This window comes from Diceros bicornis, chromosome 35, assembly GCF_020826845.1.
Source record: "Diceros bicornis minor isolate mBicDic1 chromosome 35, mDicBic1.mat.cur, whole genome shotgun sequence".
Classification (NCBI taxonomy): domain Eukaryota; kingdom Metazoa; phylum Chordata; class Mammalia; order Perissodactyla; family Rhinocerotidae; genus Diceros; species Diceros bicornis.
Genome location: NC_080774.1, coordinates 16,816,711 through 16,886,082, shown reverse-complemented (window position 1 = coordinate 16,886,082; position 69,372 = coordinate 16,816,711). Strand labels below are relative to the sequence as shown.

General features: G+C 48.3%; 3 protein-coding genes and 2 non-coding genes across 14 annotated transcripts; 4 read left to right on the top strand and 1 right to left on the bottom strand.

Moving 5' to 3' along the window:
- The first annotated feature begins 1,629 nt into the window (after nt 1-1,629).
- On the top strand, nt 1,630-25,947 carry MSI1 (musashi RNA binding protein 1). 9 transcript variants are annotated; one of them, XM_058531557.1, is made up of 15 exons: nt 1,632-1,685; nt 3,364-3,404; nt 3,957-4,038; nt 4,137-4,221; nt 7,160-7,201; nt 8,757-8,849; nt 12,456-12,504; nt 13,713-13,795; nt 14,529-14,646; nt 17,172-17,252; nt 18,486-18,542; nt 21,396-21,464; nt 22,266-22,453; nt 22,890-22,953; nt 24,168-25,947. In XM_058531557.1, exons 2-14 carry the CDS (start codon nt 3,368-3,370, stop codon nt 22,929-22,931), a joined length of 1,026 nt encoding a protein of 341 aa, XP_058387540.1. In that variant the 5' UTR covers nt 1,632-1,685; nt 3,364-3,367; the 3' UTR covers nt 22,932-22,953; nt 24,168-25,947. The 9 variants fall into 9 exon arrangements, with proteins under 9 accessions (XP_058387544.1, XP_058387546.1, XP_058387540.1 ...); XM_058531558.1 differs by having other exon boundaries at nt 1,633-1,685; nt 22,299-22,453; XM_058531559.1 differs by lacking the exon at nt 1,632-1,685 and adding an exon at nt 3,075-3,194.
- A 7,759-nt stretch (nt 25,948-33,706) lies between these two features.
- On the top strand, nt 33,707-40,400 carry PLA2G1B (phospholipase A2 group IB). Its single transcript, XM_058532279.1, has 4 exons — nt 33,707-33,745; nt 36,475-36,634; nt 37,164-37,291; nt 40,196-40,400. The coding sequence occupies exons 1-4, from the start codon at nt 33,712-33,714 to the stop codon at nt 40,315-40,317; spliced, it is 444 nt and encodes a 147-aa protein (XP_058388262.1). The 5' UTR covers nt 33,707-33,711; the 3' UTR covers nt 40,318-40,400.
- A 5,762-nt stretch (nt 40,401-46,162) lies between these two features.
- SIRT4 (sirtuin 4) lies at nt 46,163-59,067 on the bottom strand. Of its 2 annotated transcripts, none has more exons than XM_058531555.1 (5): nt 58,822-59,067; nt 53,683-54,180; nt 50,649-50,943; nt 50,311-50,523; nt 46,163-48,257 (listed from the first exon to the last, which is right to left on the bottom strand). In XM_058531555.1, exons 2-4 carry the CDS (start codon nt 54,177-54,179, stop codon nt 50,371-50,373), a joined length of 945 nt encoding a protein of 314 aa, XP_058387538.1. In that variant the 5' UTR covers nt 54,180; nt 58,822-59,067; the 3' UTR covers nt 46,163-48,257; nt 50,311-50,370. The 2 variants fall into 2 exon arrangements, with proteins under 2 accessions (XP_058387538.1, XP_058387539.1); XM_058531556.1 differs by having other exon boundaries at nt 53,956-54,180.
- Nucleotides 59,068-62,532: 3,465 nt separating this feature from the next.
- LOC131398693 (U4 spliceosomal RNA) lies at nt 62,533-62,673 on the top strand. Its single transcript, XR_009216970.1, has one exon. It is a non-coding gene; the product is annotated as a U4 spliceosomal RNA (small nuclear RNA).
- A 661-nt stretch (nt 62,674-63,334) lies between these two features.
- On the top strand, nt 63,335-63,475 carry LOC131398692 (U4 spliceosomal RNA). Its single transcript, XR_009216969.1, has one exon. It is a non-coding gene; the product is annotated as a U4 spliceosomal RNA (small nuclear RNA).
- Nucleotides 63,476-69,372: the final 5,897 nt, after the last annotated feature.

Sequence of the window (69,372 nt, the reverse complement as noted above, 5' to 3'; positions counted from 1 at the left end):
AGTTATCATTGCACTCAAGAGGTGCAGACACTCTGTTTAAATGAAAGTTGTGGATAATACAGTAGATTAATGTACCTCATTTCCTTCAAGTCTTTGCTAAAACATCACCCCCCCATGAGAACTTTCCTGATTTAAAATTGCATACCACCCTCTCCCCTATGCCTCTCACCCTCCCTCTCCCTCTTCCTTCTGCATAGCACTTACCAACATCTAATGACATATTACTTATTTATCTACTTATTTATTTATTATCTGACTCTTGTCTCTAGAAAGCAAGTTTCACAAAGGTAGGTGCTAGGAATACAGCACCTAAGACAACGTCTGGTAGTTGGCAGATGTTTAATAAATATTTGTGGAATGAATGAATGTGCCAAGTTGCGTCTTAGTGCTTGGGCATAATGTCATTTGCTCGCTATCTTTCTCAAAAGGATTTTTTTTAACCATAAAGCAAATTATTCTTTAATTCTCTGAGTGATGCGCAGTGTATGTAGTACTAGAGAGAAATAGCTGGAACCTCATCCTCTAATCTCCTAATTCTGGAGTCTGGGCCAGTTGCTCTAAAGATCATTTTTCCTTAATACTGCTGAGATCCTCAATTTACTATAAGGATCATGCATTCACAGCTGCATTGTCCTGGGAGGACTATCCCAGAAGGACTCGTTGCCCCTACCCTGAACAGAGTAGACTGCAGCAACGCTGAGATGAACCTGCAGTAGGAGGGGACTTCTGTAGGTCCTCCCCCCAGGTTACTGTTACTGTGCTACAAACCAGGTATTGACAAGTAAACACTTTCTCCTCTGAGGTCCTGAATGAGGACCTAATAAATGGATCCTATCTCAATGTACCACTCATGCAGGCTTGGCTGCCTCTGAATAAATGATCTTTACCCATTTCCTAAGCTCCAAGCCACCTGTCCAACAGCACCAGCACATAAATCAATGCTCATGGACACTTGGGGCTCCCCTCTCCCTGCACCTCCCCATTGGCCCCATTTTACACACAAGGAACCTGAAGTTTAGACCTAGGAATAGTTAGTTCCCCTAAAACTGGAGGTGCTACCTGCTGTCCCTCATCTGTGCCTCTCCCAGGACACACCTGATGTTCTGGTTTGTATTGAGATGGTGAGAAATGCCATGTGTGGGGTGCCCCCTACCCCCAGCCCAGGGAATGCTGAGAAACTGTGGGGCAAGTAGAATGATAAAAACAGGAAAGAGCAAGTTTGTCCCTAGTGTTATGCGCACAAGGTGGCAGGATATACCTGCTGAGTGCTCCCAGAAGGTCCCCGAGAAAACCATTAACTTGAGTCTCTCACGTTCTTATATGTATGGTGGTTGGGTGGGGGGAGGGAAGGTGTACTAAGAGGAGGGGAAAGGACGCTCTTCCAGGGGTCAGGGTTTTGATGCCCAGAGTTGTTGCACACATTAATAAAAGGTGGCTGACTGGAGGATGGACGTCAAGGTGAGCTGCAAGAGGCCGTCATCAAAGGTTGTCATTGGGTTACACAGGGTGGATTTAAGGTAGGAAGGGGGGAAGGAGTGGGAGGTGAGTTGGGAGGGAGGGGCTTGTGTGGCAGTGAGACTCCCAGCAGGGATGGGGACGGAGGGAGGAGTGGCTGCCTTAGCCTCTTCCGTTGACCCTTTCTTGGCTGGTTTCTGCCAGGGAATTGAAGAGAGAATATGGATACGGTGAGGTCCGCCCGGCTCCAGAGGCGATCCAGAATGGACTTTCTCGGGATTCCTAGGCTGGAGGGAGGATGTTTTTGTGGTGGGTGAGGTGGCCCCCAGGAGCCTTGGGTGAAAGTTCTGGGGGATCTCAGAGACCCAGAAGATGGGGACGTGGGGAGGAGGAAGGAGAAGTGAAGGCATTTGCCTTCATGGGGAGTAGTCTCAAATTGAGATGGACTGAGAGAACTAACTCCAAACGCAGTGGGTAGGCAGCTTAGGTTCTTCCAATCCGATGGCGTGGGGCTTAGAACTCTGCAAAAGAAGGGGGTCATTCGGAGGGGAAGGTGCACAGCTGAACCATCGGGCTCCTAAAACTGGAAAAGGGAGGCTCTAAGAGGGACTGACTTCCCCCCGCAGCCTCGGTGGGGAGGGGGCGGTGAGCGTCTGGAACTGGCTTTCCCGAATCCAGACAGAAGTCTGAGTGGGGCTGACACGAGTGAGCCAGGGAGGGAGAGAAACAGTGGACACTCCTCATACTGGGGGTTGGGAGTGGCAGCTAACTGGGAACCCGGGATTGAGGCAGAGGGTTTTCTCAACCGACCACATAGAGTCCACAACTGTGGACGGAAGGGACGTGGGTGAGCTGAGGGGGATTCTCACTCGGGACAGTAAGGGCTGAGGAGGGCTTGGGGAAATTGATACAGTTTCTACTGGCGTGCTGATAGAGGTTCCCCACTCGGGACGTGAGGCACTGAGAGGGTTCCCCAAATTGAATATGGGGGATATGGGACACTGGGAGTGGACTGAGGACGGCTAAGGGAGGACCCTAAGTTAGGTTCAGAGGAAATTCGGGGCTCTGAGGGCGGCATCTCGCTCCAACCAGGAGAATGGAGGGGCTCTCACCAGTTGGAACGTGGGAGGATTGGGGGGCACTGGGGCTATCTCCTTCCCGACCCAGGGAGATTGGGGAATCTCTTAGATTCTGGATAGCGGGGACCTGGGAGGGAGGACTAGGGGGTCCCCGATCCGGAACCGAGCTACCTTGAAGGCACCGGGAAGCGCTTCATTCCGGGAGGGCGTTCCCGCGGCCCGGCCCCCGCGCTGGGGTGGGTGGGGGTGCGGCCCCGCCCTGGTCCCGGCCCGCATCGGGATTCGGGGTCTCTCGCCCTCGGGGACCCGGGAGCCAGGCGGGAGCGGGGTCCCGGCGCCGCCACCTCCGCGGGCGCCCGGGCGCGCGGGCGAGCGCGGGGCTTTATGCGCGCAGGGCGGCGGGGGGAGGAGCCGGCAGGTCGGCCCCCGGCGGGCCCTCCCCTCGGCCGTCCCCGCCCGCCCGCCCGAGCGGGGTCGGGGGAGGGGGCAGCATGGCCTGTCCGTCCGGCCCCCTTCGCCGCGCTCCTCATCTGCCCCGCGCCGAGCGCTGCCGCCGCCGCCGCCGCCGCCACTCCGCTGCCCGCGCCGCCCGCGGCTCCCGATGGAGACTGACGCGCCCCAGCCCGGCCTCGCCTCCCCGGACTCGCCGCACGACCCCTGGTACGGCCCGGCCCGGCCCGGCCCGGCCTGCCCGGCCCGCGCCCGCCCCGGCCCCGCCAACATGGCCGATCTGGGTCGGGCCGGGCCTCCCCGGGGCCCGGGCCCGCGCCCCCTGCGCCCTGGCGCCCGGCGCTCACGCGGGCCCTTTGTGTCTCTTCTCCTCCCGCAGCAAGATGTTCATCGGGGGACTCAGTTGGCAGACTACGCAGGGTGAGCGAGCCTGGGAGCGCCCGCCGGCCCGGCGGGGCACCCCGGACCCCCCGGCGCCCCGGAACCGGACACCCCAGCCCGGCCCTGCGCCCTGCTGACCCCGGGCGCCCCCGCGCCCTCTTTCGCGCCCCGCCCAGGGACCCCGAGAGCGCAGGGCGATCGGCGAGCGCGCACGGCCCAGCGGGTGGAGGGGAGGGGATGAGGGGTTCAGGGGGCATGGGGAGGTGGGCTGGGCCCCCGAGACCCGCCGGCGGCAGCGCCAACTCCGCTCGCACCTGCGGCTCAAACTTTTGTGAGGCGGCTCCCGGAGCGGCGGGAACCCGGCCGGAGCCGTCCCCCTTCCAGCCCAGTTCGGCCCTCGGCTTCCTGGGGCCCCGGTGGGCGCCAGGAGGCTCCACTGGAGCCGGGTGAGGGCTGGGGGGGCAGTGGAGAGCTCGCAGGCAGCTTGGCGCGGGGGTGGCGGGGCCGCTCCGGGGTCACTGGGGGCAAAGGACGGGGGAGGGGGGAAGGGCGCGGGGCCGGGCTGGTACGAAGGCGGGTGTGTGGTTACAGAAGGGCTGCGCGAATACTTCGGCCAGTTCGGGGAGGTGAAGGAGTGTCTGGTGATGCGGGACCCCCTGACCAAGAGATCCAGGTGAGCCCCTCACCCCCTCCTCCTGCTCCCGGCTCGCCCCCCTCCACCGCCACTCACTGCCTTGTAACCATCTGCCTCTCCCTCACCACGGCGCGCAGGGGTTTCGGCTTCGTCACTTTCATGGACCAGGCGGGGGTGGATAAAGTGCTGGCGCAATCGCGGCACGAACTCGACTCCAAAACAGTGAGTGGCCCTCGGGGCTTCGGGGGTCCTTTGGGAGAGGGAGGCTGCCGGAGGAGAGGGTCAGGACTCTCCCCAGGGGACAGCTGAACGGGGTCCTTAAGGAAGGAGGGAGTTTTCTGAGTAGAAAGGCTGCCATGCTCTGAAACTTTGTCACTAGAGTTGAGAAGAGAGGGAGGAGAAAAATCCTAGGCCTGCCATGAGATGCTGCATCCCTCCACCCCTCCTGTATTGGTGAGGGATGAGCAGCCACCACCTCCTCCCTATAGGTACTAATCTTGATGCCTCAGAGAGGAGCTGAGGGTGGGGCCAGGTCCCTCCCCTAACCCAAATTGGGTGAGTCAGGGCTGCAGCGACCCACCCCGTGGCTTCTCTGAACTCTAACTAGTATTTGGCTCTGCGACACCCCCCCATTCCAGACCAATGGCAAAGCATCACTGAATCCCCCTCCCTTCCTCCCTCCCTCCCTCCCCCGACTTTTGGTCAATGAGCTCCTTGCTTTGTGTGGAAGACTGGGACCTGCCTTGCCCATGAAGGGATTTATGAGAAGGGAGCTAGCTTGCCTGGAAACAGCCCTTCTGAGGGCTAGGTCTTAGCTGCTTGTTTGGCATTCAAACTCCTGGAACATTTTGCTGCTGTCCCACTGCTCCCCAGTGTCTTGGGCCCTGCAGGGGGCGCTGGCCCAGGCCCTGGCTAGAGGGGAGAGGGAAAAGGAGAAAGTCAGAGGAGGGGTTAGTCTGTGATGGGGGTGACGGTCTGCCAGGGGCTGGGACACTGTGATCTCTCTCCACACTCCCCCACTCTTCCCTAGCCCTGGGCCTCCCTGCTTGGGTCAGCCACTGGCTCCTGCTTACCTGCAACAATAGCTGGCTGTGCCCAAGAATTTGTTAAATTACCGCCTGTCCCCAGCTCCTGTTATCTCTGCCCAGTGGCTCCCACTCCACTCTCTTGCAGTAATGAGCAAATGAGGCCGGGCCTCAACTTTGCCGGCTCTGAAAGGATCTTCTTGGCGCAGACTGAGTGACCCAAGCTGGGAATGGAGAGACAGTGGCCTATTGTTTTTGGTGATTATCTGCCATCAAGCTGCCTGTTCTCCTACCATCCCCTGTCCTCAGAATGCACTGATGGCTTCTGCAGCGCTCAGGAAGCTGAGATTTAGGGGCCAGGGCTGGGGGCAGGGCCATGGGAGATTGATAAAGGGAAGAGAGGGGAGGAAGGAGGGTGAGATGGGCATCCTTCTGAGATTCAGGACTCCAGAAGGGCAAGGGCTTTGTGTTTGGCCTTCTCTGGCCTGGGAAAGGGGGGGAGGGAGGTTTATTGTGGGGAGTCTATTTTGGGTTCTGACTTTCACCTTTTATTTACTTGTTGGGTTTTACTTATGTTGCCAGCTGTGAGTCAGAGTGGAGGTGGGGTGTGTCAGGAATCGGGTGTGCGTGGGTCTGCGGTTCGTGGCTTGGGTACCATCTCCCCATCAGGGTCTGCACAGGGGGACTGTCTGAGGTGTGCTCTGGTGGCTGGGGAGACTGCTTCCAGGAGAAATAGAAGGATGGAAATGTCCATGGAGGTACGAAATCATACCTTCAGATAGGGGAAATGGGCAGCTACAGTTTTCCCTGGAGCCCCGTGGGACTTTGGGAGAGAAGAGGCATTGCCCCAGCATGGATTTTGGAGTTCCTTCTCTGTGGGCAGATTCCAGTGGGGAAGCCTGTAGGAGGCTGGTCCCTGTTCGTGGCATTCAGGCAGAGAGGAGCCAGAGCCAGTTGCCTAGAATGAGGCTGAGTTTTGAACAGAAGGAACTTTGGGAAAAGATAGATCTTCCCTGCGATTGGCTGGTGAACTTCTGAGTGGTGTCCACCCATGTGAGTGGCAGGAAACTCGGGAATGACCGGGCCTCATAGGTCCTGCATCAATCACAGTGTCTCATGCTCTGGCTTGTGCTGTTTGTCAGTACAGGTATAGGACCCAGGTAAGTCTTGCTTTTCCCCTCTGGTTGCTCACAGCCAAGGGCAAAGGTGGCCCGCTGGTAATAGCACCTTTGTTTGTGCAATGAAGGGCAGTTCACAAAGTGCCTCTTTCACCCATGTTATCTCATTCACTTCCCCACAGCTGCCCCTGGGAAAAGTGGGTGTGATTGTCCCCACTTTGCAGATGAGGGAACTGAGGCTCAGAGGGGTCAGGCAAGTTACCAAGATCACAGGCCTGGCCGGGGGCCCAAAGTTTCTGAGTCCAAGTGCCATGTCCTTGCACGTCACTGAAGCCTGCGCTCTGATTTACCCCAAGCCCAGCTGCATCATCAGGGCACTGTTTGCTTGCAGCCTCAAGGAGGGCGTTATGTTGATGGTGTTGGGGAAACAGAACTGAGTCTACTCCTGGTGGTTTATGAAACCTTATCTTGAAGCTTTTTTCAAGCAAAGAGTATTTCCATTCACAAGGCTTCCAGAGCCTTCCAGAGTCTGGATTGCATGCCTCACCTAGACAGGTATCTGTGTGAAGTCAGTTAGGCAGGGAGGGCCCCCCATTTACCTGCAGCTTGGAGGAATAAGACTTTGCTTACTTTTTTTTTGGTTCTTGCTGTGAGCTAGACCCCATGCCAGGTGCTTTGTAAGCATTGTCTCAAATAATCCACAGATGACCCTTTGAGGTGGATGTTATTATCTGCCCATTTTGCAGGTGAATTGGACCCTGAGGCTCAGAGAGGTTAAGTAACTTGTGCAAAGTCTCACAGCTAGGAAGCAGTGAAAGGGGATTCGAACCCAGCAGCCTGGCTCCGGGGCCTAAATGCTTAACCACTACACTTTCCTGCAGAGGCTGTGGTGGTTTCTGTCACCTCTGTGTCACCTCTATGTCCCGGGACGAGAGAGGTCCTCAGGGCTGAAGGCTGTGTGGTCACCATCTGAAATATGATAACCAAGGCCCCTTTTACCTCTTCCTTGTCTTTCAGATTGATCCCAAGGTGGCCTTTCCTCGGCGAGCACAGCCTAAGGTAGGTGTGTCTGTGCCTGAGAGGGGTCGTGTTACTGCGGGCAGTGATTTTCCCAGTGTTCCCATCTATGGAAGATGCTTCTGGAACCTCTGTTTGGAGTGTTTCTGGAATGGACTGGGATGAGAGGAGGGAGGATTCTTGATGTCCTTGCTCTGTGGATTGCATCAGAGATCATGCATCTTCCATCTGTGCTCTGGGGTGGACTGGGGTGGGGGCTGCCTGTGTTGAGACGGGGGAACCCCTCAGGGGATTCATTGTCCTGTATTTGAAGCCAGTACAGTTTGGGCCCTGAGTCTAACTCTGACCTCAGAGATCACAGCATCTGCGCCCCATGCTTCTGGAGGTCAAACACAGGAGAGACTTGCCCCCTGAGGCTGAGCTAGAGTCGGGCCATGGAGCTACCTCTGACCCCCTCAGTCACCCTCCTACCTCTAGGGTGAGGTGTGTTGGGCTTGCAGAGGGGCAAGGGACCATAGAGTCTGTTGTCTGTTGTCCTTCAACTTGGGTGACTGGGGCTGCCCTCCCAGTGCTCTCCTTCCTTGGTGCTGTGCAAGTTTTTCTGAGCGTGCGGGAGGCAGATTTCTGAGCAGTTGAGCTATGTAGCACCCAAAACTTTGGGTGCAGGGCAGGGACCTAAGATTCTATTCCAGGCCCGAGGGCAACTAGCCAGGTCTTAATTTTTAAGCGGTCAAAAATAGGAGCCAGGCAGAAGGCTGATTACAGTACAGGGAGCAGGCGCCCCGAGTTGGCTGACTTATCATGTGTCCTAGGACCTGGTCCCTCTCCAGGAGACCTCAGTTTCCCCCTTTGCAAGGGGGTTGGTGGGAACGAGGATGCTTTCAGGTTTTGAGCCATGGCACCGAGCTCCTGCTATGGCAAAGAGAGAGGGGCAAGTTTTAGGAGACATCTCTGGAAAGGTCCAGCAGAGGGCCTGAAAGCAATTATGGAGCAGGTATTCGAAGGCAGCCGCACCAGGGAGCACATGGTTGGAATTGGGTTAATTCCATTAAGCAGTTTGGTGACAGAAGGTGCTTTAGTGTTAGGATGGGGCTGGGAATTGCCGTGGATTAGCCATGCGCTCCTGGGGTAATTAGGACCATGTGTTCTTCCTAAAACAGGACTGGGCCACGGGGCTGCCAGAGGTTGGGTTGGGAGGTTGATGAGGAAAATGTTGGCGTTGAGTTCTGGGGACCCTGTGATGGGCTTTGGTCTCTCCCAGGGGGGCTGGTGGGGTCTTTGAGGTAGGCTGTAGCTCTGGGTCACTAACCGCCCCCCCTACCTGTCTTGGTCCTTGGGGAAGGCATTTTCACGACACAGACCCCAGGGAGGGAGGCTGGAGGGAGGCACACTCGAGCCAGCCAGGGTGTGGGGTGCACAGCTGCCCATGACAGGCCTAGAGGCGGGTGTCCAAGGGGGAGCTCGGGGGGGCCTTCCGAGTAGCTGGGGCCACAGAGAGCTTGTCAGCTGGCGCCCTGGCAGGAGGGCTCGAGCCCCTGCTGGTGGCGGTAGGCCACAGGACTCAGATGCCCACTTTCTCATTCCCTCCCCCTAACAGATGGTGACTCGAACGAAGAAGATCTTTGTGGGGGGGCTATCAGTGAACACGACGGTGGAGGACGTGAAGCAATATTTTGAGCAGTTCGGGAAGGTGGGTCCAAATGGGGGGTGCTTGCTGGGGCTGTGAAAGCTCTGTAGAATTGGTCAGTAGCAAGCAGAGTCCAGCCAGGTGGTTCCAGTTCCTGTAAGAGGCGAAAAGGGGGCTGGATCCTTCTGTGGGTGAGGCTAGGTCAACCCGCTGTTCAGGCTCCTGGCCTGTGTATGGGCCTCAGACTCTGGACACATCCCCGGGGAGAGAAGCCACACAGTAGCTGCCCCTGTTGTGGCCCTTCCCCTGTGTTTTTCTCTTGCTTATCTTCATTCTCCCGAGGGAGGCTGTGCTCCCATAGCCAGTTCAATCCAGTCGCCCCTTAGCCTCCTGGGAGTTTGCACCTGTCCAGGCCACAGGCGGTTGTGCCTTCCCCCACCCCTTCCTGGTGAGGATGATAAGGAGGCAATAAATAAGACTCCCAATTGCACTCAGCACCCTGCTTGCACAGGTGGGGAGCTTGGGGCAGAAGCTGGGGTGGTGGGTAGTGCTGATCCCCTGGCTATTTGGGGAGGAGTTGAAGAGAGCACCCCAAATTCCTGATCAGGTCCAGAGGATTGGCTTTCAGCTCTGAGGTGCATCAAGCTTAAATTTCTGGGCCATTTAGTCTACGAAAAGGTAGGAGATGTGGCGACATCAGACAATAGGGTGTCCCCAGACAGGTGAGCAATGTGAACGTCAAGGTGCCATGGAGAGATGGCAATGAGGGGACCCAGTTTTAAGTCTGGGGTGAAGTAGGGCTGCTTAGTGCTGGGGTCCCTGGTCTTTCCCTATGGGAGAGAGACTACAGGCTGGGTCTCTACCTTCGCATCAGGGCATTTTCTGTTCCCTGATAGGCAAAGGGCAACGGAGAAGTGTCTTGGGAGTGGGATGTGAGCTGGGGACTGGTGGGTTTCCAGCCCCCTGTCTCTAGGGTAGAAGAGGAGAGAGTGGGAGGTCCCCTGGCCAGCGGATGCTGGCGGCGTGAGGGCCAGAGGCCTAGGCTCAGGCACCTCCGTGGGGACCCGGGTACAGGACCGAGGGCAGGTCGGCGGCCTGGGCCCCAGAGGGAAGGGCGCTCCTGGGAAGCAGCAGGCCCCGCTCGGCTCCGGCGGGGTGTCTTTGTGTCTGAGCGCCGAGCATTAGAGCTCGCACTAATCTGATCCAGCAGCTGTGATTGGAGGCCGCCTGCCCCCGGGGCCGGCGTTGCCATGGCAACCGGGCCCCAGGAGAAGCCGTCAGCGGCCGCGTCTTTTGTTCGGGCCTAAATCGGCGTTGGCATGTGAAACCGGCCCGGGGAGGCCAGGGGGAGCCGGAGAATAGGCTGCCAGGGAGCGAGGGGGACAGCCGGGAATGCCAAGGGCCCCGCGGCGGGGGGCCCCCCGCCCGGATCGAGGGGCCGCCGCCGAGGGGGGAACAATGGTCAGCCGCCATGGCTGCCACTCAGGCTTAGCGGCCGCCGAACTTGGCGGCTCCCACTGGTCAGCAGGCCTCGGCCGCCTCCCCTCCCCCCGCCCGAGCCCCCTTGCCCCCGGGTTCCCATGGAGACCAAAGCCTATTAAGGACACTGAGCTGGGAGCCTCCCTCCCCTCAGCTGGCCCCAGGAGGGGACACCAGTGGGGGTCCCCTGGACCCCCAGCCACTTTCCTTGCTCCCTGCCCTGGCTTCAACTCTGTCCAGCCAAGGCCCAGGTTGAAGGGTCTGGGGGGGCCGGAATGGTGGAGTCGGAAGGTTGGGTGGAGGAAGGTGAGAAGGGCTGCAGATTTGGGCTGAATCAGTTTGTGCGTCAGGCAGGAGCTCAAAGCTGTAGTATCAGGGAGGAGGGCGTGGCTGGTTCTTCCATTCATTCATTCATTCATTCAGAACTAATTATTGAGCACAAGTCAAGGTGCTCAATAACTGGTCATAAATGACACAGGCACTGTTCTCATGGAACCTTCAAAGCCAAGGGTGTTGGGCTACTCTCTCTCTTGCTTTGCTTCTCTCCCACATGTGACTGTGGGCAAGCCCCTCCATAATATAGGTAATAATAGCTGTTATTTATTAAGCACTTACTGTATCCCAGGTACTGTGAGTTGTTACATGCGCTATCTCATTTAACTCGTCCCTATATGATAGACACTGTTACGTCCATTTTACAGATGAAGAACCTGAGTCATGGAGACACAAAGCCACTTTCCCGAGGTTACCCAACCAGCAAATGCAGGATCTAGGATTCCAATTTGGGCCTCTCCTACTCAAAGCCTGTGTTTTTATCACAAGCCTCCCTTCTGCGTTTCTCTTTTCCATTGTTTAAGTGAGGGAGTGGGGAAGATGTGCTGAGCCTGAAGTGATCGGTCCAGTTTGGATGGTCCAGCTGATTTGGGATTGGGTCTTAGAACGGGTCCATAAGGATGGGAGTGAGGGTGGCACTCCACTGCGGGGCCCCCGGGGAAGGAAGCTCCTTGGGGAGGGAGATGTCATTTCCCTCTGAGATTCTCCGGGTACCCAGCTGCCTCCTGGCTCAGTGGGGTCCTGGTACTCCCGGGGAAGTCAGAGGCCCAGTGTAGCTTGGTGCCTGAGGAGAGCTGGAGGACCACCCTCTTGAGGGCTGCCCTTTCCACTTTAGTGAGGCAGATGACGGGCCTGGAAAGAGAGTGCAGGAGAGTAGGGGAGAGGCTGTGCTCCATGGCCTCAGGGAGTTTTCCTTCATCCTTTGGGTGTCTCACCATTTGGGGGAGGGTCGGCAGCTGGAGTGGGGTGGGGGGTGTGGTATCAGAAGCAGCCCTGATTTCCACCCAGGATGAATCAGACCTTAGTTTAACCCCATGAGATAGCTGACATTGGCTGAAGAATTCAGAGGGCAAGGAGGAAGCACCAGATGTAGGCAAAGGGAGGGAGGTGGGACTGCAGGAGGGAAGCTAAGGCCTTTGGCTGGCCTTGTAGCCAAGGGGATGCCTTGAGGGAGTAGCCAGAAGAGAAGACTGGGGTCCAAGGGAGGGGGGATAATGTAGAGCCTCCCCCTTCCTCAGCCCCTTTCCCCTCCCCCAGTCAGTGGGAGGCAAGCAGCCCAGGCACTGAACTCTACTTGCTTTAATTACAGCCTCTAGCAAAAGGAAACCTCAATTAGAGGAAAAGATCTGTACCAGGAGAGGGGAGTCAAGTCTGGCTGGAGCGGCTGCTGTCCTCCTGGCCTTTTGCAAAAAGGGAAGAGACTTTCACTTCCCCATCTCGTATCTTGCGCCCATATTTCCTCCTCTAGCACCCACTCTGTGCCTCCTCCTTCCAGGCTTGGTCTAGCATTTGCTGTGTGACCTTGGGCAGGTGACTTCACCTCTCTGAGCCCATTTCCTTATCTATAAAATGAGGATCTTACTATGTGGGGAATGTGGAGAGGATGATGGGGCAAAGTGCCCAGCACATATTTGGTGCTTAATATTTGCAGGCTGGTCCATTGAGAATTAGGAGTTGAAAGAGAGGTGCTGTAGCATTCAGCTGGGGTTGCAGATGGAAAGCTGTCCCCTGCCCAGGGAGCTGGTTTAAGATAAAGCCTAGACTGAGCAAAAGGGGGTGGGCGTGGGAGCCCCTGCTCCTGGGTTGTGGTGGGTCCCCTGGTGTCTGCTGAGTCCTCCATGGCAGGCTCTGTTTCAGGTGGACGATGCCATGCTGATGTTTGACAAAACCACCAACCGGCACCGAGGTGAGTGTGGCCCCCTCCCCCTTCCCAGGCCAAGCTGGGGGCCTGTGGTCAGCCAGGGGGCTGCAGGTCACAGCTGCCCTTTCATCTCGCCTCCTGACATCCTATCCCCAAGGATCTGCATCCTCTCCCGGGCCTGGCCTTACAGAAGGCTTTTGTCCCGCCATTTCCTGTGCTAGAAACTTGCCGAATTGCAGACACCAATTGCAGACACTCGAGAGGAGCAGAGGAGCAGACCTCCCCACTACAAACCGAGCCCTCCACCCCCGCCCGCCCCAGCTGGTGTCTGCCCAGCCAGTGTCTGCCGGGGCTTACCTTGTCCCTGGTAACCAGAGCTTGGGCCAGGCCGCCGCAGGGTCAGGCTGACTCCACAGCCCCGGGCAGTCTGCTCCTGCCACTGCCCTCTAACCCCCACCCACGGGCAGAGCCCAGCCCCCAGCCCCCTTGCCCCTGAACCTGTGAGCATCTGGGCCACAGTGTGCACACTGCCTGCTTGTTTTTCTCCCAAGGGCCTTGCCTTCTGAGAACTCCCATTGCAGCCCCTGGGGCACACCCAGGAGGAGGCGGGGTTGTTCCTCCAGTTGCTTCCCGGCTTTGGGTGTTTTCGCCTGTTTTCGGATTGGAGTATGAGCTGTTGTGTGTGTGTTTCTATCTGTGCATATGAGGGTGTCCGTGTCTGAACATCTGTGTATATCTGGTGTGTCAGGGTAACTGTACATGTAGGGGGACCTTTGTGAGCATTGGCGAGTGTCTGTGTGATATATGGGTACCTAGTTGTGTATGTATGCACGTGTGTTCACTACGAGTCGTGTATATGTGTGACTGTGCAAGCATATGTCTGAGTGTGTACACCTTTGTGTAAGTTTAAATAAGTATTTGTATGTATCTGGTGGGTACCTACTTTCCCTCTTTGGAAAGCATCTGAGAAAGAGAAAGGGCATGTTGAGTATATTCATCACAGCTCTGCCACTTTCTAACTTGCTGTGTGACCTTGGGCAAGTCACTTCACTTTGCTGAGCCTTGGTTTTCACATCTGTAATTTGGGACTAGAAACCGCGTCTCAGCGGATAGTTGAGAGGTTCCTAGGCTGTGGGCAGAGCCTTTAGTTAACCTCAGACACGGGCCTGCTAGAGAGGAGTGGTGGTGTTGGTATGACTAGGGGCAGCCTTTTGACCGTGAACCCTGGTTCTGACCCTGCCTTTGCCTTCCAGGGTTCGGGTTTGTCACGTTTGAGAGTGAGGACATCGTGGAGAAAGTGTGTGAAATCCACTTCCATGAAATCAACAACAAAATGGTGAGGGGGGATTGGATGGGGTGGAGGTGCAGAGAAAGACTGCGGCTCCAGGCTGAGCCAGCCAGGGCTGCTCAGAGGTCCTGGAGGCAGGTAGAGGGGCAGAGCCAGTCCTCCCAACTCCTGAAAATCGGGACAGGAAGGCAGTGTCCCATGACGGTTAAAAAGCATGGCTGGTGGACTGAGAGAGACCTGAGTTAAAATCCTCACTCCATGGGCCGGCCCGGTGGCTTAGTGGTTAAGTGCGCGGGCTCCGCTGCTGGCAGCCTGGGGTCGGATCCCGGGCGCGCACCGATGCACTGCTTCTCTGGCCATGCTGAGGCCGCGTCCCACATACAGCAACTAGAAGGATGTGCAACTATGACATACAACTATCTGCTGGGGCTTTGGGGGGAAAAAAATAAATAAATAAAAATTATAAAAAAAAAAAAATCCTCACTCCACTGCTTGCTAATCTAGTCATTGGGCAGATGACTTCTCCCCTCTGAGCCTCAGTTTCCTGCTCTGTAAAATGGGAGTGGCAATAGCACCTCCATCGCATGGTTGGTGTCAGCGTTCGATGATCTATTGCATGCAAAGCCATTTACACAGTGCCTAGCGCATAGTGAGTGGTAACTATGTCAATAGCACATCGTAAATGGTAACTATGAAATTAACAATACAGAGGCCTGCCAGGGAGCAGGAGGGTTGGTGATGCTAGGACTGTAGGAGGGACTGACCCCAGGCCTCATTGCAGGTGGAATGTAAGAAAGCTCAGCCAAAAGAGGTGATGTCGCCGACGGGCTCGGCCCGGGGGAGGTCTCGAGTCATGCCCTACGGAATGGACGCCTTCATGCTGGGCATCGGCATGCTGGGTATGTGCGAGGCCTGCACCTGTGGCTTCTTCCTGCCCGGAACTGCTCCCGGGGCTATGAGGGGCTGCGTGGGTGTCACATCTCCTCTGTGGTCTGCCCTCCTGTCTGAGTCATTGGGTAGGAGTGGGGACCAAGGATCTCAGGTCTGGCAGTCCTACCAAAGGTGGGGTGGTTTGGTTGGGGGGTGCTGCCCTCTGGTGGTAGCCAGAAGAATGGTCCAGTTGCTCCATGTTAATTGGTTCTTGTGTCCGTCTGTCCGTTCATCCGTCTGTCCATCTATCCATCCAGTAAATAGTTATTGAGCAACTGTAAATGCTAGGCACTATGCCAGGAAGTACAACAGAGACTTTCCTGGGAGCTTACAGTCTGGCAGGGAAAACAAATAAGGAAGAACATAAACAAACAGGTTTCGGATGGAGAGGTGTAGGGTGCCAAGGGAGCATGGTCATAGGGAACTTGACCAAGACTTGGAGAAGCCAGAAAAGAAGTTACATTTAAGCTGAGTCTTCAGGTTGAATTGGAGCTGGTTATGGGAGGACAGGGGAGAAGGGAAGGGAAAAAGTGTTCCAGGTGGAGGGAACAGCATTTCCAAAGACCCAAAGGCCTTTGGGAAGGCAAAAAGAAGGCTACTGCTTCTTGTTCCTTCAACTAATATTGATTAAGCAGCTACTGAGAGGCAGGACCTGCCCCCCTGGGGTTCTCTATCAAGTGGAAGACAGGAGTAAATGGGCAGTGTCACCACAGAGGGACTGGAGGCTGTAGGAAGCCCAAGGAGGTACCTATACCCATCTGGGGATTGGGGAGACTCCCTGGAGGAGGTGAAGGCTGCCATGAGCCTTGTAAGTTGAGCAGGAGTTGGCAGCCCTTGGGGCCCACGACTGAGGGTAGAAAATCTGAGCTGGGCCCCCAGGAAGTCAAAGACTCCCTGGAGAGGCAAGATGTGTACACAGAGAGAGAAGAGTACAAGGGGGTCTTTATACCAGGTATGGGGGAGGGGTGTCTAGGAATTCACAGGAGGGGGCATGGCATGGGCTAGAGGGCCAGGATTGTAATTATAGATAGGGTGGGCGAGGAGAACACCCTCCAAATGGGGCACTGTCTTCTCTTAAAGTTTTTAACTTTTTATTTGGAACTAACTTGAAACTTTCAGAAGAGTTGCAAAAATAAAGTAGTACAAAGAACATCCATATACCCTTTACCAGATTCACCTGTTGTTAACATTATACCCCATTTGTTTTATTATTTTCTCTCTCTGTTTGTGTGTATATGTGTATATATACATGTATATGTGTATACACGCACAGTACACCTGTGATTTTCCCCTGAATCATTTGAGGGTAAGTTACCTGTGTTATGGCCCTTTATCCTTAAATATTTCGGTGTGTATTTCCTAAGATTAGGGATACTTTTTCATGTAACCACAGAATAGTTATCAACTAAATTTATATTAAGACAATATTTTGATCTAATCTACTATCTATTTTTCTGTTTTATCAATTGACCCAATAATGTTCTTCATAGCATATTTTTGACCTCCAGAAGATGCTAGAATCAGCTATTGCGTTTAGCTGTCCTGTCTCTTTGGCCTCTTTTGATCTGGAACATTGAGAAAGTTTTCTTTTCAAGGTGATTCATTAGCTGGTTCTACCCCATTTAAAAAGTGAAAGAAAAGAAAAAGAAAACCTCTAAGAAATAGTGAGAGTGGTGGTTAAGAGCCTTGGAGCCAGTCAGATCTGAATTTGAATCCCAGTTGCACCATTATTACCCACTATATGATTTTTCTTTCAAAGCTGCAAATATTTATTAGATGCATACTAAGTAGTAGGCAATGTGCAGGTGCTGGAGATACAGAAATAAAAGATGGGGAAGACAGAAAATCAGCGCTTAAAGAAATCTTGAGATAACTTCAGAGAATGACTGTCACTGCTATGAAAGTGACATGATAAATATTGTAACTAATGGGAGGGAGGGAGGACTCTTGTGGGGTGACCTCCCTGAGGAGGTGACATTTGAGCTGAGACTTGCACAATGAGAAGGACACAGTCATGCGAAAACCTGGGGGAAGAGTGTTCCAGGCAGAGGAAACAGCATGTGCAAAGGCCCTGAGATGGGAAGGAGCTTGGTGAATTTGAGAAACAGCGGGGAGGCGAGTGGGGCTGGAGCAGAGTGAGCGAGGGGCAGAGGGTAGATGAGGATGGGAGGTGGGCAGGAGCGGGAGCACAAAGGGCCTTGACAAGGAGTTTGGAGTATTCTCAGACAATAAGTGTCACCTCTCTGAGCCCCATCTGTAAAATGGGGCTCTGAATAGGACCTACCTCTTAGGGTTCTTATGAGGTTTAATGAGTGAATAAAGGGTGCAGCGGGCTTACTACAGAGCTGGGCTTGCAGAAGGTATTTGGCAAATGTGACCAACTGTTATTCGTGATATGAGGTGGGGAGGGAAGTGAGAGGCTCAGATCCTTCCCCACTGAGCAGGGTCCGAGCTGGAGGCAAGGCATCTGATTCTAGCCCCTTTTCCCCATCAGGTTACCCTGGTTTCCAAGCCACCACCTATGCCAGCAGGAGTTATACAGGCCTCGCCCCTGGCTATACCTACCAGTTCCCCGGTAAGTCCTGCTCAGTGTCCCTCTGCTGCCAGCATGTCCCTGGTTCCTGGGCAGTCTGACTCCTCAGGGTGGTGTCTGGGGGTGCATGGCTGGAGGGGGGTCTGCCTGCTGGAGGCTTGGAAGGAAGGGCATGTCTGAGGAAGGAGCGCCTCTCCCGACCCATCCCCTCCTCACCCCCTGCCTGGAAGCTGGGGGCGGGGGGCTCCTGGAGTGGCCCTGCATGGCACCGTTCTCTCCCAGGCCGATCTCTGCCTGCCTCTTGCCTTTCTCTCCTCCCCATCCCACTCTGGGGTTGCCACTTCCACCAAAGAGGGCACCGGGCTTGTGCGGGGAGGGGGTGGGCTCCCTGAGGGCCAACATTGGTTGTGTCTTTATGGACACACTTAGAATGACCTCGTGGTACACTGAGCCCACTCAAGGCCAAGACCTTTGGAGACCCTGACTGCTGAAAAACTATTTAAAAGCATGATGATTGCCATCCTCATTTGTAATTCAAAATAAAAATAACACTAGACCTTCAAATAAGTGGCAGGGAGCCCAACAAAGATCTGAACTTTCCCATGATGACTTTTCCATGTTGTTTTCTTTGAAATATCAGATTTTTGCAAGGCATTTTTTTTTTTTTGGTCTTATTTTAGAGAGTCTCTGAGCACTTGCATCATTTGCATCTTGAGCTGTCCAGGTTGGAATCCTCTGTACACATTATGTTGTCTAATCTTCACAATAATGTCATGGGAGAGGGATGTGATCCCCATATATAGGTGAGGAATCGGGCTCAGAGAGGGAGAGGGACTTGCTAAGGTGGCTTAATTAGAAGGTGATGGAGCTGGTAACCAAACGAAGCCTGACCTGCTCTAGGGTCATCACTTTTCATCAGTGCTGCCTCCCTGGCTCCTCCTTCCCCCCAAAAATAGAAGAGGAGGATTCTGGGAGATATTTTGGTGCAATCTCAAGCCTTTTAAGAAACACCAGGAACAGTAGCCCCAGCATTGCCCTGTGCCCAGGGTATAGGTGGCAACTCTGCCCAATCTCTCTCTGTGTCTCTCCTCTGTGTCCGTGTCTCCTTCCCCAACCTTGCTTGCTGAGGACCGTGCTGTCCCCATCCCCAGCTCTTGGGTCCTATGCATGGCCTGTCTCCCCACCTAGTATCCCCGTGGGTGCATTTGTCCTCCGTGGGCCATGCCCGAGGGGCCTCCCCTGCATCTTCCTAAGCTGTTTTACGTTTCATTTTAGAATTCCGTGTAGAGCGGACCCCTCTCCCGAGCGCCCCAGTCCTCCCCGAGCTCACAGGTCAGTCGCTCGGATTTCATACATCTCACAGGCCACATGGGGAGAAAGAGAAGGACCCAGGGACCTTTCTGGGGAAAGCTAGCAGAACCCTTTTCTCCGGCCCGCCAGCCCTCTGGCTGTGGGGATACAGCAGACTCTGCCCAGGCACTGGCCAGTCTGTGTAGCTACATGGCCCTTAAGGGTGGGGCATAGGGCCAAGCCCAGCAGATGGAGGCGAAGTTGCTCATTCATCCATTTGGCAAATATTTATCTAGCACCTCCTGTGTGCCAGGCACCATACGGGCACTGAGATCCAGCGGTGAACAAGCCAGGGTCTCAAACTCAGAGCAGAGCGGGCCGGGTGAGGACTTTGGCAAACTGGAGTGGGCGTGCCTCCACTCAGTGCCAGCTGACCTTGCCTGGAGGGGATGCAGACCCAGTACTTTCAGATCTCACTTTCCAAGAGAAGCCAGAAACCCGGCTTTTGCGTTTGAATGAATTTTTCAATTATTGTCAAATCTTGGCGACAAATCCCAAATTTTTAAAACACTTCAGGCCAAATGAAACATGTTTGAGGGCTGCATCCAGCCCTAGGGCTGCCCGTTTGCAACTTCTGGGCAAGAGGGATGAAAGTGCTTGTTCATCCAGAGGCCACTCTCCAGCTGGAGCTTTCCCTTGGGCCAGGCAGCTCAGCTCTGGAGCTGGGGGCAAGGCCAAGGCCAAGGGCAGGGGAGGGGCATATGCAGATGAGGGGGCCTGCAAGGGGTTCTCTGTTCAACCTGCTTCTCCCCCACCCCACCCTCAGACTCTACCCCTCAACCTGGCCGCGTGTGGAGGACGTGAGCGTGGGTGCTGCGTTAGATGAGACCTTCCTTCCAAGGGGTGCTCAGGGGTCCCCCAAAATGGGGGAAGGGAAGAGAAACGTGGAGTGAAGGAAGGGGAGGGAGTAGAGAGTCCTGGAGGTGGGGGTGATGGGCACTCTTCCCTGAGCAGAGTGAGGGGAGGTGGAAAGGGGTCTTTTTCACTCATTTAAGAACTGTGTGTTGAGGACCTACTGTATGGGACCCTGCCAGGCCCTGGAGGTAGAGCAGGGACAAGACAGAGCCAGGCCCAGCTCCACAGAGCTTGTAGTCTAGAGAGGGAAATAAATACTTATTATACAAGTGAGTGATTCTTTCTGGTTGTGATAAGCACTTGCTCAGATTGGCCACGCTGACTTTGCTTTGTGGAAATGCCCAAATGGGCCCCAGACCAGACCTCAGAGCCCAGCCCCTGCCCTTAAAGGACTGAGGGAAGAAGTGTCCCCTCTGCAGACATCTTGGCAGGGGAGGAAGTGGGTTCAAGGCTTGGCAATTGTTGGATGGCTGAGATCCAAACTTTCCTCTCGCTTTTAGGAGACGTAGGTGTTTCCTTCATGCGTTCAATAAATATTTACTGTGCCAGATGCTGTTCCAGGCAGTGGGGATACAGCAGTGAATGAGATAGATGAGGTCTCTGTCCTCCTGGAGCAGGTATTCTAGTGGAGGGAGACAGCAATAAAGAAGTAAACAAACAAGTAAATAATAAATACTTCCAAAGAGTAATTTGCACAAGGAAAATAAAACAGGGAGATGTGCTAAGGTGTTAGGGTTGGAGGCAAGGAGCTGCCTTAGCAAAAGTGGTCAGGGAAGGCTTCTCAGAGGAGGTGACGTCTGAGTGAGAAGGAGCCAACTGTATGAAGATCTTAGGCAAGGCTACTCCATGGTGTGGGAACCATGCTGTCCTAGACTTTAATCCCCCAGCTCAGTGACTTTGCCAAGGATTTTTGGGGGCCTTTTCCAGGGTCCCTAGCCACAGATCCAGTTCCAGTTCAGGGTCAGGGTCACCAAAACAGCCCCAAGGAGTGCATCTTGGGATGGGAGGCTGGTGTTCCTGAGGGCAAATGCCAGCTCTGCAGACACTGGCTCTGGGCAAGCGTTGTAGCCTCCCAGGGGCTGCAGGGGCAGAGCCGAGCAGTAGGGGGCGCTCACCCCAACCCCCGAGGAAGCTCCAGGCTCAAGCGAACCAGTTAGTGACAGAGAGGTCCCTTCTAGTCCTTCAGCTGGCATTTACTGCACAGCTACTGTGTACAAGGCGGGGTGCTAGGAGCTGTGGACGTGGGGGTGGAGGCAGACAGCAAACAAGGGATTAGCAAGATCCCTGTGTCTGAAGGGGCATCAGAGAAAGGGGGCTGAGGGATTTGGGGGTGGGAGTGGGCATCTCTGGCTGGCTGGTGGTCAGGGGGCCCTGAGGCAGGGAGGTGGGGGCACACTGCTTATTGGGGGCGTGCTCTCGGGAGAAGGGGAGTGAGGGAAGCAGGATTGTGGCCTCACCGGGGTCTAGCTCCGGCCTGATCCCACAGGGAGCTTTGGGGCACGAACTGTACCCCAGAGTCGGTCCCACCTTGAGGCAACGGGCCTGGCTTTTTGTACCCACGTCAGTCAGTCACTGGCTGCGGCTGGCTGGGGTTGGGACGAGGGACATAGCCTCCCGGGGGACCTCTGGGCTGGTGGCCCGTTTTGGCAAGGGCACTCCCTGGGGAAGTGGGCGGCTGCAGGCAATGCTCAGAGCCGCTCAGGGTGGGGTGCCCGCCCCCACCCTGTGTGAGTTTTGGGTTGGTCAAGTGTGTCCCTTGAGTCCAGGGGGGAAATTGTGGTCTCTCCTACCTTTCTCCCTCCATTCCATGGGTCAGGACACGGATGGCAGCCCGAGGGACTTCTTTCTGCCTTGACCCTGGGGCTGCACTGACCCCTCTGAGCTGGGCTCAGGCTGGAGAGGCTCTGCCCAGGGCGGGCTGCTTCATCCACCTCTGTCCCCTCACCTGCCACGCTGAAGAGCGCACGCCTTTCCTTTCAGCCATTCCTCTCACTGCTTACGGACCAATGGCAGCAGCGGCAGCAGCGGCGGCTGTGGTTCGAGGGACAGGTGAGGACTTCTGGGGCGCAGGAAGCGAGTGAGGGGGTGCAGGGGGCAGAGAAGTCTAGAGGGGAGGGGAAGTGGCCACTGCCACCCCTCTTCAGAGGGACTCATTTATTCATTCACTCAGCAAGGATTAACTGAGCACCTGGCGAGCCAGCCAGGAAGGAGCCTGACATGGTCTCTGCCCTCCAGAGCTCACAGGCTGCGGGGGGCCTCAGGTATTAGAAGGCAGTAGTACTGAAGGATGATACTGCCTTGCTGGGGGAAGTCAGGTACCAGGGGAGATCACAGCTGCGGCCTCTCGGGAAGGCTTCCAGGAGGAAGGGCCTCTCAACTTCCAGTTGGAAGGCAAAGAGGAGGAAAAGTGTTCCCAGCAGAGGGAATAGCATGTGCGAAGGTGTGGAGGCCAGTTAGCATGGGTGGAGTGCAGGAATGGGGAAAGGAGAGGAGTAGGAGGAACTAGGTCCTGGGGAGACACTGAATATTTTAAGCAGTGGTGTGGTGTCGATTTTAGAAAATGCGCTCAGCTGTGGTGTGGGGACAGGTTTGAGGGACTCAAGAAGGGAGGCCTGGAAATCAGTGGGGAGGCTGTTGAGTGGTCAGACAAGAGATGATGGGGCCTGGGCTAGGTCTGGTGGGGTGGATGGACTCGGAGAGATCTCCAGGAGGTGGGCCCACAGGCCCTGCTGGGATGTGAGGGGGAGGGGGAGGGAGAGGGCAAGATCAGGGGGGTGGAACAAATTTGAGGGGTGCCATGGCGCAGCAGTGGGCACCGGGGCTATCACCGTCTTCTTTCTGGGTTGCCAGGCTCTCACCCCTGGACGATGGCTCCCCCTCCAGGTTCGACTCCCAGCCGCACAGGGGGTTTCCTGGGGACCACCAGCCCCGGCCCTATGGCCGAGCTTTATGGGGCAGCCAACCAGGACTCAGGGGTCAGCAGTTACATCAGCGCTGCCAGCCCCGCCCCCAGCACCGGCTTCGGCCACAGTCTTGGGGTGAGTGACCGGTCCTGGAGGACCCTGAAGTTGGAGGTGGGAGAGGCCTTGTCTGCCTGCGGGGGCAGAAGGGAGGCAAGGGATGATGGATGGAGAAAGAGTGTCACCAAGGGGGACATCATTCATTCATTGGGCATTTACTGATTGCCCTGTGTGTGCCAGGCATTAGGTGGCCCTGCGGACACTGTGCAAATGAGACTCATCGTCTCTGCCTGCACAGAGGCTAGATTCTAGCTCAGGCGTGCTCGAATTTTATCCAGGGTCCTGGTTATATGCAGATTCCCAGGTCCTACCCCAGAGAATCTTTTAGTGGGTCTGCAGTGGGGGCAATATGGGCAGAGCTGTGCCTCACCTCAGGTTTCCTGCAGGAGAGAGGAGCCCCTGGGCTTTCTCTGCTTCCCCTCAGAATCTACGAGTCAAATTCTTTTCTTTCCAGGGCCCCTTGATTGCCACAGCTTTCACCAATGGGTACCACTGAAGCAGGAGACAGGTGGCAGATGGTGAGGAGATGGGGAGGGGTCTTGGGATGGGGATGGCACTGGGGAGGCTGGTACCTGGGCAGCCCAGTCTAGGACACAGACCCCATCCCTGCCTCCACAGAACCCCCAGTCCAGTGGGGCAGCAGACTTTCATACCAGCAATGGTCAATGAACATGAAAAGCTGTTCAACCTGCTACATAAGAAATGTAAATGAGGGGCCGGCCTGGTGGCGTAACGGTTAAGTGTGTGCGCTCTGTGGCCCAGGGTTCACAGGTTCGGATCCCTTGCACACACTGAGGCACCGCTTGTCAAGCCATGCTGTGGCGGCGTCCCATAAAAAGTAGAGGAAGACACGGATGTTAGCTGAGGGCCAATCTTCCTCACCAAAAAGAGGATTGGAAACAGATGTTAGCTCAGGGCTCATCTTGCTCACAAAAAAAAAAGTAAATGAAAAGAACAATAAGACAGCACATGCTACTCATCAGGCGAGGATTTTTAAAGATTGCTGATGCTCGTCATTGATGAGGGTGTAAGGGAAACTGTGCAAATTGGCTTGGGGTTTCCAAAGGGCAGTCTGGCAGTGTTTATCCAGATTTTAAACATTGATTCCCTTGACCCAATGATTCTGCTTCAAATAACTGAAATGTCCTCGAAAGGAGAGTGGTTAAATAAACTCGAGTGTATGCATACAATGGAATATTACACAGCTGTTAAAACAGGATACCATGGATATATGTCCATATACAGAGAGAGAGCCAGTGCCCTGTACACACAGTCCTCCTGTGGTCTATAGCCAGATGGTAGGGTACTCGTGAACCAGTGACATTTCATTTTTTTATTCATTCATTCCAACAACTATTTATTGAGCACTATTCCAGGAAAGAGTGATGTATAAGACAGACAAGGCCGCTCTCATTCTACAGACAAAAATCAACGGAACCAATGAGATAATTCCAAATTGTGCATGAAGAGCCTACTTCAGATTAGGGGTTCGGAGAAGGCATCCCTGAGAAGGGACATATGAATATATCCAGCCATTCAAAATCTGGGGCAAGAGCGTTCCAGACAGGGAACAGAAAGTGCAAAGTGTGTGAACAAAGCTTGTCCGGGAGGGGATTACAGAAGAGGCCTTATGCAGTGGGATGTGTGTTCTGGGGGCCCCAAAGAGGCGGGGTGGGATGGAGGGTTCAGGGAGCAGGACACCGGGACCCCCTAACCTCCCGCTGTGTTCCAGCGCCCCAGCCTGCAGCTGACTTAGGACCACGAGTGAGCCAGCGAGGGGGCGGGGACACCTCAGCCGCAGCCGCCGCCCCCTCCCCCGCAGCGACTCGGACCGCTACTGCCTGCCCCCCACTCCCCGGGCCCCTGCCCTGCTGCCCCTGGGCAGCGTCTGGCTCCCCTACTAACTTCCCCTCTTCTGCCCCGACCCCCTCCCCCGCCTGCCCCACTCCTGCCCGCTTTTATTTATTTTGGATTAGCCGGTTGCCCCCCACCGTCCCTGGTTCTTCCCTCTGGCGTCCGCGCCCCTCCCTCACTCGCTGCCGCGCCCCATAGGACCCCCCCAAGAAGGCTTTTGTATTTGTGCATAGCTAGAGTGAGGGCGGAGGGGGCCTGCTACAGGCCACAGCCCCAACGCTTGTTTTTTATTCTGATTTTCCCTCCTTTTCTCGTTCCTTTTTTTTTTTTTTTTTAAAGAAACCGTTTTTTAAACTATTTCTAGGTTTGTGAATGTGAAGCCCCAGGCCGCAGGGGGCGAGGGGCCAGGTGCCCCCCACCAGCTGAGAACAAAATGTCTATGTGGGTCTGGGCCCCTGGCCACCTCCCTCCAGCCCTGGAGAGGAGGACAGGGCTGCATAGGCCAGGCCGAGCCCCTGGAACCATCCCGTCCTGTATCATATGTAAATACTGTGAGGTGAAGCCCCCACCCCTCTCTAAGACCCCTTGGGGGTGCGGGCATTGCCTCGCCCACCTGGCAAAGGTCTCCCCCTGTGTTTCTGTCCCCTCCTCAGACACCGTTACTGTAAGCTTGCAGGCCTCACCTGTGGCCAAGGCAGGCCCGCTCTCTCAGGCCCTAGGGGTCAAGGCCTTGGGCCTGCCCACCCCGGAAACCCAGTGTGGGGGCAAGGGGCGAGGGAAGAGAAGGGCTCGCCCGGTGCCACTGCTGGAAAGGAATTAACTCTCCAAAGGTCTCCCCCTGCCCCCTACCTAGGTCAGGCCTTCATGGTTTCTGCTCTGAGCCGCCCCCATGAGTGGGCAGCAGGGGGCACTTTGGGATGGGGCAGACCCCAGGGGAAAGCAAAGGGCTTCTCAGGGAACCCCCACATTCTCTCACTGAAGTTTCCCACCAGGATGGTCCTATGGCCAGAGCCCCTTGGTAGCCCCCCACCCCTGAGTCCCCTTCAAAGGAAATGCTCAGGGCCTGACTTGATGAAGAGTGAGTGACTGGGCTGGCGCGGCAGGGCTGAGGCCCACCCGTCGCCGTGCCCCCCTCTGTGTCCCTCTCCCCCAGATCTGAGGCTGGGGACCTAAGCTCCCTTCTCCATCAAAGTCTCTACTCCTTAAGACCCCCTTTGGAGAGTTAATTGTCTGTGTGAGGTGCTTAACCTATTAGCCCTGAGAACACAAAGCAATAATCTTTGTCACTGAGATGCGCCGCTGTTCGTGTTCTTTCTTTCTTTTTTTTTTTAATGTTTCCTAATAAAAGAGAAGCTGCATTTTATTGGTTTTTATTTTTAATTTTCTACACATTTGAGCCGAGTCGTGAGAGACTGGGCTTCCCTTTCCTCCCCTTCCTGTGACACCCCCACCCCCACCCCACTGGGCCCACCCATGGGCTCAGCGCCCTGGAATTCCGTTTTCTGATTTGTTTGGGGAATTTTTTAAAAAGATGTTACATGGTGTTTCGAAGCCAGCAAGTTACCACCCTCCGGTGTCTCTTCTCTCCACATCTGTAACTTCTTTTTCCAGGTTTTATTTTCAGTTTTAAATTCCTAATAAATTATTTGAAAACGGTACTGGGCTTGAGTGTCTTGCATCTCTGTGTGGATTCAGGTCCAGGCACCCCGATGATAACCTGTTTTCCCTTCCCTTCTCCTGTTTTTCTTCTGGAACAGTCTTCACTTTCCACTTGGCCCAGCTTCCTTCTCCAACTTCTTGACCAGCCTCAAAGCTGAGCGTTGATGAGATACCACTTCATGCCCATTACAATGGCCATTATCAAAAAAACAGAAAACAACAAATGTTGGTGAGGATGTAGAGAAATTGGAACCCCTGTGCATTGCTGGTGGGAATGTGAAATGGTGCAGCTACTGTGGAAAACGGTTTGGTAGTTTCTCAAAAAGCTAAATGTTGAATTACCATGTGACCCAGCAATGCCACCCCTAGGTATACACCCAAAGAAACTGAAAGCAGGGACTCAAACAGAGACTTGTACACCAATGTTCATAGCAGCATTAGTCACAATAGCCAAAAGGTGGAAACAATTCAAGTATCCATCAACAAAAGAATGTATAAACAAAATGTACTCTAGCCATACAATGGAATATTACTCAGCCATGAAAAGGAATGAAGCACTGACACCTGCTACAACATGGATGAACCTCGAAGACGTTATGGTAAATGAAAGAAGCCAGACACAAAAGGACAAATATTGTATGATTCCATCTGTGGGAGTTACCTGGAATAGGCAAATTGATAGAGACAGAATGTAGATTAGAGGTTACCAGGGGTGGGCGAGGAGGGAATGAGGAGTTATTCCTTAATGGTTACAGAGTTTCTGTTTGGGGTACTGAAAAAGTTTTGGAAATACATAGTGGTGATGGTTGCAGAACATTGTGAATATAATTAATGCCACTGAACGGTACACTTAAAAATGGTAAATTTTGTTATGCATACTCTACCACAATTAAAAAAAAAAAAAAAAAAGCTTAGCATTAGACCCCTTGCTCTGGTTTGCCTTTAATGCAAAGGGAATCCTAAGAGAGTGAGGGGGGACACCAGCTCAGGTTGGGGTGGGTATAGCCAAATGGTTAGATGTGTGGGTTCCAAGACCCAGCTCCTCCCCTTCCTAGCTGAGGGACATTGAACAGGTTCCCCAACCTCTCTGAGCCTCAATTTTCATATCTGGCAAATGATAAGGAAGCCAGATATAAAGGGCCACATATGGTAAGATTCCATTTATATGAAATATGCAGAAGAGGTAAATCCATAGAGATAGAAAACACATTGCAAGGGGCTTGGGGGGGGGGGGTCAATGGGGAGTAATCGCTTAATGGTAAAGAGGTTTCCTCTGGGTGATGAAAATATTTGGAACTAGAGGTGCTGGTGGCACAACATTGTGAATGTATTAAATGCCACTGAACTGTTCACTTTATCATGGTTAATTTTATGTTACAGGAATTTCACCTCGATAAACTTAAAAAGAGAGCGCTAGCAGTAACTTGGGGGTTAAGAATTAAGTGGGAGGGTGAGCACAGAGGCCTCAACACCAGGCAAGGCACACAGTAAGAGCTTGGTAAATAGTAGCTGCTATTAATACCGGGCTGCCCCAGGTGCCTGGCAATGCGTGATTGGAGCTCAGCAGTGGCCGCCCCCTCCCGAGTGGGACCAACAGCTTGTGGTTCACACGTTCGCTCAACAAATATTCCCTTAGCATCTACTGTGTGTAAGACACCGTGTTAGGCATTTACAGGCTGACCAACTTGTCCTGCTCTGCTGGGGACATTCCTGGTTTGAAAACAGGAAGCTCTGAGTCCCAAGAACCCTTCAGTCCCTGGAAAACCAGGACAATTGGTCCCCCTAAAACACTGATTTAGTTTGGGTGTGGGTGTGGGGTCAAGTTCAAGTGAGATCCGACAGAAGAGTAAGAATGAACCTGGCAATTTGAGGAGGAGGGCATACCAGGAGGAGAGACCAGCATGCAAAAGCCTTGACATGGAAGAAGCACGAGGTCTTTAATCAAGGAGCTGAAAGAAGGCCTGTAGTGGCTGGAGTAGAGGGTATCTCACCCCACTCCAGGTGGAGAGCTAGTAGCAGCAGATCAGACCGGGCCTCTAGGCTGGTTTTATTTCTTACATAAGAGCCACTGGGAAGACGTGAAGTGGAGTGGGAGACTGATGACACAATCAGGTTTGCATTTGAAGAGGTCTTCAGGCTACACAATGGGGAACAGATTTGAGGGAGGCCATTTCAGAGCGGAGCAGGGAGACACTGAGGAGGCTGCTGCAATCATCTGGGCGGGAGATGCTGAGGCGTGGACCAGGGTGTTGGAGGTTGAAAGAAGGGTGTGGCTTGAGAGCTGGACTTGGGATGGGACTAGATGGAGAAGGGGGCGAGGAGAGGGAGTGTTTGGGACAGTTCCTAGGTTTCCAAAGACCTGGGCTTTGAAGAAGGTCAGCTTCCTGGGTGGCTGTGCTCAGCCTGGGAAATAATCTCAGCTGACCTCAGATGCAACTGGAGACACGGTGTGATAAGAGGAGGAATGGGAATCAGCACCTTAGGGTGACCTTGGCTAAGTTAAACCCACCCCAATGTTATCTAAGGCCTTCTGGGAACCTCCCAAAAGACACATACGGGGCTCAATGCTTTATCACATTAATCCTCCCAGCACTCTCCTCCTACATATGGGGAAACAGAAGCTCAGAGATGTGACGTATCTCACTCCAAGTCACACAGCTTTTAAGTGGCAAGGTGGGACTTCAAAACTAGGTCCTCTGATCCCATAGTGGCTTTGCTTTTATTTTTCTTCTTTCATACAATACTTGATTCACACATAAGAGTACATATAGCTTATTTGGATATGATTTGGAAAAACTCACTGTAAAAAGACATTTTGAGACAATTGAAGGTCTCTGAAAGTGGTCTGGGTATTAGATAATACTAAGAAATTATTGTTATTTTTGTTAAGTGTGATCATGGCATTGTAGTTAATGTTTACAAAAATTCCTGCTGTAAGCTTTTCTCAGATCAGGAACAAAGCAAGGATGCCTGCTTTGGCCACTTCTATTCAACATAGTATTGGAAGTCCTAGCCACAGCAATTAGGCAAGAAAAAGAAATAAAAGGCATCTAAATTGGAACAGAAGAAGTAAAATTATCTCTGTTCCCAGATGACATATTCTTATGTAGAAAACCCTAAATATTCCACAAAAACTGTTAGAACTAATAAAAGAATTCAGCAAAGTTGCAGGATACAAAAATCAACACACAAAAATCAATTGTGTTTCTATACATTAACAATGAACAATCAGAAAAGGAAATTAAGAAAACAGTCCCATTTACAATAGCATCAAAAATAATAAAATATTTACCAATAAATCTAACCAAGGAGGTAAAAGACTTGTACTTTGAAAACTACAAAACATCACTGAAAGAAATTGAAGAAGACATAAATAAATGGAAAGACATCTCATGTTCATGGATTGGAAGACTTAATATTGTTAAGATGTCCATACTACCCAAAGTGATCTGCAGATTCAATGCAATACCTATCAAAATCCCAATGGCATTTTTAGCAGAAATAGAAAAATTCATCCTAAAATTCATATGGAATTTCAAGGGACTCTGAACAGTCTAAACAATTTTGAAAAAGTTGGAGGATGCACACTTCCTGATTTCAAAACATATTACAAAAGCTACAGTAATCAAAACAGTGAGGTATTGGCATAGAGACAGACATAGGCCAATGAAACAGAACAGAGAGTCCAGAAATAAACCCCCACTTGTATGGGCAAATGATCGTTGACAAAGGTGCCAAGGTCACTCAATGTGGAGAGGACAGTCTCTTCAACAAATAGCATTGGGAAAACTGGATATCCACATGCAAAAGAAGAAAGTTGGACCCTTATCTCACACCATCTACGAATATTAGCTCAAAATGGATTAAAGACATAAATGTAAGACCGGAAACTATAAAACTCCTAGAGGAAAATATAGGGGAAAACCTTCACGGTATTGGAGTTGGCAATAATTTCTTGGTATGACACCAAAAGCACAGGTAAAAAAGCAAAAATAGACAAATAGGACTACATCAAACTTAACTTTTGTACATCAAAGGACACAACAAAGTGAAAGGCAACCTATGAAATGGGAGAAAGTATTTGCAAGCCATCTACCTGATAAGAGGTTAATATGCAGAACATATAAAGAACTCCTTCTCTGGATGGATGGGGGAGCTAGGGAATGGATGCTGGTACAGTTAGGAGACTGTGATGCAAATCCACATGCTGAGGATGGTGGATTTGGGTATGGAAAATGTTTAGATACTTTGGTATGCTGCCTCAATTTGTTCATCTGTAATAACACTTAATTGTCAGCTAACCTGTGTAAAGCTCTTAGTATCTTTCCTGGCACAGCACTCAAGGGATGTTAGCTGTTGCTGCTGCTGTTGCTGTTATTATTATTAACTATTATTATTATTATTATTGAAGAAAGCCCTGGACTGAGAGACAGGTATACACAGGTTCAAATCCTATCTCCACCACTTTCTAGCTGTGTGACTTTGAGCAAGTTACTTAAGCTCTCTGAACCTGTTTCATCACCTGTAAAAAGGGGAAAATGATGACAATAATAACTAAATCAGAAGATTGTTGTTAGGCTGAAAAACAATATATGTAAAGCCCTTAGCACAGTGCCAAGCGTATAGAAGCACTCAGCAAATGGTAGCTGGTAGCTGCTTTTCTGCATTTCTTGGAAGCAGGAGCCTTGTCCTTCAGGACTGGCTGGTGTGACCTTGCTGGAGTGTGGGTATGCTGTCACCTGAAGGAGACAAGAAGCTATCCTTAGCTGTTCTTTCCACTGGAGAGTGTGTTTTTCCCAGGCTGGGAGAAGCTATGTTGTACACACCTGTGCATGGAGCTGGGGAGCTGAAGGTCATGGTACAAAGAGTGTAGGGGCTTCACAGCCTCCGCAGTGACCTGCTGGGTCCATTCCTCTGCCACTTGTGTGTCCTGTGCAGAGGTTTGGACTGTCACATGTAGCACATCTCTTTCCAAGGGGAGGAAGATTCTAGAAGCAGCCTGACCCCTCCCCCACCAGGTGCTTTGGCTAAGCCCAGGCACGAGTGGCACGTGGGAATTTGTCCAGCCTGTCCTTGTGGAAGGCCTCCAGCTGGCTAGGGGAGGGAGGAAGGAGGGAGGTAGGCAGGACTAAACCTCCTCCTGGCCTCAAGGGGCTTTAGGAGCTCCCACCCACTACTATAGTTCCCTGTCATGAGGTGCTATGGTGGTATCATAAGCACCAGATCTGACCCACATCTTGGTCTTGCTGTGTGACATTGGGGCAGTCCCTTAACCTCTCTGAGCCTCAATGATCTTCTCTGTAAAATGGAGTTTGTAACTGGTCCTACCTCAGAGGTTTGTGCCAGGTTCTCAGCATGATGGAATAGAGTTAGCGCTCGGTAAATGGTAGTTAATACTATTAGCCTTAGTGGATTTTGTAGCACCATCTACTCCTCCTTCCTCAGACCTTCCCAACAGGAGCAGCACCTGTTCCTCTGTTTCGTTCTGACCCCAAAGAACCCACATAAGACGGACTTAGCATTTTGCTAGCCAAGCCTTCCCTTTCCTTGGGCAGCCTTCACTCATTTGGGGGGCTGAGGAGGCAGAACCACCTCCTTAGCTGAGGGACTTCTCCTGGAGCTCCTGGACTTGAGAAGAAGCAGGGAAGCCCTTCCAGATGGATTTCTTCTTTGTTGGCCCTGGTGCTTGCTCAAGAGAAGAGAACAGAGAGCTAGAATCCTGGAGTGCATGAGCAGAGGCCATGGGGTTAGAATTAGGCCAGTTGATGCTGTGCTGACTCACATACCACATAACCTCGCCCCAGATGGAGCTAGGAAATGGTTTAGGGGGAGGGGCAGGTGTGGGTCCAAGTCTGGATACAACCCTTCCCAGCTCTACCCCAGGCTGAGAGCCTCGGTGTCCTCACCTGGAAACCGGCCCAGATGCCTCCCAGGACAAGAGATAATTAAACAGAACATGGCCATGTGAGGAAAAGGGCACTTTACCTCTGTGATCTTCCTCCCGCAAACCCATAACCAATCCCCAATCTAATCCTAAAAAAAGAAACATCAGATTCCAGTAAATGGGCATCCTACAATCTACCTGACCAGTATTCCTCAAAACCGTCAAGGTCATCAACGATAAGAGAGTCTGAGCAACTACCACAGCCACGAGGGGCCTCAGGAGACATGAGGACATTATATAATGAGCTGTCTTTGAGTGGATCCTGGGACAGAAAAAGGACATTTGGTAAAAACTAAGGAAATTTGAATAAACTATGGGCTTGAGTTTATTAATATTATTTTCGATACTAATAATATATCAATATTGGTTCATAAATTGTAACAAATGTACCATACTACAATAGACGAAACTATGGGAGAGAACAGGGGCGTATGTAGGAACTCTCTGCTCAAGAAAAATAAGTAAATGCATAGATAAATAAATTAAATTAAATTAAAACAACAGGGCCTTCCTAACTCACAGGGTTGTTGCAGAGATCACATAAGAATTCAATGGGACGGGGCCAGCCCGGTGGCACAAGTGGTTAAGTGAGTGCGCTCCGCTTCGGCGGCCCCGGGTTCGCAGGTTCGGATCCAGGGCGCGCACCGACGCACCGCTTGTTAAGCCATGCTGTGGGGGCGTCCCACATAAAGTAGAGGAAGATGGGCACGGATGTTAGCTCAGGGCCAATCTTCCTCAAGAAAAAAGGGGAGGGTTGGCATCAGATGTTAACTCAGGGCTAGTTCTCCTCACAAAAAAAAAAAAAAAAGAATTCAATGGGAGAGCACCGAGTAAACTAATTATAAAATATTACATATTATGTGAAATATCCAGAATCGATAAATCTATAGAGACAGAAAGCAGATTAGTGGTTGCCAGAGGCTGGGGGAGAGTGACTGCTAATGGGTACAGGGTTTCCTTTGAGGCAGATGAAAATGTTCTGGAACTAGATAGAGATGGTGGTTGCACAACCCTGGGAATGTACTAAAGGCCACTGAATTGTTCACTTTAAAAATAAACTGGTTAATTTTATGCTATGTGAATTTCACCTAAAAAATGTTATATAGACATTTGATACAACAGTTCTAAAACTGTTTTTTTATTCTATAAGTCAGATGCAAGACTTTAGAACTCCAAAGCCCAGTTTTCTTAGAAACCCACAGTGGGGAATGGGGGAGCGCTGGTATTAGTATAGTGGGAAAAAATAAAACGGGTGCCTTAGGATCAGACATACCTAAGTTTGAGCCCCTGTTCTGCCATTTACTAGCTGTGTGACCTCGGGCAAGTTACTTCACCTCTCTGAACCTGTTTCCTTGTCTGCCAAGTGCATGATTGATGGGACCAGTCAATGAGACCCACAACTCAGACCCAGGCACATGAGAAGAAATAGAGGCAGTATTCATTTCCTTCCCGTTCTCCTTCTCCCAATATTAAATGGAGTTGATGGCTTTGCCACCCCACTTCCCCCACAACCATGAAGCTGGGCTGGGTGCAGAGCGGTGGGTGTGAGGGTCAAGATTCCAAGATGTGCTACTCCAGAAATAATCCCTTTCGTTAACAAGTGCCAACGACACATACATGCACTACTTCCAGCGACCCCTTGCTGGCAGGACTTGCCTTTAGGTCAGGGTTATTCCTGCAACATACAAACTCAAGGCCAACCCGAAGTCAGCCCAGGAGCAAAGCAAACACTACAGCCTTATCTCGGGGCCGTGGAGCAGTTATAAGGAGGGAGGCCGGAGGTGGCTTGAATCCCTTCACTCACCAACTTGACACCGAGATGAAGCTCCTCGTGCTGGCTGTTCTGCTTACAGGTAGGCGGGTCTCCCCACCTCCACCCACTTCGCGCTGTCTCACTCCTCTGGAATGGGGGCCACAGGTCACAGGCCTGGAGTCTTTATTCAGGGTTCCCTGTCGGCCTTAAGAGCTCCTATATTGTTCCCTCAAATGCCCCACAGCTGGCACCTTTTCAACCTTCAGGTCTGAATTCAGATGGCCCCTCTCAGAAAGGCCTGCCACTCCAGCTACGAGAGCCCCCTCTCCTTTCTTTCTACCATACTGCCTTGCTTACAGGGTCTTCCCGGCACCTACCTTTGCCTGCAATTTGTATCTCTTCGATTCATTTCCTTTTGTATCCCCCACCCACACTGAAGCATACGCTCCCACACTGAAGCATACGCTCCGTGAGAGCAGGAGTATATGCTGTTTGTACAGTTTATTGAATGAATTAAAGGAATCAGATACATTGGAATTCAAATCCCACCTCATTCATCCGTGGTTCATTCATTCATTCAACATTGATGGTATCAGAGCCTTTAAGGGTCAGGCTTGGAGTTGAGACTGGGGACTCAGAGATGAAAGAGCCGTGCTCCCTGTCCAAGGAATACACATGCACACACACACATGCACACACCCACACAAGCAGTAGATTTGTGCAGCTCTGGCCTCTGCAAAGAGCAGACCTGGCTGGATCTGAGAGAGAGAAACAGAGGGAAGCAGGAGAGGGGTCTGGAGACGGGCCAAGGTAGCCAGGCCACTCCTGTCTGAGCAGGCTCCAGGCCTCTGATCCTGGTTGCAGCCTCTGTCGGCCACGGCGGAGGCCACTCAGAGGGGACAGCAACCAGCTGCCGCCCCTTCCTTCACCCTGGAGCAGCTCCAGTGTGCACAGCAGATGAAGGAAAGAAAGGGCAAGGCGTGCGGCAAAGAGACAACGCTGGCAGCCGATTGAACAGGACCCCAAATCATTAGTGCCATCATCTCTTTAGGGCTCCAATCTCACAGGGTAGGGCTCTGCAAACAGGAGGAAGGGGTCCTGCTTCTCTGAGTCTGCTGTGCTGAGCCTTGTCTTCGGTTTGGGCAAACACTCAGCTAGAGGCAGACTTTTTTCACTTATTCAATAAATATATATTGAGTACCCTCTATGTGCCAGGCCATTTCTTTAATCCATTTATTGATTGTTCCATTCATTTAACTCATCATCTATTTACTGAGTGCCCACTACATGTCAGGCACAATGTTAGGCCCTGGGGAATAAAAGCTGTGAAGCCTATCCTTGAGGAGGTTCTGGTCCTGTGAGAGCAAGGCATTAAACACACAGATGGATACACATTGTCAGAGGTCCTATGAAGAAAAGAACGTGAAGAGAAGGGATAGCAGAGGAGCCACTTAGCTTGGATGCTCAGGAAGGGCCTTTGTGAGGAGGTAGCATTTCAACCAAGATTTTCCAGCCTTTTGAAAAGTGAGATGACAAGTGTGCCAGGGAGAGGGAACAGCAGCTGCGTGGGCCTTGAGACAGAAAAGCGGTTGTTGTATTGAAGATGGGAGGCCACACAGGCCTCCTCACCATTCCTTACACTCCTGCCCCATCTCAACCCGGCCATCCGCCTCCCCCCGTTTTAGATTCCCCTTACTCTGTTCTAATTTTCCACTCCAACATAATATCTGATTTCCTTATTTATTACATTTATTTCTTATTGTTTTCTCCCCCACTGGGATGGAAGCTCAATGAGGTTATAGATTTTTTATTTGTTCACTGATAAAGAATGATAGTTATTGATAACTGATAAAAACTGATTGTTTTAAACTGTCCCCATTGAAAACATGTGTTTACACAAAAACTAGTACAGAAAGGTTCATAGCAGCATTATTCACAATAGACAAAAAGTAGAAACAACGCAAATGTCCATCAAGTGATGAATGGATAAACAAAATGTGGTCTATCCATACAGTGGAATATTATTCGGCCCTAAATAGGAATAAAGCACTGATACATGTTATAACATGGATGAACCTCAAAAACATTATGTTAAGTGAAAGAAGCCAGTCACAAAATGCCACATATTGTATGAGTCCACTTATATGAAGTGTTCAGAACAGGCAAATCCACAGAGACCGAAAGCAGATTAGCGGTTGCCAGATGGGTGGGGAGAAAGGCAAGCAACCGGAAAGGGTGTTCTTTTGGGGGTGATGAAACTGTTCTGGAATTAGTGGTGATGGTTGCACAACTCTGTGAATATACTAAAAACCACTGAATTAGCGGCCAGCCCCAAGGTATAGCAGTTAAGTTTCAGTGTTCCACTTCGGCGGCCTGGGGGGTTTGCAGGTTTGGATCCTGGGCCAGGACCTACTCACCACTCGTCAAGCCATGCTGAGGTGGGGTCCCACATAGAAGAACTAGAAGGACCTACAACTAGGATATACAACTATGTACTGGGGCTTTGGGGAGAAAAGAGAAAAAGAGGAAGATTGGAAACAGATATTAGCTCAAGGCCAATCTTTCTCAAAAAAAACCCCCACTGAATTATACCCTTTAAGTGGTTTAAAAGGTGAATTTTATGTTATGCAAATTTTATCTCAATAAAAAATTATTTTTAAAAAGTTTTCATTAAAAAAAATCCCTACTCACTTGGCCAGGTTCCTTTGTCCAGCTCTCTTCCGAGGAGGCGGCTGGCAGGGATCAGGCGGGCAGCGTGGGGCCTGAGCGAGCAGGCAGGCAGTGAGGCCCCCGGGGGATGGATTGAACTCAGGCTGCGTCTTCTTGCAGTGGGCGCTGGTGAGCGCGGCATCAGCCCGCGGGCAGTGTGGCAGTTCCGCAAAATGATCCAGTGCACGATCCCCGGTAGTCACCCCTTGTTGGAATACAACAACTACGGCTGCTACTGTGGCCTGGGCGGATCTGGCACTCCTGTGGATGAACTGGACGCGTGAGTAACTGATTGATCTGCTGGGAGAGTGGAGCGTCCGTGCGGTGAGGGGAGAGCACAAACCAAAGATGTCACGAGGGGCACAGAAAGGGGATTTGCATATTTGCTAAGGATAACATATTTTCACCTCGTCATATTAACAAATACGTTCCAAAAGGACCCTCAATCTAGTGCTGTTAGGGATGGAAGGGGAGGGTCGGAGATGTAAAGTGGTGGGTGCTGCTGCCCTCTCGTGGCAAGACATTGAAACACAAAACATCACAGCAACGATCCAGGTGTTAACCTCCAGCTGTGGTTAAAACGATCATTGCATCTTCAGAATATATGATTGTACTGTATTTCTGCAACCATTATTAAACCGCTTCAATAAAAATGATAAAAAGTACTTAAGTTTATTCAAGCCACAGGACCCATATCTCCCGGAGTATGTCAGCTAAAACCTCCCCACCTGATCCTGAGAGAGCAGGTGCAGGCTGGCCTGCTGCCCAGCACCTGCTCCTGCCTCATCTCTGTCCCTCCCCCTCTCCAGGTGCTGCCAGACACACGACGAGTGCTACAGTCAAGCCAAGAAACTGGACAGCTGTACATTCCTGGTGGACAACCCCTACACTGAAAATTACTCATACTCGTGCTCTGGCTCTGAGATCACCTGTAGCAGTAGGTTTACCCCCTTGTTGGCTCCTAGGTCCTCAGCAGGCATGGGGGGAAATAACAGTAATGATAGCTACCACTTTTGATCATTTTCTTGGTGCTAGGAAGTGTACTATTATTTTCCCCATTTTACAGATGAGGAGACTGAGGCTCAGACGGCTCAGCCGTTTACCCAAGGGCACACTGCTTGTAAATGGTGGTGTTTGGTTTTTGAACACAGGTCTATATGACTCCAAAGCTTCTGCTCTTAACTGCCATGCTATACTGATTCGTTATTTAATAGAAAGAGCTTAGCATTCATTAGGCTTTTATTACATGCCAGGTACTAGGCTAGGGGTGCATATGAGATAAGTTTTATTAATCCCATTTTACAAGTTAGGAAGCTGAGGCTCAAAAATAGTCACGTGCCCCCAAATTATACAGCTTATAAGTGGTAGGGTCTGCATTTGAACTCAATTGCTTCTGATTTCAAAGCTCTGGTCTTAATCGCTAAGATAGGCAGCGCTCTTGGTGAAATGTATTCCTCCATGAAGGCAGTTCTGAGGAGCAGACAATGCAGAGAGGTGAGGGGTATTGTCCCGCCAGGCGAAGATTCTGGATTTTCATCATCTTTGTACTCACAGACAGGTCTCACTTTTCAAAACTGTACAAACAACATTGGAATAGCCATAATTCAAATCCAAAAGTGCCAAGAAAAGAATTACCCAGAATCCCACCATCCTAAGAAATAAACAGTTTCATGCCTCCATGTTTCTTTCTGCCCTTATCCTTGGAATAAGGTTCATATCATTTTAATCATGGCTAGGCATGCACCCGCCTCAAGTCCTTTGCTCCTTCAGCGTGAAACGTTTCCCACCACATGTCTGCCTGGGTCACTCCCTCATTCCAGGTCTTTCTTCAGAAGTCGCTTTCTCAGGGAGGTCTTCCCCCACCACATTCTTTTAAATCACATACCCACTCCCTCCATCTCACCACCATTCTCTATATTCTTTCTCTGCTTTATTTTCTCCACTGAATTTATCAACATCTGATACATTTACGTTATTTCTTTATTTTCTATTTCTCCAATAGAAAGTAGGATTCATAGGAACAGGGGTTGGTGTCTGTTTTCCTCACTGCTGTGTCTCCAGAATCTAGAGCAGTGCCTGGCAGAGAGTAGGTGCTCAGGAAGTATTTGATGAACTCAGGGTCTAGAAACAATCTCGTGTTATGCTTTTTCTCACTTATCACCATGTTATGATCATATTTCCACATTGCCTTATAGTCTTCATTGTTACTCCTTTAATTGCTGCATAACATGGTTTAATTTGCTTACACACACCCCTGGTAACAGTTTGGTTGTGCTCCACTTTAGAAAGTTAAATATATGGGTAATCATATGATTGACATAGAAGAATTCATTTCTATGGATTCCAGACTCCCTTACAAATCTGATGACAGCTATAGACCCTCTTCCCAGGGGAAACACACACACATATTTTTGCAAGTAATTTCTTTTTAATGCACCTGCTCTCCTCCAAACCAGGTCAAGAAAGCTGCATCAGAGGTGTTTATTCATATTAATTAACAATAACTCACTAAATATCTCATTGTGTACACTTTATAATCTAATTGCTAATTTATGCTGTAATGGACATTCACTAGATGAGGAAAATATTTGTGATCTTTAAAAGAAAGGATCAGAGAGAAACAAAGCTTTAGTAAGATGATTGAAGGTAAGCAGAGATACACAATTAAATTATGGATAATGAAGTTCAAATGCATTTTAAATGTTATCTGTGTTGTTTCTTTTGGTTACAAGGTAAGCAAGGCCAAAGTAATGTAATTTCAAACTCTACAGAAATATATGTCATGGAGAGTGGAAGGCATCTTTAATCATACTACCCAAAGATAACCAGTTAGATATATATCCCTTCAAAATTTTTAGGCATTTACTAGCTATTTTTTCCTTTAATAAGATTTGTTCTTAGTGCCGTCAAGTCAATTCCAACTCCTAGCGACCCTGTGTACAGCAGAGTGGAAGCCTGCCCAGTCTTTTTGCATCATCCTCTCACCTTCTCGTGCTGTATCAGACAATGCTCTGCCGCTATTCATAGAGTTTTCACGGCCAATTTTTTTGGAAGTGGGTGGCCAGATCCTTCTTCCTAGTCTATCTTAGTCTGGAAGCTCTGCTGAGACCTGTCCACCATGGGTGACCCTGCTGGTATTTGAAATCCCGGTGGTGTAGCTTTCAACATCACAGCCACATGCAGCTGCCACAGCTTGACAACCAACAGATGGGCCTGGGCCACGGCAGGGAGAGCAAAGAATCTTAACCTCTAGACCACCGGGGCTGGCTTTTAATAAAGTATCTTGGAAATATCTCCACATCTAGACATACTTAATTCTTTCAAATGTCTGTATAACATTCTATTGTAATGATGTTCTGTAATTTTTAAAATATGTGCTTTAAAGTAGAGAAATTGGCTTACAACCTAAACTTCGCTAGGTTGAAATGTACAATACTTTGCTGTCTTAAGTATATGTTTTAGTGTTTTCCATATGGTTTATAATTGCTTGCCTAGGTCATCAGCGATCTGTAGCTACATGGGTTTTAAAAGCAGTGAGCTCATTCAGGGGTGTGAAATAGACAAGACTTTCCAAAGGCAGCGATCACCCCTAGGATCACCAGATAAAACATAGGTTGCCCAGTTACATTTGATTTTGAGATAGACAACAATTTTTTAGTCTAGATCCCAAATACTGCATTCATTGTTTATCTGAAATTTCGGCATTTTTATTTGCTGAATCTGTCAACCCTAAATGTGCACCGAAGGAACGGTCATTGGATTATTCTAGTTAATTCTTCCTGCCCCTGGATTGTACAAAGAAAGGCCCACCTTGGCTAAGTCTTCCCTTGCTCTTTTCCAGGCACTAACGACCCCTGTGAGGACTTTATCTGTAACTGCGACCGAACTGCTGCCATCTGCTTTTCGAAGGCCTCATACAGCTCGGAGAACAAGGATCTGGACAGCAAGTACTGTCAGGACTGAGTATCGCCTCTGGAAAGAGTCGTCCCTACCTGCCTCATGGCCTTCTCCTTACACTGTGCCCTCCAATAAAGCATCTTGTTGAAAAGCCTCACGTTTGGAGATTGTTTTATTCTCTATTTACTGAACATGACTAAGTCTCTTCCTAGTCCTTTGTGATCATCATTCCTTCCAGCCTTGGAAGTCGAATTAGAGGGATATTTCCAGTAAGTGAGCACCAAGAGACCTAAATATTGATTACCGACCACTGATTATTTACTCTGTGCCAGAACTGTGTGTCTCTAAATTCTCTGGACAGCCCTATAAGGTTTTGACACTATTAGCAAATCCTATTTTTCTAAGCCGAGCTCAATGGGAGAGGTCACTTGCTCAAGGCTATGCATCTAGTAAGTAGCAAAGAAAGGATGTGAACCCAGCGAGTCTGACAACAGAACACACACTCTTAACCACTACTCTGCCCTGCCAGAAGCGGTGGGCTCTTGTTTCAGTGTGAGCCAGATCTTGCCCCCTCTCATTTCGCTGCCTCCATTCCCAACTGTGTTAAACCATTGTTTCTGCAACTCTTTTTCTTTCTAAGCCCTTCAAAGACTTCACCACACCCTACAAGCTGATTTTAGTTTGCAGTCATCAAATATAACAAACAATAACAGCTTCTACTTCTTGAGCACTTACTGCATATCACTCTGTGCTAAGGGCTTTCCACATCTCATCTCATTCAATGTTCAAACCAGTTCTGAGAGATCGATATTATTGAGCACATGTTATAGATGAGGAACTAAAAACTCAGAGAAGTTAAGTCATTTGCCAGAGATCACACAAATGCCAGTCACAATTTGATCAGATCTGTCTGATGGCAATGCCTGAGCTCTTAACCACTAAGTCACTCTGCCAAGTCTGTCTAGGAGGATTTATGACTAGGCACTGAAATTCACCAGAGAGAGTAGGGAGGGGTAGGAAAGGGAACTGAAATAGAAAAACGAAGATGAGAAGGAGCAGGGGCTGGCCCTATGGTGTAGTGGTTAAGTTTGCATGCTCCACTTTGGCGGCTCAGGGTTCACAGGTTTGGATCCTGGGCATGGACCCGCACACCAGTCATCAAGCCACGCCGTAGCAGTGTCCCGCATACAAAGTAGAGGAAGATTGGCACAGATGTTAGCTCAGGGACAATCTTCCTCAAGCAAAAAGAGGAGGATTGGCAACAGACATTAGCTCAGGGCCAATCTTCCTCACCAAAAAAAAAAAAAGAAGAGGAAGAAGAAGGAACAAGGCAGACTATGAAAAGCCACCACTAAGCAGTTTTAAACCACCAGAGGCTCACAGAACAGGGGCCACTGCTGGGCGTATGGTGGGCGGCAAAGCAGTGTGTGTGTATTTGTCTTTTGGCCCAATTTCTCCCTCATTTCCTTTATCCATTAAATGAATATTTACTGAACATTCACTCTGGACTGGGCACTGTACAAAATGCTGAGAATACAATGTATTTAAGGCTGTCCTCAAGACAATGATTTATTGTTAGTAGCCGCCTGCAGCTTAGTCTTCTCTGAGACTTTTTTTCTTGCTCTTCAAACTGGCATATGCTATGTTATATATGCTATGCTCTATGCTCCAGACTGTGCCAAGCATTTTGCACAATTACTTCATTATCCTCACAAAAGCTCTACAGTTGTAGGTATTATTACATCCTCATTCTACAGACGAGGAAACTGGCTCAGGGAGGCAAGTGATTTGCCAAAGGTCACCCACTCATAGGTGGCATAGCCGAGACTGGAACCCACATTTGGATAATTTAGAGGAAAAGTGCCATCACACTGTGAACTTGCTGAAGGCAGAGTGAGGTGTCTTAATCACTTCTCTATCCCTATCTGCCTAGTACTATACTTGACACATAGGGGTCGCTCAATATATAATTGCTGAATGCTGAATGAAGTATTGGTCATTAGCGCTCAGGATCTTTTGGCAGGCTAGAATGGGACTATTTTCAAATTTAGATTCAACAAGCTTAGATTGAATAGCCATTCTGTGCTACAGTAGGATTGCAAAGGATGCAAAATTAAGTTAGACCTGGCCTCAGCTTTCAATGAACTGTAAAGGTCATAAATGTCGTTTCTCAATAGAAAGAAACTACAAGCCCCTGTTTGGATGGAAGAAAGGTGAGATTTTAGAAGATTGTTGCTGGGGCTGGCCCCGCGGGATAGCGGTTAAGCACGCGTGCTCTGCTGCTGGCAGACCGGGGTTCGGATCCCGGTTGAGCACCGATGCACCGCTCATCAGGCCATGCTGTGGTGGCGTCCCATATAAAGCAGAGGAAGATGGGCACAGATGTTAGCCCAGGGCCAGTCTTCCTCAGCAAAAAGAGGAGGATGGGCATGGATGTTAGCTCAGGGCTGATCTTCCTCACAAAAAAAAAAAAAGAGGAAGAAGACTGTTGCTTATTCCCATTTTTTTCTGATGATAAACAACAGAGAGAGAGCAGTCACAGGAGTACTAAAAACTATAGCTGGCTCTAAAAATATCCTCTAACCTAAAAACCTACCTCTGTTTCATCATCACAAGGGTTGAGGGAGAGAGAGAAGATATTCCTTTAACAATCTTTTAATAAGCATCTGCTGGGTGCTCATTACAGGAAACAGAATACAAGAAACACTAGTACAATGGCTGGAGTACTTTAAATGAATAAATAATTAAACTGGACTGAGAGTAATTTGAAGTCAGGATTACATCCTAGCAGCCACAGTGTCTTCACAGAGCTTAGCACATCACACACTCTCATTAAACAATCGTTCAACGAAGGTACTAGCGTGGCGCAACTGTTGGCCGCAGTCGAGGAAAAACCACGTGGCCGTATTTACCTTTTCGGATCACGTGATCTTGCGCGCCCAACCCTGTCAACCCGCCGGCCACGCCCCGGGGATGTAGGGATTTCGGAGTAGGAAATGTGATTGGGTATCTTGTGGGCACGTGGCTATCGGTTCCTCTTTTCTATTGGCGAACAGTGGTCCAGCCGCCGGACTACCTCCGCCCCTCCCAGGCTCAGGCCCCGCCCCTCTCGCGCTTAGGGCCCGAGCCAGCGCAGGCGCAGTGGTTGGTAACGGTAGCTGGGAGGTGGGGCCTCGGTGCGCTCCTGTCCTGAGCCCGAATCCAGCAGGAAGGACGGAACAGAGTAGACGAGTCGACTGTGAAAAGAGGGTGAACTCACGTGGGTGTGATGTTCAGGCCAACTTTCCTGTGGTGCTCGTCCCTCTCCCCCACCCACACACACGCGCCTCCTTCCCCAGCTCTCCCTTCCCGTTTCCGGTTGGTAACTCCTCCATTGCCTTTATCGCGGGGAGGGACCGAGGGGGCTGGGACAGTGGGATGAAGGGAGTCAAAATGGGGCGCGGAGGAGGAACGGCCAAGGAGAGAGGCGAGTGGGTTTGGGGACGAGCCAAGGGCCTCGGGGGCGCCCCGAGTTCCCACTTGAGTTCCCACCCCCACCTTGAAGAGTGAAAACAAAAAAAGAGTGGAGAGATTTGCATTCTGACCCCCATGCTTTTGCCTTTGTTGTTTGGAATGCTCTCCCTTTTCTCGTCTGGTGATTGCCCATTCATCTTTCAGGACCCAGCTGGGGTCACTTCTGGAAGTTTCTTGAGCCTTGCCCTGTTGCCTTCCACAGTACAGTTGCTCAGTTACCCCACCGGGTTTCCAGAGCATTAAAGAGGGAGAGTGAGCTCAGAACTGGACTGAGTGGGTTTGATTACTAGCCTGGTCACCCTAGGTGACCTTGGGCAAATTACATAAGGTCTCCAACTTCAGGGTCCTCATCTTTCAAAAGAAATAACAGTGTGGGGCTGGCCCGGTGGCTTAGCGGTTAAGTGCGCGCGCTCTGCTACTGGCTGCCCGGGTTCGGAGTCCGGGCGCGCACCGACGCACCGCTTCTCCGGCCATGCTGAGGCCGCGTCCCACATACAGCAACTAGAAGGATGTGCAGCTGTGACATACAACTATCTATTGGGGGGGGGGGGAAATAAATTAATTAAAAAAAAAAAGAAATAGTGCGCAGATCATAGGATTGTGGGAATTAGGGAGTCAATATGTTGAAAAATGCTTCCTACAGTGCTTGTTGTATGGTAAATGTTTAATGTTTTCCCAAGGGAGCAGAGAGGGAAGAATATTCACTTTTTATTTTCTTTAGAAAGGCTTTATTACATCAAGCAAGATTTGGCTTTTGTAATTTTTTAAAAAAGACGAACAGGTACACAAAAAGGAAATGTGGCTCTGGGGAAGATCCTTGTGAGTCTAGTTAAAGGAGTACTCAAGAAGGGACAAAGGTTTGGCAGGTATGATGGCTTCCCCTCCCACCATCCTGCCCTCCTTCCAGATCCTAACCATCATGGCTGATGTTTGCTTACCACATGCCAGGCACTGCTCTGAGCTCCACGCACATCATTACCTTGTTTAATCTTCATAACAACCCAATGAGGTAGCTACTATTATCCTCATTTATAAAGAGACTGAAGATTAGATGAAACAACTTGGCCAAGTTCACCTAACTGGTAAGTAGCAAGACATGGATGGAAATCCAAGTCTGTCTGTACCCTAAGAGTTTCGGTTCCATGCTATGTTCCTTTTCTAATAAATTGAGAGAAAAAAAAACCCAACATTCTCCCTTCTTTGATGAGTTTAATTTTTTGTCTTCATGCGATAGAATTTATCTGTTTTGTGACATATATAATAAAAAATCTGGATCTTAGAGCCCCATCTTGAACCTCAACAAGGATAATATATCTGGAATTAATGATTATATCTGGTGGCATCCTCTAGGAACAAGAGGACAACTTGTCCCGGTTTTAGCACTGAAAGTCTTGCATCTCAGGAAACCCCTCAGTACTGCGCAGTCCGCGATAGTTGGTCACCCACCTAGGAGTGTTGAATTTCCTATAGGTCTGTCTTTTGATCCTCTCAGGAGAAGTCCAGCATTCACTGAGAACTGACCCTTATGCAGGCCCAAGCATCTCTTGTGGGCTTAACTCATAAGTGAGCTAATATGTTGTAAATGTTTTGCACAGTGCTTGGGATATAGCGTACTCGATAAATGCTGTTACTTAAGGGAGAGGTCAGAGAAGGATATTGAGTTTATGACAGCATAAAAGAAGGAGTATGAGTTAGTGGGAAGGAGGTTTGAGTGTTATATACTTGTTTGCCTTTGTGACTGCTACTTACTAAAAGTGCATTAGGAACTGCCATCTAGCAGAAAGCAAAAAGATGTAAAGTAAGGAGCCATGAGAAGCATCACCTTCGAGAAATACCAAGTTCCTCTTGAGAGAGATTTTTTGGAAAGAATTCCATCTCAGGAGGAAATATGAACAAAACGAACATTCCTAAGGCCCTCAAGACTTGCTTTCATGAGCCGTGCCAGCATCAAGGTGATGACAAAGCCGCCTTCTCTCCCTAACCTGCTCTCACCGCCCACCACATTTTAACCATTTCTGGTCTCCTTGGCCAGGTGTACTGCTGGCTTCTACTTCTACTTCAGGCTTTTTTGTGTGTGTGTGTGTGAGGAAGATCAGCCCTGAGCTAACATCCGATGCCAATCCTCCTCTTTTTGCTGAGGAAGACTGGCCCTGAGCTAACACCCGTGCCCATCTTCCTCTACTTTATATGGGACGCCGCCACAGCATGGCGTGACAAGTGGTGCATTGGTGCGCGCCTGGGATCCAAACCCACAAACCTCAGGCCGCCGAAACAGAGCGCACGCACTTAACCGCTGCGCCACCGGGGCGGCCCCAACTTCTTTTTTTTTTTCTGCTGAGGAAGATTCACCCTGAGTTAACATCTGTTGCCAGTCCTCTTTTTTTTTTTTTTTGCTTCAGGAAGATTAGCCCTGAGCTAACATCTGTGCCAGTCTTCCTCTATTTTGTATGTGGGTCACTGCCACAGCATGGCTGACAAGTGGTCTAGGTCCGTGCCCAGGATCTGAACCCATGAACCTGGGCCGCTGAAGTGGAGTGTGCTGAACTTAACCACTACACCATGGGGCCGGCCCCTCAGACTGACTTCTTTCTAACCATAATCTTCAAACAAAAGAGAAGCACATTGTTTAAAAAGAAAAGAACTGGGGCTGGCCCCATGGTGTACTGGTTAAGTTCAGTGCACTCTGCTTTGGTGGCCCAGGTTCACAGGTTCGGATCCTGGGTGCGGACCTGCACCACTTGTCAGCCATGCTGTGGCGGTGACCCACATACAAAAGTAGAGGAAGATTGGCACAGATATTAGCTCAGGGTGAATCTTCCTCAGCAAAAATAAATAAATAAAAAGAAAATAACTGGGAGGAAAGTCTACTTGGATTCTGGTCCTGGCTCTGAAACTTCATACTATGGCCTTAGGTAAGTCTGGATCTTGGTTTCCTCAAAAAGGAAATGAAGGGAGGATGGACTAAATTTTTTCGCATTCTGTTATTCCAGGCATGACTCTGACACTTTCTGGTAGAGAATAAGGGTGGGGGAAATAGTTCATCCTCAGTGAGACACTTGAGGGCAAGAGATTGTATCTTTGTAGCCTTAGGACTTTAATACAGTGACTGTCACTAACCATTTATGAGATTTGTGGATGAGAATGGCTTGATTCAAAGACCCAGATTTGAATGCAATTATTGGTATTGACTTTGGGTAAATGAGCAAATCTGATTCAAAGCACCTTAGCATCCTCATCTACAAAAAAGCTGGAATGAGATTTACAACAACCTTACACCTCTTCAGAATTAGTTAACGACTGTGAGCAAACCTACAGTTGTGCAGGTGAAAAGAACTCTTTATGTTTTCAAGATCTTAGATTATCCCAGTTAACTGGAGTTTGCTTCCTAGGCAGGTGTCGGATAAACATGTATTGCTTGCCCTGATTTTAGACAAAAGACTACCTGAAATAGGCTGTGATTCTTTCATCTGCTTCGCTTTTTGATGAGATTGTGCAGAAAGCTTTAGCCTAGTTCAGTGATTCTTTCTGGCTAACACAGTAATCAAACAAGTCTTGCTGCTTTCCTTGGCAAAAACAAATCAATTTAAGAGCCCACTTGGGAATTCACTGTTTCCTTTCCACAGACCAGATTCAATGCAGGTATCTCAGGGGCCAGCCCAGTAGGGTACTGTTAAGTTCACACGCTCCACTTTGGTGGCCTGGGGTTCATGGGTTCAGATCCCAGGTGCGGACCTACATACCACCAGTCAAGCCATGCTGTGGCAGCATCCCACATACAAAGTAGAGGAAGATTGGCAGTGGTGTTAGCTCAGGGACAATCTTCCTCAAGCAAAAAGAGGAAGATTGGCAACAGATGTTAGCTCAGGGCCAATCTTCCTCAGCAAAAAAAAACAAACAAAAACAAAAACAAGGCAGGTATCTCGTTCTGGCAGTTGAAATCAAGCAGAAATCCTTAGAGAGCTATGTCATGAAGCCCCATTCTCTTGCCGCTGATTTAAAAAAATATATAAATGTACAGCCGACAAACCTAGTGTGCTATTAAAAAATGATTCCTTTATTCCTTGGTTAATAAAAAATTAATTCATACCGTTACTCATCTTTTCAAAAAATATATCAGAATGGTTCAGTTAAAGACATTTAACCATTTGGGATCATAAAATTAAGTCATGTCCTTCTCCCCTTACCCCCACATTAGTGAAATCCCTAGATTAGCACTCCAAAGACCATTCTGGCCCACATATTAACCGGGCCATTTCTTCTGCCTAGTGGATAAAAAGGAAGTGAAAGCAGTTTTCCTATTAAGAGAAGCTGCTGCTTTGAGAAAGTCTGTCTTCAGGGGCAAATCTCATCAGCCTGAAGATCTGAACTGCTTGGCTCTGAAACCTGCCCAGGTCCGAGACGGGCTGGCAGAGAGATACTGGTTTGCTGCCCTCTACAGGCTGCACTCAGCGAGCTTCGATTAGTTAGAGGAAGAAGGGATGAATCTTAGGGATCTGAAAAAAAATGAAACAAGTTAATGCCAAAATAAGCAGAGAATGGGGTGGATGAAATGATTGTGAACATCAGCCTACCTTTCAAAAACCCATAGCATTTAGGACATGTAAAGATGGCCACTATATATTATTACATGAAAATAGGATATAATAAAACATTATGCACAGCTGGATTCAATTTTTCTAAGAACAGATTTAGTTACACCAGAATGTTAAACTTTGGTTATCTTGGTATATATGTATCTTGGTGCTGGTATTATGGGTAATTTCTATTATATTCTTTTTACTTAATTGTATCTTCTAAACTTTGTACAATAAATATATATTATTCCAGTAATAAGAAACTAGTTTAAAAGTATATTAAAAATGTTTGTGCCAAGGGGACTTGTTGGGTATAGTAATGTTCTGTTCCTCAATCTAAATGCTCTATATCTTCATCAAGCTGTCCACTTATGATACGTGCACTTCGCTGTTATGTATAGTATACTTCAATTAAAACAGTTTGAAAAAAGTGGCTGTACAAGAACTCTCATTCATTGTTGGTGGGAATGCAAAATGGTACAGTCACTTTGGAAGGCAGTTTGGAATTTTCTTACAAAGCTAAACATACTCGTATTATCATGCACTCCAGCAATCTTGCTCCTTGGTATTTACCCAAATGAGTTGAAAACTTATGTTCACACAAAAACCTGTGCATGGATGTTTAGAGCAGCTTTGTTCATAATCGCCCAAAACTTGGAAGCAACCAAGATGTCCTTCAGCAGGTGAATGATAAATACCGTGTGAGTATACAGGGGCAGGGGGTATATGGGAACTCTCTGCACTTTCTGCTCAATTTTGCTGTAAACCTAAAACTCCTCTAAAAAAGAAGGTCTATTTAAAAAAACAAAGTGGGGGCCGGCCCGGTGGCATAGTGGTTAAGTTCTCGCGCTCCACTTTGGTGGTCCAGGGTTCAAGGGTTCGGATCCTGAGAGCGGACCTACACACCACTCATCAAGCCATGCTGTGGCGGTGTCCCACATAGAAAATAGAGGAAGATTGGCACAGATGTTAGCTCAGGGACAATCTTTCTAACCAAAAAAAAAAAAAAGTGGTTGTACTCCTCTGGGAATATACTAAAAACTATTGAATTGTACACATTGAGTGAACTGTATGGTAGGTGATTTATATCTCAGTAAAGCTATTTTTTTTAAGTGGTTGTACTCATAGATTAAAATAGATATAAAGTACTGACACATGCTACAATATGATTAACCTTGTAAACATTAGGCTAAGTGGAGAAGCCAGATACAAAAGGCCACATATTGTATGAGATATCTAGAATAGGCAGAAACAGAAAGATTAGTTATTGTCAGGGACTGGGGCAGGGGGGTGGGGAATGACTGCTAATGGGTACAAGGGTTTTTTTTGGGATTATGAAAATGTTCTGGAATTAGTGGTGATTAATGTACAACTTCATGAGTGTACTAAAAACAAGTTAGTTGTACACTTTTATTTTATTTTATTTTATTTATTTATTTTTGTGAGGAAGATTAGCCCTGGACTAACATCTGTTGCCGATCCTCCTCTTTTTGCTGAGGAATATTGGCCCTGGGCTAACATCCATGCCCATCCTCCTCTACTTTTTTATATGTGGGACGCCTGCCACAGCGTGGCTTGATAAGCGGTGCTTAGGTCCATGCCCAGGATCCGAACCTGTGAACCCCAGGCTGCTAAAGTGGAGCACGTGAACTTAACCACTGCACCACTGGGCCGGCCCCTAATTGTATACTTTTAAAAGGTGAACTTTATGGTATGTGAATTATATCTCAGTAAAGCTGTTATTTTTAAAAAACAGGAAAAGAAGCAATGGCAGATTTTGGAACGTTGTCTTAAATAGCCATGTGCCCAGAATCTGAAAATCATAGTCTTTCAAACACTATAGTTTAATGCACATTAAAGAATTGGTTTTAATTAAGAATAGCCATACATGAAGAAGCCTAGAACTTTCTATATTTTGTCAGTGCTCTCAGTTGAATGGGAACTGGAATCTGATATCTGAGAAGGTATTTACCTTTAGCAGCAAGATTCAAGTGAAAGTTCCAGTTTCTGGCTCAGGAACATCAGGCTGTGGTCAGTGCGGGTCTATTAAAGGCAGCAACTCTCCGCAACGAGAATCCAGTTTCAGACATGCCAAGTCATCCGACCGTGTGGGCCCAATGTTCAGTATTGCAATTGGTAGCTTCTTCTCCCGGGCAGTGAGGATAAACCTGTAACCAGAGTACACCTGTACGAGGAGAAGTCACAGATGAGAGCTTTCTAGATGCAAGAAGAGATAAACCAAGTGGGGAGCTTCTCCAGGGCTCACTATCCCACAAAAGGGGCAGTTACCACCCCGACCAAGTCAGATACCTGCAAGGATGATCCCACAACCAAGAGGGAGTCGGCTTCTCTCACACGCCTGTGCACAAACTCAACCTTGTCAGGGCTCACTGCGTCCCCGAAGAAAACGACATCTGGTTTCAGGCGGCCTCCACATCGAGCGCAGGATGGGACCCGAAAGCTCTGTACCTCCTCCTCTGTGAGAAAGACGTCGCCATCGGGAGCCAGGCCATGGGCCTCGGCACTCCAGCTGGGGTTCAAGACTTCAAACCGCTCCTGCAGCACCCCGCGGGGAGTCTGTTCACCACAATCCAAGCAGAGGACTCTGAAACCGAAGAGGAGGCCGACTGAACAGTCTGTCCTGGGGAGGCACAAAGCTGCTGAAGACATTTCACCCCCAACCATTTTCAGCCCCTACATCGTTGCTTTCTTTTCCTAACACCTGGTTTTTTCCCCTATTTTAGGAATACCTTCTCATGACTTCTTTATCTATCTCTCACCTTCTTTCCACTGCAGCCTTCTAGAACAAGTAATGTACATCTGTTTCCTTACTACACACTCCCTGCTCAACCTTCTGCTAGTTCATTTTTATCCTTAACATGACTGCAAATGCTTTACCAAATGATTTCCTTAATGCCAAAACCAGTGTTTTCCCCTCCATCCTCTGCTCTCCTCATCTGCTGTAACAGTTGCTGTCTGTCACCATCCTCTCTTTAAAACACATTCCCCCCTTGGCGTCTATGACACAGTATCTTCTGCGCCTCTTCTCACCTCCCTAACCACCAGAACGTGAGCTCCGTGTGGGCAAGAACTTGGAGTCTTTTGATCACTGCTCTATGCCCACCACCTAGATCAGGCCTGCACACTGTGGACATTCACTAAATAGCTATTGAAAGAAAGAACAAAAAGGGACCAGCCTGGTGGCATAGTGGTTAAGTTCATGCACTCTGTTTCAGTGGCCCAGGGTTCGCAGGTTCGAATCCCGGGCGCGGACCAACGCACCGCTCATTAAGCCATGCTGTGGAGGCATCCCACATACAAAATAGAGGAAGATCAGCACAGATGCTAGCTCAGGGCTGATCTTGCTCAGCAAAAAGAGAAAGATTGGCAACAGATGTTAGCTCAGGGCCAGTCTTCCTCACCAAAAAAAACAACAAAAGGTGGTTTAATTGGCTCCTCCTCTGCTCTTCAATCCTCCAGCCTGTTTTCTTCCTACGTTCCCCACCTTGGGGATTCTCCGTTTTCACTGCTGAACGCTTCTGTGCTCATGGTTTCCTCTTCTATGTAAGACTCCACTCCTGCTCTTTCTCCCAAACTCTAGTCCAATTCCAAGTCTTCTTGGCCGTCCTGTCAAGCTTACCTTCTGTCTTCAACCCCACCTCCCCAACTTCTCCATCACCATCATTTCTCCAGTTACTTGGGCCGAAACCCTTGGAAAAAACTTGTTACTCCTTCTTTTCCTTTTACTCTCTATTTAGTCAGACATCAAATTATGTTGACTTTTTTACTTAAAAGGCTCCCTGTGAAATGACATGAAGTCTTGGATTTGTTTTAAAATATTTAAGAAGAGATAGGGAGAGAAGGGATAAAGTAGATGTGATAAAATCTTGATAAAACTTATTGAATCTGGGTGATGGTATATGGGAATTCATATACTAGTCTCTTTACTTCATGGATGTTTGAAATTTTCATCATGAAAAAATAATTTTTTAATGGACACACAGCCATCATTAGCTCTCTCATTTCCTTGATACCACCTTAGTCTGGGTCCTTCAGGCTGACCTCCTTGAGCCACACTCTCTAATCCTGTCTAGCCTTCCTCAAATGCTATTTTTATCATGCTGTTTTCTTGCTCAGAAACCACTAATAGTCCCCTTCGGTCTCTCACAGTAGCCCCAAATTGCACTTCATGATTTTCAAATGTATCCGTGATTTGGGTCTAGCCTTCCCAGACAATCTGATTTCATACTAGTCTCTGCAGAGGCCAGGCCAGATTACTCTGGGCTTTATAAATTCCCTTCACGTAGAAAGCCCTCTTTCCCGCTCTTTGCCTAGTCAAACCTGAGCCAGTGGTAAGCCCCACCTTACCCATAAAAGCTTTCCTGATTACTCCAATCTTTACTAAATCTCTCTCTGAACTTGTAAAGCATGTCTATCAAGGATTACACAATTTAACAATCATGTGTGGAGTTGTGTGTGTCGTTAAACCTGTTATTTTTGGGTCCCCCCCAAACAGATTGCAAAGTTCTTGTATATAAAGTAGGCCACATTTTATACTTTGGTTTTAACCCCTCCACACCAACAAGTAGCACACACCACTTGCTGCAGGCACCCAATAAACATTTTACAATTGGCAGACTGATTTTAGTCCTCAGCAGAGGATCTCTGGGCTTAAAGATAAGGAAATGGTCTGCAATTAGCTACAAGTTATTGCCAGGGCTACATGTGTTCATTCCATCAGTGTTTATTGGGTTCTGACTATATGCCAGGCTACACTGTGTTCTGTGTGTCGAGGCACCTGAGACCCAGCAGTTTGCAGCATTCGCTGCTGGTGCTCTGCTCATAGTCCCCTCAGGACACCCTAGAGGCCACTGCACACAGTTCTCCTATAAGCAGCTTCCTGCATCTCTCTCGCGTATGGTGTTCTCCGGCTGAGGAAGCCTTCTCGGGAGGAGCAGAGTCACTGTTAGAGAGTTAATTCCCCAAGAGTACCCGTTGACCAGTGAGGGATGGGAGATGGAGGATGAACACCCCATCTTCCTCGACTTTCAGTGAGACAATTCTGAAACGTGCTCCAGACAGTCAGAAGGTCCCTCACGGGACTGAGCCCCAGCTGCCCAAAGCAGTAACCATTCATTAACGTACCCTTCTCTTGACTTTCCTCCCTTTATATCGCACTTCCCCACTCCCTCACTGAGTGCTGGGATCAACTCCAAAATAAACAACTTCCTCCCAAATCCTTTTCTCAAGGTCTAACAAAGACAGCAGTGATCAAGACGGCCAAGGCCCCTGTTCTTATGGGAGCATACGTGTCTGTGTTCCAACTTTGTAGGCCTTCCTGCACCTGTGCATGCATCCGTGGAGTTCTGTCAGGCGCTGACTGCCCGCCTTGGTGTGCAAGGCATCCACATTCTGAGTCACCAACCAGTATAGCTTCCCGAGTCTCTCCCAGTTGCTCAAAGCCAAGTGTGCAGGGTTAGGCTGGTGGGAGGAGAACTGAGGCCAGCCCACAAAGTTTCTCGCCCAGTACCGCTGGCGGATTGGAGCACTCCGTACAAAATCCGCATGCTGGATGGGCCTCCGGTCAGTGCGGGCATACAGTCCCACCTTTTCTGACCTGTAGTCTGGGATCCCCGACTCGGTGGAGATTCCTGCCCCAGTCATCACTAGAAGTCTCTTGGAAAGGGTGATGAAGTGCTGTAATTCTTTGACCTTCTCAAGGTCCAGAGGAGGACTTGGTGGCACAAATAACCCCATGGATCCACGTGAGCACTGCCGGCTGAGATTGGCCACGCAGCGGCCTTTTGCTGTCCTGAAGGTCAACCCAAAGCTCATCCTCATTCTAGAGAGAAAGAAACCTCATGTGAGAAACTTTTGTTTGCTTATTGAGGTATAATTGACATATAGCATATTAGTTTCAGCTGTACAACATAATGATTCGATATTTGTATATATTATGAAATGATCACCACAATAAGTCTAGTTAACCTCTGTTACCATACATAGTTAAAAGAATTTTTTTCCTTGTGATGAGGACTTGTAAGATTTGCTCTCTTAGCAACTTTCAAATATGCAATAGAGTATTATTAACTATAGTCACCATGCTGTACGTTACATCCCCATGACTTATTTTTATTTCATAACTGGAATTTTATACTTTTTGACCCCCTTCACCCATTTCGCCCACCTCCAACTCCCTGTCTCTGGCAACCACCAATCTGTTCTCCGTATCTATGAGCTTTGGGGTTTTCTGGTTTGTCTTTTAGAAACTAGTTTTTAGGACCGGCCCCGTGGCTTAGCGGTTAAGTGTCCACACTCCCCTGCTGGTGGCCCGGGTTTGGATCCCAGGCGTGCACGGACGCACCGCTTCTCCGGCCATGCTGAGGCCGCGTCCCACATACAGCAACTAGAAGGATGTGCAGCTATGACATACAACTATCTACTGGGGCTTTGGGGAAAAAAATAAATATATAAATAAAATTATTTAAAAAAAAAGAAACTAGTTTTTAAAAACAAAGGTAACCATTAACTATTGAATGGATAAATAAAATGTGGTCTATCCACACAATGGAATATTATTCAGCTATAAAAAGGAATGAAATTCTGATATGTGCTACAATATGGATAAATATTGAAAATATTATGCTAGGTGTAAGAAGCCAGTCACCGAAGGACAAATATTATATGATTCCCCTTATATGAAATGTCCAGAACAGGCAAATATATAGAGATAGAAAGTAGATTAGTAGTTGCCAGGAGCTAGGGAAAGGGAGAATGTATCAGAACTTCATTCATTTTTATAGCTGAAAAACAAAGGTAGGATCTAGGGACTGAGCATCAACAGCTGCTAACATTACTAAAAAACCAGAATTATGAGACTCTTGATGGAGGAGCACACCACCACCCAAGATGGGGTCTTGGCAAAAAAACTGAACTTGACTCTGATCAAGTCTCTAGAGCTAAGTAACAATTTATAGGAAATGCAGAGGCCAAAGCAGTGTGTTAGATGATACCATTTGTCAATCAGCCAAGTCAGACTATGGGAAACTCTACAGGACAGACAAATCAGTTTCTTCAACAAATAAATTGTGAGAGAGAGAGATACGAAGGGGTAATTATAGATTAAAAGAGATTTAAAAACATACCAACCAATTGCAATACTGTGGGCCTTATTTGGATCCTGATTTAAATAAACTTTAAAAATATGACATAGGGGACGGCCCAGTGGTGTAGTGGTTACGTTTGCGTGCTCTGGACACCAGGGTTTGTGGGTTCGGATCCCAGGCATGGACCTATGCACTGCTAATCAAGCCATGCTGTGGCAGGCATCCCACATATAAAGTAGAGGGAAATGGGCATGGATGTTAGCCCAGGGCCAATTTTCCTCAGCAAAAAAAGGTTAGCTCAGTGCTAATCTTCCTCACAAAAAAACAAACAAAAAATATGACGTAAGACAATTGGAAAATTTAACATTAACTGGATGTTTGATATTAAAAAATTACTGTTGTGCCGGCCCCGTGGCTTAGCGGTTAAGTGTGCGCGCTCCGCTACTGGCGGCCTGAGTTCGGAACCCCGGGCGCACACCGACGCACTGCTTCTCCGGCCATGCTGAGGCCACGTCCCACATACAGCAACTAGAAGGATGTGCAACTATGACATACAACTATCTACTGGGGCTTTGGGGAAAAAAAAGGAGGAGGATTGGCAATAGATGTTAGCTCAGAGCCGGTCTTCCTCAGCAAAAAGAGAAGGATTAGCATGGATATTAGCTCAGGGCTGATCTTCCTCACACAAAAATAATAATAATAATAATAATTACTGTTAATTTTTCATTGTATGACAAGTGGTATTGTGATTTTTAAAAAGTACTCATCCTATAGAGTTATATATTGAAATATTTGGATAAAATGATATATCTGGGAGGATTTGTTTGAAAATAATATGGGGGGTAGATAGGAGTATATAAATGAAACAAGATTAGCCGTGAATCGTTAACTTTTGAAGCTGGGTGATGGGTCCATGAATGGGGGTTCATTATGTTATTCTATCTCCACAATAAAATTTTTTTAAAGTTTTTTTTTGCTGAGGAAGATTTGCCCTAAGCTAACATCTGTTGCCAGTCTTCCTCTTTTTGCTTGAGGAAGATTGGCCCTGAGCTAACATCTGTGCCAGTCTTCCTCTATTTTGTATGTGGGTCGCTGCCACAGCATGGCTGCCGACGAGTAGGTAGGTCTGCGCCTGAGAACCAAACCCAGGCCGCCAAAGCAGACCGCGTTGAACTTAACCACTAGGCCATAAGGCTGGCCCCTAAATTTTTTTTAAAGTAATTCCTTAGAGGAATGTCTGGATTGAAGATGTCCTAGTGTACCCAGGACAGTAGAAGAGCAGAAATGCCAAAAGCCATGAGATGAAGGAAAATGCTTATATCTTTTGAATATTTTAAAAGCTTAAGAGATATGATCGGAAAAGTGAGAAGAAAAAAAAAGAATGGAGAAGTTTGAAGAGAAGCTAAAATGTGGAATGTTTTACCTTAAAGGTAGACAAAACTCCAATATCTGAACCATATCGACAGTCATATAGTATTTGGAGAAAGCATATGTGAAATTAAATGCACAAAGTGAATTAGGGCAGGTATCTTAAAAGTATACCTCTCTCATGTTGCCCTTGATCTAGACAAAAATGAAAGCAAGGGGACATGATTATCAACAGAGATAAACAAGGGCCAAGCTTGGCCTAAAAATATACAGACAAACTCTAACTAACTCTAGGCAAGAAACCAGAAATAAAGAAAAGCTTGGGTAGCATCTTTATTGTCCCCAAATAGTCCACCCTAAATGGGATTTGGGAGCAGGTTACTGATGAGATTTCAAGACTCATACTTATATCTGGAAGCTGCCAACCCAAAGAGTATCTAATAATCAGCAAACTTGTGCACTGAAATATGTTATGAGAAGGGTGATGAGAGCCAACAGCATGATACTGAGAAATGGCTGGGGAGTAGGAATTTGTTGGCATTGCATACAATACTGTCTTCTGGAAGATAATATCTAGGTATTAGAAAAATATATTGGAGAGGAGTATGGGTTTTTACATATAATCTAAGAAAGCTAACCATTCAGACCATACTACTTCCGGTGGCAGATTTCTTGTTTATCCTAACAACCTATTGATAATGAATTAATCAACGACTTCAGTACCTTGAAGGATGGCCCCCAAATAAACAAGAATATCTTTCATTGGAAAGGTACAGTCCCCTTCCCCAGACACATACCTGGAGAGTATTTATAATTTTACTTTGTAATCCAAATCAATCTTTTTTAAAATTTGGAAGAGTGTGAGCTTGCTCAGGATCTGATAACTCAAGGATGTATTGAACACTGGGGCTCCAGCCTTTAGAGAAAACTGACCCTTGCCAGAGGTGTGCTGGTACACTGGCTCCCCTCATACCCTCCGCCTCAAAAAGATAAAAGAAAAAAATCCCATCATGGCTAACTTCAGGCTACCAATGGTTTAACAACTGGCCAGCAAATTCCTGAATATTTAACAATTGACCCTCATTGGTACAAACTGATTCCAGCATACCCTCCTGGGTCCTATGAAGTCCAACCTGAACAACAAGCCTACCTTTTTGTTATCTTTTTAATAATTTGTTTTGGTCAACAATTTCTGATACCTTCCACAAATTAAAATCTTGTCTCCACACTGGATTATTTCATAACAGCTCAAGCCAATCTTGTCTTCCTGACCTCTTAAGAACCTACAGCTCTACTATGCCAGTGGCCAACAGATGGAAATAACCTAAAATGACTGGTGAATTGGCCAAGCCTTTCTGCATCCAAGGGAAACTATATATTTTGGTTTATTTTTTTAAAAAAAGAAGGGGCTCTAAAAAATAAAGTCTATTTTAAAAAGGAAGGAAGGTAAAGTAAAAATTGGATTACAGCCTAACATAAGGCCTATTCTGTCTGCCCCAGTAACATGTGGCTGGTCAGAACTGAATTCCTTATAAACTTCAAAAGGTTAATGGCTTACCCCCAAATCCTTTAAATCCCTTAATAGCCCATTATTGTTCTATCTATGATTAATCTAAACATGTCTCTATGAAAGGAATACATTTATATTTTTAGTCAATACCATCGCTTGGGACTGTGTGCTCCATAAACCGACTTCCTATTTTATAAATTAGAATGATCTTATTTCTTCATATATGAGTTCTAGTATACCAGGTGTTGATGAAGAAGTTGTTGCTCAGACTTTTCAGGCTTTTGATTTTATTAATGTAATTAAGCGCACACACACCTTTTATTCTGTCATTTTCCCCATATTCTTTTACTTTACCCTCAATTGCAAACTCTGATACTTGCACAAAGAGGACTGAGACCAGACAAGACATTCCACCCGTGCGTGTCAGCTTTTCTAGCTGTAAAAACAAGGCTTTGACATATTATTTGATATAATGCAGAAGTTCTCCAGTGACACTTACGCCGTATGTAAACATTATTTTATGCTTGGCTCTCCAGATCTGGGTTCAGGCCCCCAATTTCTCCTTGACATTCCACAGCAACACGTGAACAGCTAAACAAATACATAGTCCAGATTCCTGAGACGAAAGGGCTCGGGAAAGCCCGCTGAAAACACGCTCTACTGGAACAGCTGCTCTCTCTCAGATCCCACCAAAGGGCAAAGAGGAGAAATGCAATCTCTTACAAGAAATCCACAACTTGTAGAAACCTGCAGCCCGCACAGAACACACTTACCTTTCACAGCTTAAAGGACATTATACACCCGACGGTGGGACTGACTGGCTGCATTTGCATTCTGGGAAATGTAGTTCATGAAGCACAAATTATGCAAAGAACACTACAAGTCCCACAATCCTCTGGGTTTCGCAACTGAGCGACTCAGATCGTCCAGTAGCGCCCCCTGTCCGCCTCTCCTCCAAGGTTCAGAGGTTTGAACCTTGGTTCGCGATGTGCCCTTCTCACCTAAGCCAACATGTTGTCTTGCCTTAGAGAAATGGTTAAGACCTTCGACACCAACGTCCTGAGTGCAAAATAGTACATCCAAACAGCGCTAACTTAGGAATGCATCCTCCCTTAAGATGGAAGCTTTAATAATGGTTCTAGATTTGACTCATCCTCAACTTCAGGTTTATTATCCTTTCCACTCACGGTGACAGAGTCAAGTTCCCACATTGCAGTGGGTTGTGAAAAAATACATTCACAAATATCTGAAAATTTGACTTTTTACAGTTAATATGAACAACGAAAACCAAATATAATATATAGGGACTAATGTGTTTACCCACTTGGCTTCTCCATTTTATTTCTCATCTTGTGTTTTTATTCAATTAACCAACACCATGCTTGGGTTTCACTGATTTATTTGGTCTGGGGAGACGCCTGGACATCAAGTCGGTTTACAAACTTGCCTATTGTTTCTAATGCGTAGCGAATGAGAACCGCTGCTCTACAGCATCGCCTAAAAAAGACATCAATCAATTTGTAAGTGTCTTACAACATAATCAAAGGGCAGCTAGCAGGGACCTTGAAGACCACCTAAAGATCCCCTTCGCCACTTTTAAGATGAACTGAAGCCCAGAGGAGTAGTGTAGAAGCTGGAGTCAGAGTGTGACTCCTGGTCCTCTCATTGTATGTATGGAGGTAAATATTGGTAAAATAACTCAGTTTAGTAGTTTGGGAGCAGTACCTCCAGCAACAGCTGGGATAGGTCACTAGCTGTAGGATTTACTAGGTGGGGAGAATCCCCTGACATGACAGCCTTTTGTGCCTTAGTTAGCATGACCACATTGACTGAAAGAAAGGACCAAAATGTAGAACGGAAACTTTTACCAAGTCAAAAAATTGTCCAGAATGTTTTCTGCACACATGGGTATTTGATCAAAACCTATGGAGGGGCCGGCCCGTGGCTTAGCGGTTAAGCGCACGCGCTCCGCTGCTGGCGGCCCGGGTTTGGATCCCCCGCGCGCATGGACGCACCGCTTGTCGGGCCACGCTGAGGCCGCGTCCCACATACAGCAACTAGAAGGATGTGCAGCTATGACATACAACTATCTACTGGGGCTTTGGGGGGAAAAATAAATAAACAAAAATTATAAAAAAAAAAAAAGACCTATGGAAATGCCAAAACAGTGACATTCCCCCCCAGCCAAATTTTATTACGAAAAATTTCAAACCCACGTTATTTTTTCAGTTCTCTAAGTGGAATGAGCATCATTAATAGAGACTGGCTGGGAATACAGGACTATTGTGCTTTTAGGCCCCAAAGAATGTTCTGGGGAGAAGTGAGCTGAGTTTTCCATTTTTCTCATAGCGCTGAAAAGTCATCCTTGGAGGATGAAGTCATCCAAGACAGCTGGCGAAACACACCATTTCCCTTGATAGCTACTGACAGGGTGTAATGAGCCACCCAATCAAGACATTCTCGAGGGCTGAGATGTTCTTTGGATAACCCTAGTCTTTTTATTTCTCACAACTCCACCACACCAGGAATTAATGACTAAGTCCTTGATCGGATCAGAGCAAAAGAATCTAAATTAATCAGATTGCTAGCCTTTTCGTTTTTTCTGCTGGTTTTTCCTACCCTGGCACTTACGGCTGTGACTAAATAAATAAATAATAATAACTACACGTTAGCATCAAACAGGCCTTTAAAAATGTCATTTTTGGGGAGAGCCCGGCGGCATAATGACTAACTTTGCGCGCTCCGCTTTGGCGACCCCGGGTTCACAGGTTCAGATACCGGGCACCGACTTATGCACGGCTTATCAAGCCATGCTGTGGCGGCGTCCCACATATCAAGTAGAGGAGGATGGGCACGGATGTTAGCCCAGTGCCCACCTTCCTCAGCAAAAAGAGGAGGATTGGCAACAGATGTTAGCTCAGGGCTAATCTGCCTCACCAAAAAAAAAAAAAAGTCATTTTTGCAACTAGATGATGACAACGTGAATGTTCACTGAACAATACTTTGAATGTTTCATGTTTGAAATTTTTTATAATAAAATGTTGGGGAAGATGTCACTTTCTCAGAGTCTACTATTTGCATCTTAGTAAGTAGCAAAAGCCAAAAGTATTTTGGAGAATATAGTTCAGAGAGAAAACAAGTCCAGATATAGTTTTCTAAGAGCTTTCCACTTGCCGAGGAAAAACAGCCAATGGGAGTGAAAGTTACTTCAAACTACATAAACTGTGGACATTTCTGTGGAAACAGCGTCTTTCTTTCAGCCTCTCTCCTCTGAATTAAGATGTCTACGGAAAACCCTTTTGTGTTAAACATAGAATTACCATATGATCCAGAAATTTTACTTCTAGATATATACACAAAAGAATGAAAACAAGGACTCAAGCCCACCGATGCTTGTATGCCAACGTTCCTAGAAGCCTTATCCACAATAGCTAAAACGTGGAAGCAACGCGTCCATAGAAGAATGAATGGATAACAAAATTCCATACAATAGAATATTAGTCAGGCATAAAAAGGAATGAAATTCTGATATATACTGCAACACGGATGGACCTTAAAAACATTACGCTATGAAATGTCGGACACAAAATGCTAAATATTATACGCTTCCGCTTACATGAAGTACTTAGAGTAGTGAAGTTCACAGAGACAGAAAGTAGAATAGAGGTTGCCAGGAGCTAGGGGAGGGAGGAATAGGGAGTTAGTGTTTAATAGGTACAGAGTTTCAGTTTGGGATGATGAAAAAGTTCTGGAGATGTATAGTGGTGATTGTTGCAAACAATGTAAATGTACTTAATGCTACTGAACTGTACCTTAAAAATAGTTACAAAGTAAATTTTGTGCTATGTATATTTTATCACAATTTAAAAAAAAAAACTCTTTTAGAGACTTAGTTACCCTGGGAAACCGAAGCCAAGTGAACAGCACCCCGACGCTGAGTCTATTCTTCATCCGCCCCATTCATTCGCCGAATTAAGTTATTAGCATGTTCCCTCCCATAATGCTTTGCTTCATGCTCCACCAAAACCTAGTTAAGTGAAATCAAACAACTGAATCGTCAGAAACAGCTTATGCATTTCCAAGAGCTCTTCATATGCTTGTATAATCTTCAACCCAACAATACTTGAAGGTTTTTCCAGGAGACGCAAACTCGCCTTTCTGAAATAGGAACCTTGCTTATTGGGGATGATGCGTGGGGGCGGAACTCGTTAGCTTTGCGCAGTGGCAGTATCGTAGCCAATGAGGTTTATCCGAGGCGCGATTATTGCTAATTGAAAACTTTTCCCAATACCCCGCCGTGACGACTTGAAATATAGTCGGCATTGGCAATTTTTGACAGTCTCTACGGAGACTGAATATTTCAGTCTAAAAACAGTTTTTTCATTTTATTTGTAGTTAAACCTATTATGACAGTCCGGTAGGACTTTAGAAACTATTAGCTTTCTGATATATAAGTGTGCTTTTTTTCCCATCTCGTTTAGGTTGTCAAGTCGCAGTGGTGTGGTTCTGGACTTTAAACGTTTAAGTAGTACGCTTGTAGTTCTTTTTTCTGGTCTTATTTTCTCTTGCTCACACTGTGTTTTCTCTGTTCTGTTTTTGACACGCTAATATTTGAGATTTTAACTCAGAAAATGCTCTCTCCGGCCCCAGCCTACTGTTTCTGCATCCTCACCGCCGGCTACTAGTCCCTCTTCGGCTCGCCCTCGCTTTCCACGCTTTCCCGCGTCTCAGTTTCTTTTCACTCAAAATTCGAGTCGACTCAGTCATGTCTGTGACGTCATGATGATTTGCATAAGATTCCCCAGCATCCTCAGCGAATGTGCTCTCGTTTTCAAAATCTGAAGGTTCCACAAGAGATAATCCAACAACAAGAAGCCTCCCACGCAGATGGGTCGTAAATATAACTTCTCGAAGGGGAATGCGTCTTATCCACGCACTCGCTGGCAGTCGCTCACCCTCAATGTAAGGCTGCTGTCATCCGTAGGGGAGGGGGGTGCGTGTGGCCGTCCTTCAGCTTTGCGCAGTGGCAGTATCGTAGCCAATGAGGTTTATCCGAGGCGCGATTATTGCTAATTGAAAACTTTTCCCAATACCCCGCCATGACGACTTGAAATATAGTCGGCATTGGCAATTTTTGACAGTCTCTACGGAGACTGAATCTTATCAGTTAAACAGAAGGTTGTGAGGAGTGGTAGTGGTCTTTGATCTACCTTTTGTTTGCGAATCGCTGAGTATTACCTATGTTCGTGTCTCAGTCACTTAGTTTTTGGGGGTCAGGTCTTGGGTTTTCTCGGAAGGTGTAGTATTTGCGCTTTCTGGAACATACGCTCCCTTCTACGGGCGGGAGTTGCAGGCTGCAGGCATCCCACTGCTGAAGGTAATACATACTGCTGAAGGTATACGTTAGATTGTGATAATTATCGTAACTATTTTCTACCCAAAAGCTCACCACGAGTAGCCGAGTCCACCTGCATTCCCGCTGAAGTAGACAACCCTATCCAGAGGGTCACAGATTTCGCAGAAATGGAAGGGAACTCGGAAAGCATGTCGTCCAAATTCTTCCTCTTAAAACAACTGGGAGGGAAATGGACGCAGTAGACTTGCTCAGGTCCCACTGTGGAGTCCCGGGCAGAGCTGAGCTTGGAACCAAGGCCCCTTACCCCTAGTGGTGTGCTGGTTTCCACTACACTGGCTGCCTCCAGTCTTGTCCTTTTAGGAAGGCCAGGGGTGTCCCGGCGCAGAAGCCTTCCTAACCCCTGGGCATGGCAGATCCATCTGGATCGGCTTAGGCCACCACCCATCAAACACTCCTCTGTCCTGTATGTAAAAGGATGTGGTTACTAAGGGCGAAGGTGGTGGAACAGCATCTATTGGTTCAAAGTGGCACTGGGGAAAATCGCCCCAGGGGTAAAGTAGACCCAGTCCCTGTTTTAGGGAGCTCACAGTCTTGAGACACACCACAAAGGAGTAAACAAAAACTAGATAATTACAGATTATTTCAATGCTATGAAGAAAATAAACAAGATGTGATGGAGCCACTCAGGAGACCAGCAAATTTCCAAAAGCAACAACTATTGAGCACTTACTGTGTGCCAGACTCCACACAAAGTGCTTAATATGCTTCATTTCATTTAATTCTCACAGAAACTTTTCTCTTCATTCCTTTTTTTTTTCTTACAAATGGCTCTATTGAGGTATAATTGACATTTAATAAACTGCACATATTTAAAGCATACAATTTGATGTTTTGAAACATGTACACCCATGAAACCATTACTGCAATCCAGATAGTGAACACATCCATAATTCCCAAAAGTTTCCTGGTGTTCCTTTGTCATCCACCCATCCCTTCCATCTCTGTCCTCTCCCCCACACCCTTCTGTCACTATAGATGTTTGCATTTTCTACAGTTTTGTATAATGGAACCATATGGTATGTGATTTTTTGAGATTGACTTTTTTCACTAAACATAATGTCCTTAAGGTCCATTCAGGTCGTTGCATGTATCAATAGTTCATTCTTTTTTCTTGCTGAGTAGTATCCCATCATGTGGAATACCAGAGTTTGTTCACCCATTGAAGGACATTTGAGTTGTTTCCAGCATTTTGCTATCACTAATAAAGCTGCTAAGAACACTCCTGTGGGCCGGCCCAGTGGCGTAGTGGTTAGGCGTGCGTGGTCCACTCTGGTGGCCCGGGGTTCGCAGGTTCGGATCCTGGGGGTGCACTGGCGCACAGCTCGTCAAGCCATGCTGTGGCGGCGTCCCATATAAAGTGGAGGAAAATGGGCACGGATATTAGCCCAGGGCCAGTCTTCCTCAGCAAAAAGGGGAGGATTGGCAGATGTTAGCTCAGGGCTGATCTTTCTCACACACACACAAAAAAAGAACTGAGCAAAAGTGATGGAAAGAGGGGGTCAGTGGAAACTGCTCAAAGAGGCATCCCGGAGACCCCCACATTGAATATGGGAACTGCAAGACGAGCCAGCAAGTGTGGCCCAGAGCCTGAAATTTCAAGGAGCTATAAATATCTTCAATAATGTGGTCTGAAAATGCACTCCAACCATTTCTTTCCACCTTAGCTGGTTGCCGAGACGGCTAATCTGGGTGTCAAACCAGGCCTGGAGGAAATAGAAGATGTATGCTCCCTCCCGTGGCAAATTTTGTATTGATCAGAAAGCCAGATGATGGGGCCAATCTGGTGATGTAGTGGTTAAGTTCTTGTGCTCTGCTTCAGCAGCCCAGGGTTTGCAGATTCGGATCCTGGGCATGGACCTATGCACTGCTTATCAAGCCATGCTGTGGCTGGCGTCCCACACAGAAAATAGAGGAAGATGGGCACAGCTGTTAGCTCAGGGCCAATCTTCCTCAGGAAAAAGAGGATTGGCAACAGTTTTTAGATCAGGGCCAATCTCCCTCACAAAAAAAAAAGTCAGATGATGCTCTGGCAAACACTGTCCCGTGTGATTTGTGTGTGTGTGTGCTTTTCTTAGAATTTATAATAGCAAGTAAGTAAAATAATGATTCATTTGTAAGCAAACACAAGAAAGAAAAGTATGAAAAAAATCACTGAAAAGATGAACAAATAGCTTAAGGAAAGCAAACAACGTTAAAAAAAAAAGTGAAATTTATAGAACATACATGTGATATTTTTGCTCTCAGCTCTACTAGAATCTTCCTCTGGCTGGTAGTTTGAGTTACAATGACTTTTTTTTTTTGTTGTTGAGGAAGATTGGCCCTGAGCTAACATCTGTTGCCAATCTTCCTTTTTTTTTTCCTTTTTCTCCCCAAAGCCCCCAGTACATAGTTGTATATCCTAATTGTAGGTCCTTCTAGTTCTTCTATGTGGGACACTGCCTCAGCATGGCTTAATGAGCGGTGTGTATGTCCGTGCCCAGGATCCGAACCGGCGAACTCTGCGCCGCCGAAGGGAAACGCGCAAAATTAACCACTGGGCCACTGGGCCGGCCTCTGACTTTTTTTTCAATTGAAGCAAAATTCACATAACATAAAATTAACCATTTTAAAGTGGATTCATATGGGGCCGGCCCGGTGGCGCAAGCGGTTAAGTGCGCGCGCTCCGCTGCGGCGGCCCGGGGTTCGCTGGTCCGGATCCCGGGCGCGCACCGACGCACTGCTTGGCAAGCCATGCTGTGGCGGCGTCCCATATAAAGTGGAGGAAGATGGGCACAGATGTTAGCCCAGGGCCGTCTTCCTCAACAAAAAAAAAAGAGGAGGATTGGCGGATGTTAGCACAGGGCTGATCTCCTCACAAAAAAAAAACTAAAATAAAAAAAAATAAATAAATAAAGTGGATTCATGTGATTTTTACATATTACTGTTTTCTGTTTCACAACCTGTTTTTTTTCTGGTTACAAAATTACCACGTTTGTATATAAAATCCAAACATTATATATATGCGGCAGACTCCCACTGTAATCCCACCTCTACCACTAGAGGAGATCTATTCATATGTCAACATAATTACTACCAAACATTGGATTAGACTCTGCATACAGTTCTATTACTTCTTTTTTCTTTCTGCTAAACAATATATCATGGACATATTTTCCATGTCAATGCATAGCTCCCGTCTTCCCATATGGATATACCCTACTTCAGCTGACCTCCCCCATGCATGGACGTGTAAGTTGTTTCCAGTTTTTCCCGATTATAAGCAATGCTACAATGAACATCCTTGGACGTGCATCTTTGCCTATTCATGGGCTATTTCTACGGGGCATTTCTATAGGTGAGATTGCCTGCACAAGGGCCATGCATATTTTGCATTTTAGAGGTGCCCCCAAGTTGGCTCCCCTAAGACTACACCAATGTATTCGCCCACAAAGCCACGAGGGAGAGCATCTGGAAAATGTTTGATGTGGATGTTTGGACATGCTCTGCAGCTTTCATAGGACTCGCCCGGGTTGGGGAGGGGACGAGGGAGGAGGGTGAATTTCATATCCAGTTCCAACACTTGTTTGTTCTCCAGCTCCTTTCCAGACAGAGAGCAGGGAGAAGGGGCTGGGTGGGTGAGGTAATCCTGACCCTCTCCCCCTCCACCATGTACGGAAATATCCTTGGAAACATCAGCGCCTAGTGGAGCTAACCCCCACCCCACCCTCCCACCCTCCCACCGGCTCCAGGGGGCGGAAAAACTGGACTCAGAGGACTATCTCAGCAGGGAAAGGGTCCACCAGCCCCCAAACAATCCACTCACTGCAGATGTCTGCGAGAACCACTGGCTTCTCTAGGTTAAAAATATCCCATGCAGGAGGGGCTCTCAGTGTCTGTCTCAGAAGAGAGCCGGCTCACAGCTCTCCACCACTGGGGAAATTAACTGAGGCCAATTGATTTTTTTCCCCGAAGTTTCGAAGCCAGACTTTCTGGGTTCAAATCCTTGCTCCACTGTTCACTAGCTGTGTGACCCTAGACCACTGACTTAATGTCTCTGTGCCTCAGTTTCCCTGGCTGTAAAAGGAGTGTCAGGGTCACATCTATCTTAGAGGCCAGTGGGTCTCCACCTTGGCTGCTCACAAGAATCGCCTGAAGAGCTCTTAAAAATCCTGATGCCCAGGCTGCATTCCAGGCCAATTAAATTAGAGTTTCTGAGGGTTAGTTCTGGGCAAAAAAATATATTTTAAAGCGTCTTAGGTGATTCTGATGTGATCAGAATGAGGATCCACTGCCATAGAAATTTTGTGGGTATTAAATGAGATAATACAGGGAAAATGCTTCCAAAGGTAACTGACACGGAGTTAAACGCTTTGGTGGGGGTTGTGGGACCAATTATCCAAGGCTGAGTGGTAATCAAAGAAGGCTTCCTGGTAGAGGGGTTGGCTGAGCTGTGAACTGAAGGTAGAGAGGAGTTAACCAGGAGAAAGAGGACAGGACACCTTTCAGCTGGTTTAACAGCACTTGCAGGGGTCTGGAGCAGGAGGTTGTGGCTTCTTGGAGGAGTTGAAAGTCATTCCCTGTGACTGGAGATGAGAAGGGAGAAAGTAGTGAGAGTTGGGGAGAAGGCACATTGCAGTGGGTCCTCTACTGAGGTCAGAGATCGTGGAAAATCACTGGGCTTTATTCTGGTGTCATGAAGGTTTTCAGCAGGACAGTGAGTGACCCAGACGGTGCCCTCCCCCCAAATTCAGAGGCAGCAGGGCCTTCCCTAGGCACTGTGTCCAAGACAGCTGGGGAGCTTAAACTTGCCGAGGGATTGCGACACAACCCCCATCCTCCCCTTCATGAGCCATCTCATGGACTCTGGAGTCAGACAGTCCTGAGTTTGAACCCTGACTTTGCCACTTCACACTTGGGTGGCCTTGGGCAGGTGACTTTATTTATAAGCCTCAGTTTCCTGGCCTGTAAAATAGGCATAAAGTCCCCATTGGATCTTTGCAAGGATTAAACGAGATAATAGTGTAAAAGAGATAACATGGTGCCACCCACCATGAGAGAAGCACCATTTTAGAATTATTAGAATAACAATTATATAATGATAGTTATTAATATTGTTAATAATATTCATGACCTTGATTCTGCAACCCTTTGGTGGCTGGGTAAATTCCCAAATCTGTCCTTTTTTCTCCTAGCCCTAGAGTCCCACTTGGTTTCTCCCATGATAATTATACCTACAATTTCTGAGCCCTTTTCTGGCATTTTTGTTGTTGTTGTTGTTGAATCCACATCACAACCTTGGGAGGTATATGTTTTATTATCCAGAATTTATAATTAAGGCAACTGAGGCTCAGAGTGGTTAAACCACTTGCCCAAAACACCCAGCTAAGTATCGGACCTGCAGAACCTCATGCCCATTGTACTGATGAGAAAACTGAGGCTCAAAAGGATGAGGATCATGCCCAAGGCTGCACAGATGGCAGGTGGCAGAGCCAGGATTCGAACTCTTGTCTGTGTTGGGACTCCTGGACCCTAAGGGTTTCCCCAAGAGGGCTGAAGTGCCTGCTAGGACCCACTCTCTGAGCCACCTGGCTCATTCTTGCAATAAGCAGGGGAGGCTGGAAACTTTCAGTCTTGCTGCCCCTATTCTGGGGCTCT

Coding starts and splice junctions, on each gene's coding strand:
- MSI1 (XM_058531559.1), top strand. CDS start 3,136: ATGGAGACTGACGCGCCCCAGCCCGGCCTCGCCTCCCCGGACTCGCCG. Junction 3,405..3,956: donor CAGTTGGCAGACTACGCAGG/GTGAGCGAGCCT, acceptor GTGTGGTTACAG/AAGGGCTGCGCGAATACTTC. Junction 4,222..7,159: donor ACGAACTCGACTCCAAAACA/GTGAGTGGCCCT, acceptor CTTGTCTTTCAG/ATTGATCCCAAGGTGGCCTT.
- PLA2G1B (XM_058532279.1), top strand. CDS start 33,712: ATGAAGCTCCTCGTGCTGGCTGTTCTGCTTACAG. Junction 33,746..36,474: donor GCTGGCTGTTCTGCTTACAG/GTAGGCGGGTCT, acceptor GTCTTCTTGCAG/TGGGCGCTGGTGAGCGCGGC. Junction 36,635..37,163: donor CCTGTGGATGAACTGGACGC/GTGAGTAACTGA, acceptor CCCCCTCTCCAG/GTGCTGCCAGACACACGACG.
- SIRT4 (XM_058531555.1), bottom strand. CDS start 54,179: ATGAGGATGAGCTTTGGGTTGACCTTCAGGACAGCAAAAGGCCGCTGC. Junction 50,944..53,682: donor CTCCACGGATGCATGCACAG/GTGCAGGAAGGC, acceptor CTTCGGTTTCAG/AGTCCTCTGCTTGGATTGTG. Junction 50,524..50,648: donor TTGTGGGATCATCCTTGCAG/GTATCTGACTTG, acceptor CTCCTCGTACAG/GTGTACTCTGGTTACAGGTT.